The 71,398-nt window shown below is 48.6% G+C and overlaps 1 protein-coding gene across 5 annotated transcripts; it reads right to left on the minus strand.

The window, feature by feature from the left end:
* Positions 1-1,631: 1,631 nt before the first annotated feature.
* On the minus strand, positions 1,632-47,802 carry OSMR (oncostatin M receptor). 5 transcript variants are annotated; one of them, XM_079795150.1, is made up of 18 exons: positions 47,652-47,802; positions 35,880-35,965; positions 31,073-31,227; positions 27,110-27,281; positions 24,384-24,659; positions 22,924-23,053; positions 22,224-22,375; positions 21,446-21,588; positions 21,008-21,161; positions 18,236-18,312; positions 16,312-16,528; positions 13,761-13,946; positions 12,595-12,699; positions 11,296-11,469; positions 9,696-9,863; positions 6,392-6,473; positions 4,026-4,098; positions 1,632-3,766 (listed from the first exon to the last, which is right to left on the minus strand). In XM_079795150.1, the coding sequence occupies exons 2-18, from the start codon at positions 35,950-35,952 to the stop codon at positions 3,194-3,196; spliced, it is 2,910 nt and encodes a 969-aa protein (XP_079651276.1). In that variant the 5' UTR covers positions 35,953-35,965; positions 47,652-47,802; the 3' UTR covers positions 1,632-3,193. The 5 variants fall into 5 exon arrangements, with proteins under 5 accessions (XP_079651276.1, XP_079651274.1, XP_079651272.1 ...); XM_079795148.1 differs by lacking the exon at positions 47,652-47,802 and adding an exon at positions 36,150-36,368 and having other exon boundaries at positions 13,761-13,940; XM_079795146.1 differs by lacking the exon at positions 47,652-47,802 and adding an exon at positions 36,150-36,365.
* Positions 47,803-71,398: the final 23,596 nt, after the last annotated feature.

Here is a 71,398-nt window from a genome sequence, read left to right on the forward strand (position 1 = left end):
CTAAACATCTTTACTGTTTTACCCTCAAATAATTATCAAGGGTCTCAAAAAAATGGATCAGTCTTTAGAACAGTTCTGAAGTTTTTGAGGAATTGATGTACAATAAAAATGATAGGATGATGACTTTTGTGGGAGGTGTTTGATTTCTCAGGCAGAAACACCTGAGCAGAGAGAGTAACATAGGGTCACTGGGTTGGCGGGAGAATACACCACAGGGGAAATGATCAAGCCTGGAGAGGAAAACGCAGTGTCCGAGCTGTGGTCTATTGCAATTGATTAAGTGTTGTAAAATGTATGTCTCACTGTTAGAAATAGATTTATTTTGGATATTTTGGTCTTGAAGCACATTTCTGTGTTATCACTTTTCATTGCCTTTCACTGTATGTGTCGATAAATAGTAGGCCCCCAAATAAAAAAGTACAGTTCACCATCCTACAGCTGATCTTTAGAAAACGTGGTAGTATAGCTGAACTTCAGGAACTTGCATGTTTTAAAACTCTTCGATATATAAAAATACTCAAGTGCTGTCTTAGTCCTTTCGGGCTGCTGGAACAAAATGCCACACAGTGGGCCTTCTACACAGCAGGAGCTTGTTTCTCACGGGCGTGGGCTGGAAGCCAGGCCAGTGCAGCACGGCCAGGCGAGGGCGGGCTGCATCGAGGACTCCTGTGTCCTTGCGCGGCGAAGGACTAGTCAGCTCTCTGCGCTGAGAGCATCAGTCTGACTCACGGAGGCTCCGGCCTCATGACCTGATCACCTCCGAAGGCCCCACCTACCAACACCATCATCTTTGGGGGTTAGAATTTCAACATACAAATTTGGGGGGTGGGGGTGGGGAGTCAGACTATAACTACTACTTTTGATCTCAACAAAAAGAAACCAAAGTATACTAAAACTTAACTTTCTTTGAGGCTTATAGAAGACTAAGACAACGGCATTTGCTAAGTCCGTTAAATTGAATATACTGCTTTGTTACCGTGTTGTAAAAATTTTAACCGATTCTCAAGGTGTTTTATCTTCTTTAAAGTTCTACTTTATGCAAAGTATGTAATGTTTTCTAAATTCTTTGAGATGAAGACCAGCTTATCTTTCTGCAGAGCCCTTAGGACAAACAGATGTCTAATTCAACTAGATCTTAACAAACACATTCCAGGGAGAGCCAGTTTCGCTTGAAGTCATGGGAGTCGGGTCTTAGAATGTCCGCAGACACTTCCGTAGCTGCTGTGCAACGAGGTCCCTGCCCCAGCCTGAGTCGTCGGGGTACCCTGACCATATAGTATTGAAACTGAAGGTTTGAAATACTAATTTACTTGGTGGTTCTGAACATGGGAGAGGAATGTTTATAGCCACAACTAAGTTACAGTGAAACTGTAAGCCAACGGTTATTATTAGCCTGGCATTTCCTACAGGTGTGTTGTTATGGTTCAGAAAGTTGCCTTCATTTGACTTAGGCCAGGGAGTCTCAAAGCTGAGTGTGCATCTGAATGCATGTCTGGTGGACAGACAGACGCCAGGCCTCATGCCAGAGGGTTAGAGTGGCATCCGGGCATGCGCATAAGCTCCTGAGGTGATTTATGAGCTACACTAATCGTTAGATTTCTATTTCGTTGAGGTAGAGAAAGCATGAACTAATACAGAGGTGAAATCCTTTAATTAGAGCTTGTTACAACAAAACGACTTCCAGGTCATGCATTACTTTTTAAAAGAAACTCTCTAGGAAAGACACAGTTTACAAGTCGGTCATCACTGTCGCTGACATTTCTGTGGACTTTTACCATTTTGCGTTACGACAAAGGAACACGAGGGTAAATGATGTCAACACTGAGCCCAAAGTCCTCTCGACATGACTAATCGAGATACAATCGAGATACTCGTTGGTACAGCGTTAGGAAAGGGCTTAGCCCCATGCGAGGACCGTGCTGAAGAGCCGAGCAGAAGCCCTGGTGTGTGCAGGCACATGTAGGCCGGCTGACAGCCACCTGGCTTTAGGTGGGTCCTCCCTCCCTCTCTTCGTGGAGTTGAGCGGGAACTTGGTGGAGTGCGGGGCGTGGGGTACCAGAGGCACAGGCAGTGCCGTCTCCATTAGGCAAACGGCACCCCCAGGTGTGCTTGTTTAGAAACGTGACCAATCAGCATTGCGGCTGCCGGGCAGGAGGCAGGGAAGGAGCCGGTGCACGGAGCACCTGCTGCGCTGCTTGGCGTCACAGGTTCAAGGAGAGGAGGCTGCTGAGCCCCACGGTGCGGCTTCACTTACTAACGCAGACGTACACGGAGATGAGAGGGAGGGGGCCCGTGGCCCTGACCACCTGCTGGACAGTCCAAAGGATGCTAAATGACCAGGCCACACACCTGGCAGTTCTTAAGAGAAAAGAGGAACCGTGGCATTAGGAAATGGAGCTACTCAGTGCTACGCTCTCCCCTCGCTGAGGTAGTCATCAACAATTCCGGTGGCAGAGCGGTGTCCACGAAGTGGGCGTGCTGTGACCCTGACGCCAGGCGTCCCTCGCCGGTCCCTCTGACGGTGGTGAGTGAGAGAGGACAGGTGCGGGGTCTCCCCGATGTGCGCACCGCCTCACCTGTTAGACAAGGCCTGTGCCCCGGAGAGTTCTGACTGTGCGACGCACGGCCAGTTCTTGTCACTGCGAGACGAGGCCACACTGTGCGGGTCTCGGACATCTGGGACGTCTTCACTAGCCGCGCCTGGAATAAGTAAACACTGACAACGCGGGCTCTAGGCACGGAACCTCGGCGGCCTTTTCCATTCAAGGCTCAAGCTGGTTCCTTCAGCCTTAAGTTAGGAAACGTGGGGGTAGCACTTGATGGAAACCTTTCTCGTTAAAGGCTGAATTCCAGGACCGTAGCCACCCTGCCCAGGACTGCAAGGAGGGGGTCTGCCCCTGCGAGGGGGCCAGGGAGGCTGTGACAAGGCGAGCCTGGGACACGCAGCCGCCAGGTAAGCGTGCTGCCCGCTCCCACGATGCGGGATGCGGGCGTTCCCACAGGAAGGGAGGGAGGGAGGGAGGTCTCATGGCCTCTGAACTTTGGAGCCTGGCACGATGGCAGTGGTCTTGTCTGACTCAGGCCTGCCCGCCGTGGCAGCCCCCTGGGGCCACCCCCGGGGCCTGGCGATGGGGTGGGCCGGCCATGCTTCTCTGGTGTCTGAAACAGCTGAAGGTGAGACAGGGATGGACGGCTAGCGGCAGTGTTCGCCTGCATCCAAAAGGCTCATGGAGGAGAGATGGCTATTCTCATTCGGGGAAGGGGAGGCAAGACCCGGGGGTACGGCCATTTGCATTCTGTACTCGGAACGGGGTGCTAGCTCGAGGGCGTTTGTTGGGGGACTGTCCCTGTGTCCAGACGTGGGTGAAGCCCCCTGGGACACGTAGTTCAGAGTGGTCTCTCCGGCTGGGCTTTCCCCCGGGGAGTTCATGTAGCTCGGTTCTAGGGACCTCAGCACGTTCCCAGGTGCGGTCAGCAGGCCCCACGGCCCTGGGGGGGCCATGTGGGGTGCTGGGACGGGGCCACAGGACCCAGCGGCAGGGGCTGCCTGGTTGTAGGTCAAGTTCTCGAAGCAGATGCCAGGGCCCGGGCCCGCGGCGCTCCCGGTGGGCAGGAGGGAAATGTAGTCGTGCTTCGGGCGCTCGGCTTCTGCCAGCGACTTCCTGGCGCCCGGGACCTGGGCCTTGCCCCCCTCGGCCTTGTTCACGACCTCCAGCGCGTCGGGGATGCAGTCACGGACACTCATGATGGTCAGGTGGGGGTTCTCCTGGCACGGAAACAAACGGGCAGTGTGACGCGGGCGTACGTCTGTGGGAGGCGCGTGGAGCCGCCGCTTCCCTCGGTCCCTCCTGGTCAGTGGTAACTGGAGGGTAGCGGGGTGTCCCCACCCCACCGCCCTGGGAGAGAGGGCCTGGCTCGCTCTGTCGTGTCCTCCTGGGAAGTCCACGGAAGTACGGCTGCTACAGCCCAGCCGGGGCTGGGGTTTCATAGGCCTGTGGTTTCCCTGCAGTCCCCCCAGCACGTACCTTGGGTTTTAGTAAGGACAGGACGCTGCTCTTGTACGGGTCTGGGATGTCAGGATAGCACGTCTCCTTCATCCTAGAAAAGCAGTGACAATGAGACTGAATCTGGCTTGAATGTGTCGGAATAGTTACGAATGAGAACTCTGAAGCCAGATTCCTGGGTTGTAACCTTGCTCTGTGGCTCACTGACTGTGACCTTGGGCCAGCTGCTTAACCCTCGTGTACCTTCAATTTCCCCATCAGTTCCATGGAGACGATGACGGTGCGCAGGGTGGGGCAGTGAGGTTGAGTGAGTTGTTATATGTGAGCACTTAGATCAAGCATGTCAAACTCAAAGGCTAACACGAGCCAAATAAACAAGGTTTAAGTGTATGTGGGCCGCAAGAAAACAAAGCTTCAATTTTCATAGAAATGTAGGTTTATTTCGATAGAGACATGCTGAATACAAAGGGCTGAAATAAATGAGTAACTGTTAACATAAAATAATAGAACATTTTATAAAAATTAATATTTTTTCTTGAATATTAACTTACCAGACACTGAATAACTGCACAAATTAATAAGCATAACATAAATAAACCTATTTTTCTTGTTCTCTGAAAGCGAAATATTTCCTGTTGCACACACCAAACAGGTCAGTCCAAGACTAATGATGTGGCAATCAGCTGCCAAAATATTCGCTGCTGGTATTAGTGGAGAGAAATGGTATGCCTGCCCTAAGGCACATAAAGGGCATGAATGCAACACGATTATAGGAAACAGTCATTAGCAAATGTTGTAGTTTGTTATTAATAACTAGTGCCCAGTGCACGGATTCATGCACACTGAAAGGAAATTAATTAGAAGTAATATTTTAATATCGCCATTTGCCCTTTCTCTATAATAGCAGTGTCAGAGATGAAAGAAAATTAGTAAAATGTATGTGAAAATAATATATAAATTGACTAATAAACATGATATAACAACAAAGACATGATATAAAAACGATAAAAACAATGACTGATAAATTGATTAAACTTATTCTAATATCTCTCTATATACCACATTGAGTAAAAACAGAGTGCTTGACTAATTTTCCTTGTGATTAAGTATTTACAACTTTAACATCATACGCTCTTCGAACTCAAGAGAAAGCAACATATAACTGACCATGTCTGAAAACGGGTTCAGGTAGGAATATTCCTACTCTGTCTAGAGCAGCGGTTACCAACCCGTGGTCCATGGACCACTGGTGGTTGGTGAGGTCTGAAAGGTTGGCAACCGCTGCTTTAAGGAAACCTTTGGAGCAGCTGTCGCCAACCGGTGGTCCATGGACCACTGGTGGTCATGATGTCCGATGGTCTAGTCCTTGTGATTTGTTAATAGTCATTGCAAATGCTGGCATCACGGGAAACTGTCTTCGAATTAATTTAAATGGGAGGCCAGTGTCAGACGGGGACAGTTGTGCCAATAGTTGGTCTTTAGTCATATTCGGTCGATGTTGCCGCTTTCTTTCAACTTCAGAATGTCAACAGAAACAACCAAATTCATGATTGGCAATGACAGATCGAAACACACGTGTGCAGCCCTAACCAGTTTGGCTCAGTGGATAGAGCATCGGCCTGCGGACTGAAGGGTCCCAGGTTCGATTGTGGTCAAGGGCATATACCTTGGTTGCAGGCACATCCCCAGCAGGGGGTGTGCAGGAGGCAGCTGATCAATGTTTCTCTCTCATCGATGTTTCTAACTCTCTATCCCTCTCTCTTCCTCTCTGTAAAAAAATCAATAAAATATATTAAAAAAAAACAACAACACGTGTGCGATTGGCGCCAGCTAGAGTTTTATATGTATTGCACATGTGTGAGTCAACGTTTATTTCTAAATTGCCAGCACAGTCATATGTCATATGTACCGGCCAGTCGGTCGGACAGTCGATGAACAGACAGTCGGTCACTTAGCCTTATATATATATAGATTATGTATAATAGGATACTGTAAAAATTAAGTTATGAAATTTTTATTAAAATGTCTTTTACATACCGTTATATTGGCTGGGCCACAAAAATATTTGTTGTGGGCCGCATATGGCCCGTGGGCCGCGAGTTTGACATGCTTGACTTAGAACACGGCCAACTGCATAGTGAGTGACGTACAAACATTAGCTGGTTGTTATTGAACAAGTCTTTCATCTTTTTAAATGGTTATTGTTTCCTTTATATATTGACCCCAAAAGCAAAATGTTGAACATTTTTTCAACTTTCCTCATCGCCTCCTCTGTCCTTTTCCTTTCCAGCCTATTCCTCATATTATTGGTGTGATTTCTGTTTATCAGACTTCTTTCCAGAGTTTTCCCTGACTCTCTTCCTGGATAACCCCGCCCACACACGTACCACTGACTCTTCACGTAGCACAGGACCGTGAGGAGCAGGAGGAGGAAAACCATGGGGAGGATGATGCGGATCAGCACATGGGCTGAAAGAGAAAGAAGGCGATATTTTAAATGAGTACCTTTCCCTCCTCAAAGGAAAAAAAATAAGGTTAAGGTTGAGAGCAACTTTACGTGTTTATTATTTCTCAAAAGTCTACATGTGTAAGATTCAATAAGGGATCTCCCTGCCTGGGGTGGGGGCGGCAGATCGGGGGGGACAGACAACCGACCAGCCATCACAGGGCACCCTTGCCCTGACACTTGTGACCAGACCCGATACCTCCTCTGATACATGGGCCATCGCTCCCAACTCTCCACCCCCCGCGTTGGCTTCTACTCTGCCCTCTGGTCCTTCTCTGCCCCGGCCCTTGGGGCCCAGCCACGGCCTGGGTTTGCCAATGGGATGGTAGTGGTTCATGTCGATGCACTCGCTCACACCGTTTCGCTTGCCCTCTGTGTGGTGATATGCGCCAGGACGAGACTGTGGCCCTCATCGCCGCTGCCCCTTCCGCCTGAGCCCCAGGGAAGCTGCGTGAAACACACCTGAGCCCGCCTGGCCCAGCGAGCCGTGAGCATAAAGAGATTTTGGTTTCTGTACGCCACCGAGATGGTGAGGCCTAGCTTCCTGATTTGGCCTCTCTGAGGGCGATGAGAGACATGTGCGGTTGGGCAAGAAGTATTTGTCCCCAAACCTGGGGTTTGCACCCCTTCTAGGTAGTCTCTGGTGCAGTGATGTGGTCACCGGATAATGACTCCATTGCTGTTTCTCTGACAAGTCAACCCAACAGGAGCTTCATTTCCTTTGTGCCCCTCTTCCTGTCCCACTGCGTGCCAGCCTCCATGAGGCGTGCCGCCGGCTGCCGCCCCCCCTCTGACAAATGCAAGTGCACAGGGAGGGTCTGCAGGCTGGCGGCCATGCACACGGAGTGGATTCTGTCCCTCCAGTGCTCCCTGCCCTCCCCGGGCCCTGGCCCCACCACGTGCTGTCCTGGAAGGAAAGGGTTGGATTGGGGGCGGGGGGGGGGGGAGTGCTAGAGTTTTGTAAGGGAGGGCAGGCCTGGGGAGACGCCCCGCTGGTGCTACAGGGCCGCCCAGCTCTGGAGAAAAGGACCCAGATGGTGAGAGGGAGGCAGGCACCTGGACAACTGGCCAAAAGGAACCCTGACACCAGCCAGAGGGAAAGAGACTCTTTCCTGACACCACTAAGAGCACCCCGCTCTCCAAATCAGCCCCCTTGGCGACTACAGCTGGCTCAAAATTGGCTTAAGTCACGGACTTTTTAAATGTAACTGAGAGCAAGCCTGGGGACCTGGCCATAGTAGTGTCCAAACCTCAGACTGGTTTGCTAAACTTTTCACTGGATGAATTTCCACAAACTGAACACACCCCGGTGACCAGTACCCCAATCAAGGAAAGGAATGTTACCTGCTCCCAGAAAGCCCCCTGGCGTCCCCACGCAGCCACCTCCCTCCCAGGGGGACCGCTGCCTTGTCTTCAGTAGCACAACCCACGTGCCTCTGTGCTCTGTGTGGAATCAGACAGAGGGGCGGGCCTGCGCTTTGTCACTCAGCAGGGCATCTGGGAGGCGTCCATGCCGCTCTTGTGATGGCAGAATGGCACTCTCATCGCTGCAATTAGGCAGCAACTTACTGGCTTTCAAAGAATAATCAATATAATAACTAGAGTCACAGCCAAGGCTAAGGAGGTGTAGCACAAAGAAGGGAGATAAGTGAAAGCAGAAACACTTGAGATAGAGTTATATGTATTATATATGGGTGTGTACACACACACCTCTACCAGCCAAGTACCAAAGAAATAAGAAAAATAGCCTGAAAATAAATTAAAAATTAACTCCAAATGGCAAGAGGGCTCAAATATTGTGCCTCACTGACTGAAATCTGTATCTGGCTTAGAGACGTGGGCCATGGTCCCGTGACCTGCCTTAGACACATGGGCCGTGTTCCATGATCTGACTTAGAGACGTGGGCCATGGTCCCGTGACCTGCCTTAGACACATGGGCCGTGTTCCATGATCTGACTTAGAGACGTGGGCCATGGTCTCGTGATCTGCCTTGGACACATGGGCTGTGTTTCGTGGTGGCAGTGAGTGCCCCAAGCTGCCCATGCAGTCATGTGTCCCCATCACTGGTCAGGGCCCCCGGGCAGCACTGCCACCTGAGGAGCCCATCCTGTCCCACAGCCCCACCTTCAGCAAAGGGACCCGGCACCGGGACAGCTGGTCACGTCAGGCAGACATCTCGGCCCGTTTGTCTTTCATGGAGGAATTTCTTCAGAGACCCCTCCCGCGTGGACCCTCTGTTCCCCCTGCTGACACCTGCTTTCTCCTTCCTCCATCAGTCTAGTCCCCCCTTCCTGTTGGGTGCAGGCCAGGCTTTGCCAGGAGACTACTATTTACCATTAATCAGTCCCTATCATTCTTCTTCCTTCGTTCGTCATCTTTTGGGCCAAAAGCATTTTGAAAATATGGATATCTTTTTTTTTTTTTTTAATCCTCACCCAAGGACATTTTTCCATTGATTTTATTTTAAGGAGAGTGGAAAAGAGAGGGAAAGGCAGAGAGAAACATCGATGTAACAGAAATACATCGATTAGTTGCCTCCTGCACGAGCCCTGACTAGAGCCTGGGCCGGGAGGAGCCTGTGACCAAGATACGTGCCCTTGATCGGATTTGAACTCGGGACCCTTTGATCCACAGGCTGACGCTCTATCTGCTGAGCCAAACCAGCCAGGGCTGAAAATATGGATCTCTTTATCTCACCCTTTCCCCGCCAAATCTGCAAACACCAGGTTTGGGAACACATACTTCTTGCCCAACTGCACCCACCTCTCATCACACCCGCCTCTCATCGCCCCCGGAGAGGCCCAGTCCAGGAAGCAATTAGTTCGCCACCGGCTGAAACCAGCTCAAAGGCCAGCTGCCTTGAGCCCAGCGCTGGGAACACACCGCCGCCTGCCCCCGCGGACTCGTGCGGCTGTCCCTCAGCCAGCACTCAGCCACCTGTGACTTTCAAACAGGCTGGCCTGAGCGCCAGAGCAGTGCGGGGGGCAGGAGCAGGTTCCGGGCCATGATCAGCCCACTCAGCTGTTTTCTGGAGGGCAATTAATTCTGTAAGTTTTCTGTGAAACAGTTTGGTCTAGAGACAGAGACAGACAGAGCGCTCCAGATCCCGACAGAGCCGGGCGTGCGTGTGCTGGGGCGGTTCCCGGGCTCAGGGAGGCAGCGGCCTTGCCCCGAGGACACTCACAGTGCTGGTCAGGGGTGGTGACCTTGGTGAAGGCCTGGGCCGGGCCCTCGCCGGCCCTCGTGTGCGGAGTGACCAGGAACTCGTAGAAGGATTCCGGCTGCAGGTTCTTCACAACAAATGTCTTTTGCTCTGGGTTGTCGATGTCATGTTTGCAACATACGGTGTTATCTGTGGTTTAAAAAACATTGAGCGTGTGAGAGAGCTGGCGCTAACACTCCTGTTGACTCAGCACCGTGAACATTTTCAAATTAACAAAAAAAAAAAATCATAATTTCATCACGCAGGGGCATTTTCAGGAGTTGGCAAGAAAGGCAAAACATCCACTAGGCAAGAGATGCTGGTGATCAGGGGAGAGCGCACAGTTCTGTAACAGGTGGCAAGCCCTTGCCAGAGACTTACACATTCATGTCATAGCCCTGGCCACTGTGGCTCAGTTGGTTGAATGTCGTCTCCTGCACCCAACGGTCTCATATTGATTCCTGGTCAGGGTGCATAGGGGAGGCAACCAGTCGATGTTTTTCTCTCCCTCTCTTCCTCTCCCTTCCTCTCTAAAGTCACTACAAAATAAAGACATCGCATAGACGCAGATAACAAAGTGATGGTTGCTAGAGGGGAGGGGGCTGAGGGTTGGGGTGAGAAGGGTGAAGGGATTAAGAAGTACAGATTGGTAATTACAAATAGTCAGAGATGTAAAAAACAGCATAGGGAATATAGTCAGCAATGTTGTAATAACTGTCTGTGGTATCAGGAGGTACTTGAATTATTGGGGGACCACTTCGTAAATTATATAAGTGCTAACCACTATGCTGTACACTGTGAACTAATATAAAGTAACTAGAGGCCCGGTGCACAGATTTGTGCACTGATTTGTGCACCAGTGGAGTCCCTCAGCCTGGCCTGCGCCCTCTCGCAATCTGGGATCCCTCAGGGGACGTAGTAGTGAATGAAGCGGCAGGTGGCTGGGGAGGAGCCCGAGCCCAGGCTGGGCACCGTGCTGCTCCCACTCATCCCGCAACCACTGTGCCTGCGGCCACCGCCGCTCAATAGGCTCTCTGCCACTCCCCTGTGGTCTCTGGGCTGCAGCGGCCAGCCGTGAGCCCTGCATCTGGCGCCCATCGGTCAGCTGAGCAGTGCTCCTGCTGTGGGAGTGCACTGACCACCAGGGGGCAGCTCCTGCATTGAGCATCTGCCCCATGGTGGTAGTGTGCGTCATAGCAACCGGTCGACCGGTCATTCAGTCATTCAGTCGCCTTAGGCTCTTATATATATAGATACTGACTGCCAACTGTAATTGAAAAATTAAAAAAAACAACAACACCTAAATAACCTTTAATAAGGTCAAAGGGAAAAAGGAAAGGGGGTTAACAAGGAAGTTTCCTTCGTGGCAGGTTTTCTTAAGGAGATGGCGGGACTTCAGGTGCGTCTGAAAATATCAGGCCACATGGTTTTTAAGTTAAAATGTTGGCCCCCATCATCCTGTCCACCTATGAACTTGCTTAAGAACCTGTTTGACCTGCAAGAATAGACCCAGTCAGACGGCAGCCTGCCCCATGATTTCAAATAGTGACATGTTACAAGGGTAAACAAACACGCACGTCACCTGGGAGGACTGCCTTTGTGAACCCCGGGTGGCACTGCTCCGCCTGGGATCGCAGGTAGACGCGGTAGCCTCGGATGAAACCAGGCTGGGCGTCAGTGGCGTAATCCTTCCAACTCAGAGTGAAGGAGTGGGATGTCAGGTTGTTTATGGCCACACGAGGGTTGTCCGCAGGAGCTGGGAAGGAAGTCGGGGTAAGAAGAGTCAGGATTTGGAAATATTCTCTAAGTGTTCCAGGATCCCTGCAGATACCAGCGTCCACGGAGGCTCAAGTCCCTCATATAACGCGGTGTGTGGGGTAGAACAGTGCATACGGTTGGCACTCCACATCTGTGGACTCAACCAAAGGCGGGTCAGAAACCGTATTTTTCAATATTAAGTTGGGAATCTGTGATGGGAAACCCAGGGATGTGGAGGCCTGACTGTATATTTATTGGAAAAAACAACAACAACAACAACAACAACAACCCTCATGTAAGCAGACCCACGCAGTTCTAAGCCATGCTATGCCAGGGCAGCTGCATCTACAATTTGGGAACAGACGATTTCTAAAAAAAATTTCTTATTCTCTTTTTGCTGTGTGACCGTGTGTTGCGTTTCTCTGGGCATCTGCTTCTACATCTGTGAAAGGGGAGGCTTGAACAAGAAGGTTCTCAGCCTCTTCCCAGCTCTCCCAGATGATGCCAAGGCACAGGTCTTCTAGTCCAGTGGTCGGCAAACTCATTAGTCAACAGAGCCAAATATCAACAGGACAACGACTGAAATTTCTTTGGAGAGCCACATTTTTTTAAATGTAAACTTCTCCTAACGCCACTTCTTCAAAATAGACTCGCCCAGGCCGTGGTATTTTGTGGAAGAGCCACACTCAAGGGGCCAAAGAGCCGCAGGTGGCTCGCGAGCCGCAGTTTACCAACCACGGGTCTAGAGAAAAAGGTGAGACTCCTCAGCCTGCCCAGCCCCGCGGCCTCTGGGGTTGGCTGGGGTCCTCCTGTCGGTGACATAAGTCCACCTGCACAGAGCCAGCGCCATGTTGACTGAAAACAGTCTCTCTGAGCAGGGAAATGTGAACTCTGGGAAAATCAGCAGTGGCTTTACCCTCTTTTGCAAAGCATTTATACATTGTTTTCAGTGAAAATGTCTTATGTTAGTATGATTTAAAAATAATTTGTTAAGAATGCAACGACCACAATCAAGAAGACACTGAACTTAGGCACGGCGTTGGAATCTTCCTGCACCCCAAGCTGAGTCTCTGGATTGTTCTGAGCAAGCCTGCCATGGGCACATCACAAGCTTTCAGCTCACCTAGTTCCTGGGAGTATCCTGTCTTCCTCTCCAATAAATAGGCCGTCCTTTCTGGAGAAATTCCATAGATCCTGAAGTTGTATCGGACCCCTGGTCTGAAAGCATCTAGAGAAGAAAAACCAACAGATTTTCAGTAACAGCGCAGGATGACCTTCTCTTTCCTCCTGAAAAGGAAAAGAAGGAAAACGGAAGTTGTCCCCTTAGTAATCTCCTCGGGGGTGCTGCCCTTCGTCTCCACTGCCTGCCCTCCCTCCACCGGCCTCCGAGTCCTTCATTGTCTCCAGGCAAGCCCACGGGCCTGTTCTCTACATCAGCCCTGGGGGAAGAGCTCTCAAGCACGTGTGCATGACATGTGTGCATGACACCTCAGGCGTGTGCATGACACGTGTGCATGACACCATGTAGAATTCGACCCGAGAGCCACTGCCAGCCCTCCTGTGACTGCAAACCCCTCCAGCAACGTGCCTTCTCTCTGCCCAGGAGAGCCAAGTGTCTGGAAGGCTTTGCTTCCACCTCCTCGCTTCCCCCTCACACTGCAATCCACCTGCAGTGCCCACATTGCCACTGACGTTCTCTAGCCAAGGGGAACCTTGCCTCCTCAGTCCCCAAGGGCTCATGGATGCCCTCAGGGGCCTCTGTCACCCTCTGGACCCAGACAATTCCCACATTTTCACCTTGAGTCCAGCAGATGGCGCTACCAAACCCTGCTCAAGCCACAAACCTAGGCTCCTTTGATTTTGCTAATAAAGGAGTCTTAAAATTACAAATCCAATGTGGGAGGCAAGTTCTGTATGTTCTATTAAAGATGAAGGAGGAGATGATCAATGCCCATCACTGTCCTAAACATCTCCCAAATCCACACACTTCTTTGCTTTTGTAAACGCTCTCTGGACAACTGTTAGAAGGCCATGCTGCCACAAATTCATGAAAATCATGAAACCCTCTCCCAGCCTTAGGCTCAGATATTCTCTGGCAAAGTACTGGTAGATCTAAGGTCAAACCTCAGGCCACATCATTTTCAACATTGGAAATCCTAGCACCCATGATGGATCAGTAATTTCCAAAATGATGAATTTATCACAAAGCATCCTCGAGATGGTCCAGACATCCTCGCCGATCGTGCTGCAAGGTGGATGGGACAAGATGGTGACGTGGACGGTTCTCACCTGAGCTGATGACGGTGCTGGTGGCATTGGGGCCCAGGTTTTCCCACTGGAGATCGCAGGGCGACTCCCGGGGACCGGCACACCAGTCCACCACGTAGCCTATGACATCTCCAGGTGGCGGTTTCCAGGACATAGAGACTCCGTCCCCTGTGCCTTGAACTCTTTCTTCTCTCACCTCCGCTGTTTCTTAGATGTGAGGGGTGGAAATTGAGGCGAGGACAAAAAGAGAAAAGACAATTGGGATATGTACTAAGTTGCGTTATGCAACGATGTGCACGCTCCTCATGGCCAAGGCTGTCACACAGCAAAACAAAACAAAGACTACTATGTGCCCGCATAGTCTTTGTGAGGTCTGACAATTGGGAAAAAGGTGACATGGTCTTAATGGACTACCAGTCCTACTGACTTAAAGCAGGGTTGCCCTACATCCTGCAGATGGCAATGCCCCCGTTCCCCAAAGCTGACTGCACAGTCTGTCCCGTTCCCAGGCAGTGGTCTCAGCTTCCATCCGAGAGGAGCCAGGCCCCCATCAAAGAGTGAGCCCACCAGCAGCAGCCCAGAAACTCAACCACTGCGGACCACGTATGGCATGGTACAGACAGACATTAAACATGTACTCTATTTGCCTGCAGTTCCAGTTTCACCGGGCGTCCTGTATTTTATCTGGCTATCCTACTTACCGCTGAGCATTATGGGAAAGCATGGTGCTGCTAACTTTGCCAGGGCACCGCGTGACTACCCAGCTGGGGCGCCCAAAGGACCGTGCAGCCCTGGCCCAAGGCAAAGGGCCTTGTGTGTACCCTACCGACAGGGCTTCCCTCTCCCTTCAGCAAAGACACGAAGCTGTCTCCCATCGAAGCAGCATTTTTCACGTCACTCATTCACACTGAGATCTCCCCCGGGATTTAGAATCACCGCTCTTATCAAGCTGCTGCTTTACAACTGCAAGACTGTCTGAGGAGTGGAGTTAGAGGCGGAAAGGGGCGTCACCTCCTTGGTCTGTCTCAGAGTCCGCCTGTGTCTTTATCCACTCCAGTGACAAGAATGCGAACACAGGGGAGCTGGAGAGAGCCCCACGGAGGGCGGGAGGGTCTGAAGGCTGCACAGCACCGGGAAGGAAGGTATGGTGGGAACCCCGAAACAGACAGACAGCAGCGCTCAGCAGCGTCTGGGCTGGGCCTCATGCGAGGCCGTCTTTCTTTCGCCTCCCCTGCCCCTGGGGAATGGAATGCCTGCTTTTCCTGTTCTGGTTCTAACGAGGACAGAATGTTGTATACAGTCATTTCCTCTGATAAGTGCTGGTCTTGGCACGCAAAGCTTATCCTATATAATAAAAGTCCAGCGACCAAAACAGTGGAACAACCAGAGATTAGAACACCACAGCCCCTCGCCCAGGCTGGTTCCACCCCCAAGGGAGTGGTTGGGGGAAGCAGGCAGGCAGGCAGAGGTGGTCAGGGGCGATCAGGTAGGCAGGTGAGTGGTTAGGGGTGATCAGGCAGGCCGGCAAGCAGTTAGGAGCCAGTGGTCCTGGATTGCAAGAGGGCCATCCCCTAAAAGGTCCCAGATTATGAGAGGGTGCAGGCAGGCTGAGGGACTCCCAACACCCAGGACCCTCCCCTCCCTGCACAAATTTTGTGCACCAGGCCTCTAGTGTTAAATAACTCCTTAGTTTTTCTTCTGCGACACGATCCTACTTCCTCTTTTTTACTTGATGTAATGCATAGTTCTTAAAACAAAACGAAACACCACCACCCTCTAATCTAGCCCACGTAACACCAATTTAAGCCCAATTGAATGATACATTTATACCACCTGACCTCACCCCATAAGCAGGGTCTGAGGATGTAATAGTAGTGACAGTGTTGCAAGGTTCATGAGTGACCCCGGATGTCAACTGTATTATGTTCAAGCGTGCATGGACTCAGAGTGTTCCCAGGGGGTTAGTGCACCCAACCCCCATTCCCAGCTCTCCGGGGAAGGAAATCAGTGTCACTGCTGATTTTATGTGTAGGGTCATTCCCACCTTCTCCTTTCACGGGGGGGGGGGGGGGGTGGGGGGTGGGGGGCAGGGGGCAGGGAGCCAGTCCCCACGGTTACTCTACAGCTTTGGCAAAGCCCCTCTGGAGATCTGATCCTGGCTCTTTTGGTCTCTGGAATGTTCCTGGGCTCTTTACAGGCGGCAAAGACTGACAACATAGTTCATAATATCATCTTTCATAAGCCGCAAGTCACATTTACACCATCTCCCACTCTCCGTTAGGACTGTTGGTTGGTGTTGTATTTATTTCAGTAAATTTGCGATAATTTCCCCAGTTTGTTGAAGAGTCGCCAGGGCAGAAATGGCCCGAGTGATGGCTGAAGTCCTTCTCCCCACACGAGGAGGACTGTCCTGGGGAGCCCACGGACACGCCTGGACCAAAGGGGAACGGCTAACGCTGTGGTCGCTGGACGTTCTGTCGCCCCAAGTGACTGTCTTTCCGACTCGCCCATCTCTACCCGTAACATCACCAACGCTCTCCCAGAGGATAAAACGCAACAAAGCACCACTCACGGTTCCCGGGGTCCCCGGCGATGACGATCACAGACGCGGGAGACGCGCCCGCACCGTTGCTGGCCGTGACGCGGATTTGGTGCGAGCACCCGTCGAGGCTGAGTTCTGTGCCGTTGGCCGGAGCGGGGATGGAAAAGAGCATGGAGGGTCTGTCCAGGCTTTCTGTGGTTACATTGTAGAACAGGATCTTCCCGTGGGCCTGCGATCTGGACAGTGGCTGCAAAACAGGGACACTCGTGTCAAAATGGGCTTCCCTCTGGAAGGAGTTTGCACACTTACTTCTTCATCTTTTCTCCCTCAAATGCCTACACACACACGCACACACACACACACACACGCACACACATGCACACCCACCAACAAATTACCACAGTTTAATAGAGAAAATAGCCCCTAAGCCCAGCCTTTCACCAGGCCGTCTTCTCTCAAGCTGAGCAGAGCCAGCTCCGGAGGGCTGAGCTCCTCCTAACGTGGCCACAGAAGAGGGAGCGAGTCAGGAATCGAGAGAACGGGGCAGGGGCGGGGGGGGGGGGGGGGCTCTCTAGCCGGGATTTAAAAGAGACTGAGTGGATACTGAGGGGAGAAACCATCCATGAGCCCCGGCAGAGGGCCTGACTCTTGTCCTCCCCCCCCACCCTCGCAGCTGTGCACCCCCTTCCCCAGGGCCCACGGTCCCTCCTAGAAGACTCCCCTGTTGCAGAGAATTCCCTGCTCACCTAGTCCCAAGCCCACACCCAGGGCCTGCCCCTCAGCCTACCCTCCCAAGGACCGATGGTGCCCCCTAGACCTGAGACCGGGTGGACAGTACGTGGACATGTGGACTGGCATGTCCACATGCATGCACACAGGGCTCGTGGCAGAGGGGCCAGAGTGGAGATGGGAAGAGAGCGGGGGTGTGGCCGGGGCCTGCTCTCTCAGGGTGGCCAAGCACTGGTATCAACCGCCGGGGACCTGAGAGCTCCGAACACAAACCTGGCCTTCTGTGTGGCCAGGGGCATTTTCGTCAAGGTCAAAGGTCACCATAGAGGTTGTATTACAGTGTTCTAGCTTGGCTCATAAATTTTAAACATACATGCTGTGACTACTCAAATAATCGTAACTTTGAAGTATGGCGATAAGCGTGCTTCTCCAGCTACACTTGTGGGGTGACCCTGGACTTCAGCTTGGCCCAAAGAACCCACCTCGGAGGCCTGACCGGGACTCCCTGCTTTCCATGAAATTCCGTCCTTGAAATTACCTAGCCACATCCTTAGCGGGAAGAAGGCACTCAATCACATCCTTTCTTAACATCCTGGTCTGCAAAACAGTTGTTTTGTCAATTAAATGGTAATTGGAATGTTTGCACAGGCATCATTTTACAGGCCCTCTGGGTGGGCACTGACCAGGGACAACATCTTGTGACTCTCGGGCTCGGCCTCCGCCAGATGAGCATCTAGGGACAACGGACCTCATCCTCACTCCCAACCCCCCACCTACCCCGAGGGCCCTCCATAAGCTTCCTCGGGAGCTCGGCTCCTCTCTTCTGGTTGACTCCCTTGCACACAGCCCTTTCCATAAACTGTCTGCTTGATCTTGTACTGATTTCTACCACGTTGAGACTCAAGGACCTGGCATTCAAAGTCTGATAACACTCGTGCCCTGGGGTCTGCACAAGTTGGAGGGGCCCGAGTAGAGGCTACAGAGAGGCAGGTTCTGACCATGAGAATGGTCATCTGTGCAGTGGGCGGTCAAGGTCAAGGACAGAGCAGTGCAAACATTAGCCACATGGGTGTGGAGTGGGGTTCCCCCACTGGGCGACGCCTGCCGCATTCACAGTACGGACCCCCCTAAGTTTCCTACATTGGAAGACTGCAGCCAAGTCTGCTTTGTTTCCCGTGAAAGACAGGGCCAAAGAAAGCTGGCCCTTTGAATCAGTGCGTCTCACCTTCCAGAATAAAGTGACATTACAAGATCCCCGCGTTGACCTCACACTTCTCCAGACATCAGGAGCCGTGGAGGGAGCTGAAACGAACCAAGGAAAGTTCCTGGGTCACAATACGAATGCAGAACCATACATTCCCGCTTCCAGTGACGACGGCTACCCGGAGGCTTCTCTCTCTCACTCATTGTGACTTTTCTGCCCATTTATCCACGGCCACCCTGTTCATGCTTCACTAGGCACACGTAGTAGGTGCTTAACAAAAGGTCTTCTGTATCTGAATGGGACGTCACACTGGAAGCCCTTTATGAACACCAAGCCTTAGCTTCTGGCAGCCACCAAAGAATTTTGGAATCATTTTGTCCGTTAGGCCAATTCTAGGGGCTTATTAAGGTAAATTCCCACACTGGCTGGGCTCCACTGAAGCCGATTTTAATTTGCTAAAGGAGCCGCTGGAGAAGCCAACATTAAATCAAAATCTTACTGAAATACTCAGGCCCAATAGGGGGCCCCAAGTTCAATGCAAAATCTTAGCTGGTTCATAAGCTGGTGTTTGTAAGAAGAGACCATGGCGGCACAGTTAATAGCGTTCCACATATGTCAACGTAATTTCCACCCAGCGTCATTTGTGATTATGCTGAGGTGTGATTATAATGCACACAAGCTCAAGCTTTCCAGCATTCTCCAAAGTGCTCTCAGAGGTTAAAAAACAAAGCATGAATTCGCCATCAGTAGTTTCATCTAATTCCCTATCATCATCAAAAGCTAAGGTTAGTATTTTCAGGTTTATTAGACGATAAACTAAAAGAACACAATTTACTAAAAACTCTATTTTTTTTTTGCCATTTTCCTTTTGCATTTAAGTTTAATTATAATGTTGGAATAAATTTGTAAAAACCAAGCAAAAGCAGCCTTATTCAAGTAGACATTCTTTAATACAATACAACTGAGGAATATGCCATATTATTCTCAGGGCTTTCTGCAGCAGGAGGACCCTTGAGGAATCCACACACATAGGGAAAATTATCAGGGGCCCCCGGAGTGTGAGGATGGGCAGGCTGGGCAGGAACCCCAGACAAGACGAGGAGGCCTGCTGAGCGTGACCAGTGGCCAACCCCGTGCGTAGATTCTGATGCAGGGAGTGCTGTCCCCACCCCCTAGCCCCCAATTAGAATCACTGCTTTAAAATGAGCCTCCTCAGGTGAAACAGAAAGAGCTCTGCCTGCCTACAAACATGGACAATAAGATGGACTAAAATAAGGACATGCAATCCTTTCTCTGGCCCTAAAATAGCCAGGGCTCAAGGTTGCGGTAACAACAGCAGGAGACAGAACTTGTGGAATTAGCTCTGGGCACAGGCGGGCTCTGCAGTCAGCCTGCCTGGCTGCGAGATGCAGCCACAGCCCTGCCACTGGCCAGGCCAGTTCATTACCCTCTGAACCTCAGTGTCCGCATCTATAAGGTAAGGATAGCTATAGTGCCAACTGCATGTTGTGAGGGTTAAGAGAGTAAAACACTGATAGAGCTTTGAGCTGTGTCTGGCACATATTACATACTCAATAAATGTCAGCCATTATTATTATTATTATTACTAGAGGCCTGGTGCATGAAATTTGTGCACAGGTAGGGTCCCTAGGCCTAGCCGACGATCGGGGCCATTTGGGGCCTTCCTTTCCCCAGCTGCTGGCCGCCGGCCGGGGCCTTCCTTCGTTCTGTGCCACCCCCTGGTGGTCAGTGCATGTTATAACCAGCGGTCCAACTCCCAGTGGGTCGAACTCCCGAGGGGACAATTTGCATATTAGCATTTTATTATATAGGATTATTATTATTATTACTACTATTATTTCTCAGCCATTCATTAACTTTGCAAACTAGGCAAGTCTCTTCACTCTATGGGCCCAAGTTGCTTCAGTAGTAAACTGGGCAATGGTAGTACTTCATTACCTTGAAGTAGGGCTGGGCCCTCTAGTCTGCTGAGGCCTATTTGAGCTCTAACACATAGTCATTTGGGAGAAAAACTCTCTGATCCTGAATATTGAGGAAATGGCCCCTGAGGGCATGACAGAGGGGGCTCACAGTTTGCTGTGGCTGAACCAGTGACTTATCAATCATAATCAAGTTTCCAAATATCATTATATTTCCAAACTTGGCCTAGAGTTATTTGGCATGAGACCAACGCTTTCCTTGGCATGGACTCTATGTTTGCTGGTCCTGAGTTAAAAGTCCTTATTAATTAACACAGCCCCAAGTCCAGCGGGAATCCAGCAACGCCAGGAGCTTAGAAACCACTTGGGCGAAAACAAAGATCAGAGAGAAAATAGAGAGTAGAAATAACACTGATGGCAAATGTCCCAAGTGGATGTCTTCCCACTCATATCTCATTAGCCAGTTAATTCAGCTTCTTTATCTTTTTCAAAAAATGTATTTTTATTGATTTCAGAGAGGATGGGAGAGGGAAAGAGAGATAAAACATCAATGATGAGAGAGAATCATTGACCAGCTGCCTCCTGCATGGGCTCCACTGGGGATCAAGCCGCAACCTGGGCCTGTGCCCTTTACCAGATCGAACCTGGGTCCCTTCAGTCCATAGGCCGACACTCTATCCACTGAGCCAAACCAGTGAGGGCCGGCTTCCTTTTCTTTTTAAAGATAGCACCCCGCCTCTTTTGTAGTATTTCCCCCTTAGTTTTTAGTACAAACAAGAGCTTTCAGAGAAGATGGCCATCTCCCAACAGTCAGTTTAGATCCCTGCGGGAAACGCCAGGGATTGGAACGTACCAGCTTGGAGTGTGCTGAACTTCTGGCCAGCCCACTGACTCCATTTCCAGAAGTGCTCGGCAGCAGCACAGCGCACTCGGGCGGCATACTCTGTGGCGGGGGCCAGGCCGCTGAAGAAGTACTCACCGTTCACCCGGATGGAAGCATTGTGCTGCTTGATGGGAAAGACAGAAGATCGGTGAGCGTTCTCCACTGCGAAGCCCAATCCCAGCACGGCACAGCCTGAGCTGGGCTAAGACCGGTTCTTCTTTGGGAAGAAAAATCTCTACGGCCCCTTCTGAAAGTCTACAATGAATTTCATGGACCTTTTTCAACCCTTACCACCCACACCATTGGAACCCACGGAGAAATAAGAGTGTAGAGAGATTTTCCTCCTCAGTCTCTCTGGTCTGGGCACCCAGGGCTTTCTGAAAACGGAGTAGTAAGCAGTGTCCTTACTTGTACCACTCGTCCTTCGCCATGGAGCTCCACCTGACACAAAAGCGTGGAGTGATTCCCCAGGGGCTGTACCCTCCAGGTCATGGTGGCATTTGTGGCGCTTACGCTTTTAAGGAATACATTAGAGGGGGTCATTGGGCGAACTGCCAAAAAAAAAAAAAAAAGGGGGGGGGGAGAGAATAAGAACACAAAGTGAAAAGAGTTCAAGCACAGGTCCAGAAGACTTTGGTAAATAAGCAGGTCTTTCCTCCTTTATTCAGTAAGTAGTTTTTGTTTATTTTTGAGAAAATGGCAAACAAAACCAGACTTACAGCCAGGATGGAGTAAGCGAACTGCAACTTTCTCTCTCACTGATTAGAAATTCTGAACGAAACACAGAAAGAAACTACCTGAGGACTCCTAAAATTAAATAAATCGGGCAGATGGAGGAGGGGCGTCTGAGCTTGAAGAAGCGGTCCATGGGGAGAATGTAACAGAAGGCAGAGCCTAACCAAAACAGGAAACCGGAATGAGCAGAATTACTGAACTGACACGCAATAAGGCATTGTCACCGTCCTCGTTGTGAGGTTGAGGGGTAAGCTCATGGGTGCTTATTACATTATCAAACCAACCAATAAGAGGGGACCGTGGGGGGGCCATGCATGTATCCACGAAGAGAGGCTACAGACGGTAACTTTCGCTTAGGATGTGAATTAGGCAAAGACCTGCAGCACATTCACCACCCACCCCGCCTTGTGCCAAACCAAGACACACATGGCCACGGCAGCTCTAGCCTCACCTCGGTGTGTCAGGTTGAAGAGGATATTGACACTCCTCTTCCTGAAGCAGTTTTCAGCCAGGAGTGTGAAGTTATACGTTTCTTGTGAGTCTTGAGCTACTTGCCAAGCACACCAGGTTTTGTGTTTACAGACTTGCCTTTTCCCGGAAAATCTTAAAAACAAAAACACAATTCCAGGGTTTACGCGCTGGTCCATGAGGAAGTGCATCCCAGGCTCCCTCGGGGAGGCTCAGCGGCTTTAAAACCATGTTCCACGTGAGCGCGTCCATCCATCACCAACCAACACCGCTGACGAAATACTGCTTCGGCAAGTCTGGCTTATGTGGTGAACTATGGGACGTGAGTCACCGACGCCCCCTCGCAGGGGGGAAGATCTCCCCTTCAGTGACTTTGGATCGTCTTAAAAAGTTGGACATTAGGTAGACGCAGCTGGAACTATGATTAAAAAGGATGGAAGTATTTTCACATCAAGATGAACCATTCACGGTCTGTCTTGTCATTTTGATGCTACACTTCCCTTCGATGACACTCGGGTCGGACGCGCTGTGCACTGCGACCAGCTAAGACCTGCTAGGGCTGGCAGGGCGGTTTTAAAATATCTGTTCAAATTTACGCAGCATCTAAACGCGGCCTTTGTTAAGTTGTCACCAGGACTCAAACAAGGCCGAATCCGTCAATAATGTAACGAGCGCTCACTTACGATTCAACTAAAGTGTAGCGTTGGGAGCGGTATTTCCAAAAGTCAGTGTCACTCCCAGGATCCCAAGTGCAGTTCAAAGTCTTCAAGTCCCGAGTCTCACAGGAAAAGCCCTTGGGCTCCTCGAGCACTTCTGTCCACCGGAAGGAAAGACAGACGAAAGGCCTCGTGAGTCAAAGGCAAACACAATGCGGACTCTGCGTGGGGTCTGGCAGCGAGAGGGTCCCTTGCAGGGATGTGTTCCAGGTGCACGCAGGCGGCCCCGAGAGTCACGCTCCGGCGCCGCATCATGTTGGCCTGTCTCCTCCCTCTCCCCCCTCCTCCCGTGCCTTTCCGTGCATCGTGGGCACGGGTGGCCTGTGTGCTGCTTGCAGCCCCGAGTGTGTTTGATGGACGTTGTACGCCCAGGCCTGCTGCTCAGCCACAGAGCGAGCGAGTGAAAGAATGAAAGAACCAAGTCAGAGAAGCCATGGCTGACAGAGAGCCTGGGGGTTACCCGTGGGCTGCCAGGAAGTCGGTCAGATTTGGGGAACCTGCTACCCTCAGCAGCCGGGAGCTGGGAGCACCAGGATGGTGCCGACCCGACCGATGAGGCCAGGCCAAGGAGCACAAACCCAGTGCCCGGGGGCCGGGGAGGCCTTCGGCAGGGAAGCAGCGAGGGCGCAGTCGCAGATCTTGCCCTGACGTGCAGGGAAGGGCCAGCTCAAGACAGAACCGAGGAGCCACGGGACGGACGTGTGCACACAGCTACAGGAAACCCCAGTGCTCCCTCCCCCCGCGGCCGCCCACCGGGGTGATGGCCTCGTGCTGAGCCCCTACTGTGTGCGGCTAGCAGTGCAGGGCCAGCCCCCTCCGCGTTCACTAATCCTCACAACAGCCGTCATTGTCCCCCCTCCCCAGGGGCAGACACCAGCTCAGAGAGGCTAAGAAATTCGGGGCACATACAAGAATCAACCAATAAATGCATAAATAAGGGGGACAACATATCAATGTTTCTCTCTCTCTCCCTTTCCCTCTCTCTCTAAAATCAATCATTTTTAAAAAACCAACTGTAATTTAAAAATTCTTAAATAAAATAGGTGGTACATTTCAAAAATAAAAGAAAGAAAGAAATTCGGTCCACCTGGCAGGCCCAGCACGGGAGAGAGTCAACCCCGGTGCCCGGACCCCAACCCCGGCTGCCTCTCAGGGCGAAGGCAACATGGGATATTTCCAGGTCCTGGCCTGAGCTTTCTCCCCTTAATACTCTTGGTTTCTAGGCATCAAATTGACAACAAGGACCAGGCGTCGACAGGAAATCCTGCTGGGATTGCTCCAGGGTTTCCTTTCCTGAGTCCCTCCTGGAAGACTTGGGAGGTCAGAGAAAATTGGGCCGTGAGTGGAAATGTGACCCGTGTTCCGGTAAAGGGGACCCATGGTTCCTTAGGAAGCGGGAAGAGGGCAGGGAGAAGGCGCATGCTTACTGGCGACAAAGATAACGAGGCCCGGTTGGGTGCCGTTCCTGTCTTTCTCACAGAAGAAGTTTGACCCCGTCTTACTAACGAAGGAAACGTTCCTCAAGGTGAGCACAGACACGTGTGGGTCCAGCTGCTCTCCGAGGATCAGCTTGCCATTCAACTTACAGGACACCTTACTCTGGGCGTGCCTAGAAACGTAACAGAGGGTGACATTGGAGCCCTCCTCCACCAGCTTCTCTTTAGGGAAAACAAGCAGCGGGCCTGGTCCAAGCAAACTCTGAGCTGCAAGAGAAGAGAAGACATCTCGGTGAGAAAGACACTCAGAATCCGAACGGCCCCTCCCGTCTCCCTCTCCACAGTAACTTTAGCTGCTTCTGCCTTCTGGAGAAAATAGGGGCCTCCATCTCCGCAGCAAACCTATGGACGTGGGTGCACACAACACAGTCCTGTGTGCCAGGCTCCCAGTGTCCAGACCCCTTTACTGTGGCCTCTGAGGACTGCTGGGTCATTGCTCGTGGGGGGTGATCATGGCCTGCTCCGTGGATCCCAGCCATGTGAGAGGCCCTGTCTTGAGTGGTATGTCCATTATCTCATTAGGTCATTTTCCCCCTTCCCAGCCATAGGTCAGGCCGGACTGAGCCCAAGTTCACTCGAGTGGCAAAGCCACAGTCACACACGCTAGGTCTGGCCAGCTCCACAGCCATGTCCTGCACAATCTCTAACCTGTACTGGCCACCACATTGCCTCCTGCCTCCTCCCTCCTCAGAAATGCCAGACACTCAGCCATCTCCTTGTGCATCAGCCTCTCCCTCTGTAGGGCCCACCTGCATGTAAGATCCTCCTGTCTCTCCCATTTTAAGCATCATCATCGTGCTCCCCAGGCATGCCTCGGCGCCCTCCCCACCTGCCCTCACAGCTGGCCTTCCGGGAGAGCTGCCTGTGCTTATCACTGCTCAGATTCCTTTGCCCCCCACTCCCAAGCCCACCACAGTCCCGCTGCTGGCCTGCGAGGACCACAGTTGCCATCGCTTATGCCACCCGTGCGGAGTGCCTGGTGTGGGTGCACTTTAAGGTCCCCAGGTGATTCTAGCGTGTGACCGTGGTTGGGAACCAGTGCATTGGGGGTTAGGAATAATCAGATTTCCCCTTTATTCTTGAGTTAGTTTGGAGATGATAGTTTGGAGAAATGTAGTGTATTTTTTTAAAATATATTTTATTGATTTTTTATAGAGAGGAAGGGAGCGGGATAGAGAGTTAGAAACATCTTTGAGTGAGAAACATCAATTAGCTGCCTCCTGCACACCCCCTACTGGGGATGTGCCCGCAACCAAGGTACATGCCCTTGACCCGAATCAAACCCGGGACCCTTCAGTCCGCAGGCTGACGCTCTATTCACTGAGCCAAACCAGTCAGGGCTATAGTGTATTTTTTTTTTAATCAAAATAGATAGGTTGTTTATGAAGTTCATTCTCATTACTGCTTTTTTAATCGCTGTTTCGTCTGTGAGCGAATCCCTCCTCCAGCAGTAGGATGCAATGGTTTCTGGGCCTCGGTGGTCAGGGTTGGAATTATGGCTACACCCCTTAATGGATTGATGACCTTGTCTGGGTTTTTGTAACCTATTTGTGACTCAGTCTCCTCATCTGTGAAGCTGGCAGATGTACAGATGTGAGGACTCAGTATGTATAGTGCTTAAAACAGTGACAAGAATGTAGATTTAATTCTATTATTTAGTATTAAACTAACCCCTAGGCTACTCATGGGTTAATGTGTTATCCATTTGAGATCATAAACTGGAATAAACACTTAACAAAGAAATGGTTCTATTGGTTGGCATTCCAGATAACTTGGCAGGATATATAGTTGAGAGAACCGAATGATATTGCTTAGCTGAACCATAAGAAATGGTGACATACCCACTGTAAATTTTAATGACAACAAAGTTAAATTATCAAAATTAAGTGATATTTAAAGTGTATTTATCTATAGTCTCATTACTTAAAGAATTGCTTTCATTTTTCCATATGTCCCTCCCTTCTCTCTACATTAGGGATACTGGCAAACTAACCGAGGGGTCAACGCCAGCCCACCATCTGTTTTTGTAAATAAAGTTTTATTGGAAAGCAATCACCGTCATTCATTTCCATGTTTCCTGTGACTGCTCCAAGGACACAGTGGCAGAGGTCGTTCTAATACAAACATGTACAGCTTGTGTCCTGCTTGGTTCACTTAGCCTTCCATACACATTTGGAAATTAAATAAAAATGGTCTGGATTTGCATAATTATTTCAATGGATAGATTCAGAGGCCAAATCTCGGACGTCTCTCTCCTGGGGCCAAGTTTCACACCCAGCTTGTTCGTTCCAATGGGAAATAAGCTTGTTAGTTCCACTGGGAGCCAAAGGAAATGACTGGTGTCCTCCGTGTGCCTCAAAGAGGACCTCCACTATTTGACTGTTGATCCCCAAATAGTATTACATTAAACCCTTTCACTCTCTCATCGCCTCACTTCTTTTGTTTTTTTCTTAAACATTTTTATTGATTTCAGAGAGGAAAGGAGAGAGAGAGAGAGAGAATCATTGATCGGCTGTCTCCTGTACGCCCCCTATTGGGGATGAGCCCACAACCCAGGCATGTGCCCTTGACTGGAATCGAACCTGGGACCTTTCAGTCCACAGGCCGACGCTCTATCCACTGAGCCAAACCAGCTAGGGCATCACCTCACTTCTTACCATCTGCTTCCACCCATGAGCTCCAGCTGCTCCAGTCCCTCCGCTGGGGCATCCGGGGATCATCCTCCTTCCCCCGTATCCTTACAAAGTGCGTCGCACATTCCAGAGGCAGCTCGGATTCCCACGTCCAGCCCAGGGTCTGGTTCTGCTGCACGGTGGTGCTATAGTTCTCCTGGAAGTCAAGAGAAACAGTTGGGAACGCAGCCATGCTGTCCTGGGAAAGGGCTTGCCTGGACTTATCCCAAAGCACACCCCCCTGCAACTCCACAGCATGAGCCAGGACCCGCCATCCTTCCCAGCCAGCTCCCCGTGCTCCGAGGACTCAGGGAGGACCCGGCCAGAGCCTCTTGCTTCTCAAAGACTAGGCTCCCACCGCTCTGGGCCTCCCATTCCAGGGGGTCCGAGTGGAGCAAGTGAAAGGAAACGGAAGCAACAGTGCTGGTCACACAGGACCTGCTAAGAAAACTGCCAACTGGTAGAGAATTACTTGAGTTGCGCTTTTCCAAGTAAGCGAGATCGATGGGTATGGTTTTACGTTCATCTTTAGCCAGGGCCTGGTCAGGTCAGCCAAGTCTCGGTAGAGAAAGCAATTCTCATGGAGCCGGGAGTTCAAAGGTCTCCCAGAGATCCACAGATGGCTCCCCGTGTCCCCCTTAGATTTTTGTCTCTTCTCTTCTCAGAGATGGTGGCCACATGGCCCATATCCCCTCCCTCGAGCTCCGTCTGTCACATCTTAGTTCCCAGAGATGTCAACCACCAGGACTGCTCACACTGCTCCCTGGGAAGCTCGCCCATGCAGAATGCAGCTTGGTCATCCTGCACAGCTTCAGTCTCCAGCTTCCGAAGACACCGGGACTTGACGCTCTAATTCGCTAGGCTTCCGTGGCTCCTCTGCACCTCACCTGCCATTCCAGGCCCCCTGCAACCTACCCCGCCCACCTCCCGCTGCAGGAATCCTCTCCGGACACAGTGGCCCACCCCCGTTCTGGAATCACTCGCTGTTTTCCCACCTCTGTGTGGGCTCAGCGCCCCCACGCCCCTCTGCCCTGGAAGCAGCCCCCCTCCTTCAGGCTCCCTCTGGCTCCCTCCCAGCCTGCTCTCCTGAAGCCATCCAGCTGCTGGCCTCCACCTGAGTGAGCTCTTGACTCATGGCCCCAAGAGAGAGGGACGTGCTGCCGTCTTCACACCCCACGCTCCAGGTGCCCATGCAGCGGGCCTCCAGAACGCCTGCATTCTGGCCCCACCGCTGGGAGACCGAGGCAACAACCCCCTGGCGCTCCCTGGGGAAACTGAGTCTGCTTCCAGGGCCCTCAGAGCCAACGGCAGCCCCTGCAGTGAGGGGGCGGGCATTGTGCACAGCGCACAGCCTGGAGCTGGCAGACTCCGAGGCCTTCCCTCCCCGGGAGCCCCTCCCTTCCCGGTGCCACCCTCACACACCTCAGTCCCCTGGGCGCACCTGACCGCGCACCTGACCGATGCAAAACTCCGATGTGGAAGTCATTTATATTTTTTTTTTCATTTTTTTAATAATATATTTTATTGATTTTTTTTTTTTTTTTACAGAGAGGAAGGGAGAGCGATAGAGAGTTAGAAACATCAATGAGAGAGAAACATCGATCAGCTGCCTCCTGCACGCCCCCACCTGGGGATGTGCCCGCAACCAAGGTACATGCCCTTGACCGGAATCCAACCTGGGACCCTTCAGTCCGCCGGCTGACGCTCTATCCACTGAGCCAAACCGGCTAGGGCAGTTGTTTATATTTTATTCAGTGTGTGGCATCCCTTCATTTCTAGATTATAAAACATAAGTTGTTAACTATCAGTTTAGTGGACCTGACCATTCATCACTATTTCATCTGAGAACTTCAAGTACATTTTGCTTCAATATTGTTCAATGTAAGCGCCAATACAAAGAAAAGGACTATACCAATCACGGTGACCTTTCTATAATACCAACAAGCCACAAACTGGGTCTCCCCTCCAGCATCTCTCTCATATTTGGCCACTCTGCCTCCACTGCGGCCCTCCCGCCCTCCCCCCCCCCGCCCCGCCCAGCGCCTCTCCTCTGGACCAACCCCAAAGCCTGCTGCTGGTCACGCGTGGCCTCCTCCTGCCCCACCTGCTCTCCACAGCGCACACAGAGGAGGCTTTTTAAAAACTTCCAATCAGGTCCTGCCACTCCCATCTTTTCATTGGCCTCGGGATAAAGACATATTTTGGCTCAAACAGCCCTTCTTCCCAGTTGCTGGAAGTCAGGCCGAACCCCAGCCGCACAGCACTGGCCAGCGACCCGAGCCGCCCCTCCCCCGGTCAGGACACCCTTGTCTGTGGGTTTGTCGGACCCTCACCTTGAACAGCGTCCAGACCTGCGCCCACGGTCTAAAGCCACGTGCTGAGTGCCTTCCCCCGCTCATCAGCAGGCAGCGGCGCGGCTTCTCCCGGACACCGCGCATGGCTCCGTCTAACACCGCTGTGCTTTGTGGTGTTGACGGCCTTGGGGAGAGGAGAGAACTTTCCTTGCACGCCTCAGTCCTGTGATTGTTTTTAACGTGGTGAATTGTGTTTGGGCTGCTTCATTAACTGAAGCTGGTATGAGGTGGCAGGGTGGGAAGATGTGCTGATGTGGGGAGGTGAATGGCTGTCCGTAGACATGCTAGTGTTATAATCAGAACACTGAACAGCTCTCATTGGGGGTAGAGTTAGACACCTGCTGCCAATCCTACATCCACAGAGTCAGAATTATATTTCACTGAGATCTCAAAGGCAAGAGTGAATGAGGACAGTCACTGGAGGCTTTAAAATGAGTGGCCTTCCTGCTTTCCTGAAGGAGCTAACCATTGGGACCCCTGGACCCAGACCTCCACGGCCCGAGAGGAGTGGCCCTGCACTGAGTAAATGGAGGTCCCAGCAGCGACACGTCCTGTGTCTGCCTTCTCTCCAGGCAGCTCCTCCACTCCCCTCCACGAGAAAACATCCCGCTGTCCTCCACCACCCCAGGACAACGAGTGAACAGATGCACCGACAGATTATTAAGGTGCCCCAGACCATCAATGACCATTGAAAGAAACCACCAAAGTGCCCGCTGCACTAGACGAGGAAGCATCAGGCAAAACGGACACAACCATGATAGGAATCAAGACCAGGGAAAAATCGATCCAAATAATTCAAAAGCAAAAGTGTGGCACCAGGATTTTCTTCACGTAATTTGTTAGAGGAGAAGCCACCTGGGAGGTAACCAAGGCCACCATGAAGAAGTGCTTTCCGGCCAGAACACGAAGGTGCCAGACTCATTCTCCCTACCTGTCAGCACAGCGCAAGCAAAGACTGACTGGAAGCCACGCTGGCAAGAAAACGTTGCCAAAATGACATCTCGTTTACAAAATCTCTGGTGGGACGGGAAGAAAGACGGAAGAAGACTAAGTTGGTTGATCTTCATAGACGGGAGTCAGTACTCACTGGGACTGACCCAACAGCCTTCTGAGGGGCCCAGCAGGACCGAAGACATGAGCTATTCATGCGTCCCATCCAACCTGCCCAACCAAATTGTCACATTTCACTTTGTCCCCGATCCTCTTCACTAAAAACACAGAAATGTGACTGTTTAGGAACACTGTTTTGAGTTGCTAACGTGTTTCCATACTGGGGTTTTCTGTATGTTATAAAAGAAAACTCATGACACCAGAAAAGGATTTTTAAAATATAGAGTCAAAACAAAGCAAAACAGCCGAAACCGGTTTGGCTAAGTGGATAGAGCGTCGGCCTGCGGACTGGAAGTTCCCAGGTTCGATTCCGGTCAAGGGCATATACCTTGGTTGCGGGCACATCCCCAGTAGGGGGTGTGCAGGAGGCAGCTGGTCGATGTTTCTCTCTCATCGACATTTCTAGCTCTCTATCCCTCTCCCTTCCTCCCTGTAAAAATCAATAAAATATATTTAAAAAAAAAAAAAGCAAAACAAAACTTACCACCCAGATCACATTGGATTTGTTAATTCTACTGATCTCGATCTGAAAAGCCATTTTTAATTCCTGATGAGTCAGGTTGTGGACACTCCATTGTAGAAGCAAACTCTGCTGTGTGGCATTGATGGACACATTCAGCGATAAAGGTTCCGACAAGACTGAAAGACCAAAATGAGACACAAAATGACACTTAATAGGAGTAGGATTGAATAGCCACAGGTCCATATTATTAGCTTTGAAAGGTACAGCTCACATGAGCATCCTAAAGTCAGACACCTTGAAAAGCTGGGAGTTTTGAAATCACTTGGAGATTAAGAAATTAAGACTTAGGTGAATGAGATGATTTGCTCAATGATACACAGCAAGTTAATATATTGATAAACAGTGAAACAAATAATACAAACAATCTATATATGTATATATAAATAAATAAAGAGATAATATGCAAATTAGGGCAGGACACCGTAACGGGTCACAACTGGACAGGAGGAGGACCAGGGGACGCTGTGAGTCAGGCGCGGGTCCCGGCCTCCCGCGGGGGCAGGAAGTGGGGCACCTCCTCTCGCGATTTCAATTGCAGGCTGGGCCTCTAGTAAATAATAATTAAATTAAACAAATTGCACAGATTTATTTAACAATGAAACAACAAAGGACAGTTCATTGGACAATATAACTGGCTTGGAAATTTACAGCAAGGCTGAACAACGGGACTAGTTGCTATCCATTTCATATTTCTGGAAGTCAAAAATGAAAGCTTGTTTTGAAAGTCAGTATTTTGTTGCTTATTATATAGCTATAAAGTGGGAAATAGCCCATCTCAATGCATAGAACTTAAAACACCTCTGGCAAAAATTCACTGAACTTTTTGGATGAGAGCAGCAGCAGCAACATATGAGGCATTTGGTATGAAATAATCAGGACAAGGTTCCTAGCTTAAGGAATGAACCTATTGGAGAGACACAGCTGACTCTTGAAATAATGAGAGATTGCAAGTGCAGAGGGGTTAGTGGTGTAACAGAGTCTGTGAAAGAAGAGAGATGCAAACAGGAATCATACCTGCAGAGGCCAGTGGGCTCAGGAAACAGCCAGTTCAGGATAGGCCCTGAGGGAGGGAGCTACATCACCTTCTAAGCATTCATTCTTCTAACTAAAAGGAGACTTGGCAAGATGAAAGAGCTGGTTCCTTATGGAACTGGCGGGGGGGGGGGGGGGGGGCATGTTTTTAATCCTTGTGGAGCCAATGGCACCAGAGAAAGCAGGGTGCATGCAAAATCCCCCCATCTTTCCGAGCCCTCATTTCATTTTTCCTGTTTGTTGTTGTTGGTCTCACTCTAGATTCAAATTCCCTGAAGGACGGAGGTTGATGCTTATGCGTCTTTGGATGGACTCTTGTCCCCAGCACTTGGCATAGTGTCTTACCCATAGCGCATGTTGATCTCAAATGGCAGAGATCCAGGATCTCCACCAGGTCTCAAGTGCCTGACAAGCCATTCCTCACTAACACCTCGATGTGTCCTGCCTGGCGTTCTCTGCTCCCCGTGGCTGTTTCGCAAGGCCCTTGCTTGAGCACTGACCACAGAGTGCTGTAAAAGTCTGTTGTGTGTTTGTCTCCCCATAGACTGCGAGCTAAGCAGGGGTGAGACCAAGACTTACTCAGCTCAGTGAAACCAAGACCATTACCACACCTGGCCCAGCACAGTGACTGGCTGCTGACTGAGCCAGTAAACTACCAGTATCAGCTTTATTTCTGGAAACTCTAGAAAGCTACTGGATGATGTGTTAGACGGAAGGGGAAGTCCGTAGACTGGCATATGCATCAGCAAGTGCTGAGTGACTCAAACACTGGAGAGACATCAGTCAGTCAAAATAAATTTGGTCAAAAGCAAACTAGGACTTCCTTGGGAAAGAGTGGTAAAGTCGGAGAGCTAAAGGGATTTAGAGATTAAGTCCAGTCCCATTGTTTTTCAGATGAGGAGATTGTGGTTAAAAAAAAAAAAAAGGAAGTGACTTTCCCAAAACCGCACAACTTGACCAGAACCCAAGGCCCTTGGCCCTTGGCCCTGGGCCCAGCGCTCTTTCCCTAACGCTGCCCTGGAGTACTGCCAGAAAGGCAGGCTTGGGAATCAGACTGACCTGGTTCAATCACAGCCCCTCCTCCCACCTTCCCAAGCAGTTTCTCTGGCTGGCTGGCCCGGACACCACTTAAGGAAATAAACCATGGTCCATTCACAAGATGGGACATGATGCAGACATCATCATACCTAATAAAATGGTAATATGCAAATTACCATCACTCCGTTACGCCCACGATTGGGCCGGCTGGAGGCGCGGGGGGCGGGACTCAGGGTGGCCGATTGGCTGGCGGTAGGAGCGGGGGGCGGGGACTCGCGAGTCCCCGAACCCCCCGCTCCTCCCGCCGGCCGCTGGTGCTGCGGAAGACGCTGGTGGCGGAACTCGGGGTGGCCGATTGCGTGGCTGCTGGCACCAGTTTTCCACCAGCAGCAGTTTTCCTCTGGCCACCCGCCGATCAGAGCACCTCCCGATCGGAGTTCCTCTCGAGGTGGCCGATCGTGCTGGCAGGAGGCGCTCTGATCGGCGGGTGGCCAGAGGAAAACTGCTGCTGGCGGATAACTGGTGCCGGCAGCCAGGTGAAGGAAAAGTCAATTGCACGAAACTTCGTGCAACGGGCTCCTAGTTTAATATAATGTTATTTCTAGAAGAACATTTAAGCTCAAAGGTAAAAACTCTCATTGTATGTTGAATTAATCATCTTAATAAGGATATACTGTATTAAAGTATATATACTCATAAGTATACAGGGATGGGCAAAAGTAGGCCTACAGCTGTGAGTACATGAAACAGAGTTTATTTTTCTATTATTTATTCTTGTACTATATATTTTTCCATACTAACAACTGTAAGCCTACTTTTGCCCACTGCTGTATAGAATATATTTCCCCAGTATACATACTTATGCTATATATAATATATACTCTATACTCTATGTACTTTAATAAGTATATATATTTAACATAAGTATATGTACTCTAATATATATATACACACACACACTTAAATACATACATATATATGTATATGCATACACACACACACACACACACACACACTTAAGTATAAATATTCCCAGTATAAATAGCATAATTTCACTTCTATAAAAAAGTCTACACATTTACATCTTTATTTCTGTCTGTGCGTACATACACACAAGAGACTGGAAGAAAACACATCCAGAGGCTTCGATCCTGGTCTCTGGTGATGCAGACGTGAGCCCGGGGCTAGGGCTAACGCAGTAAGCCTTGGCCCTGCCCTCTGGCCAGGAGAAGCTACTTTGTCTGAAAAGGAGGCTCACACCTGAGCTGGTGGGTGATCCCGTAGGAGGACACTAGCGTGAGTAGGTACTGGGTCAGATGCAGCAGAAATGGAGGCAAGAAATCCAAGCAGTGCAGGCGAGGACGAACACAGGATTACTTAGCAATGCAGGCATGCCCGGCTGAGAAAGCTGGAGGCAGCAACACGGCTGGTGGGAGAGGAACAGGCAGGCGCATGTCTGGTCTAAACTATGGGAGTGGCGGGGGAGCAGAGAGCAGAGGTCTTGTGAGGAGAAGGCACACAGCAAGTAGCCGGGGTCAGATAATGAGACTTGCCAGGGAAGTGTGGTGCCGGAGGCTTGGCTAAGTGCCTGGGATTCTCTGGAGGTGGGACCCTGGGCCAGCTGAGTCACCCTGATATTCGTGAGGTAGGGGGAGGGGTAGACATACTACAGATAAGAAATCCTAGTTACTACCATTCACTCCAGATTAGGGAAGACACCAACAGTCAGACTATGATTTTTAACAAGCCATGAAAGTGGCATTTTCCCATGTGCCCTGAAGCTGAAAGAACTCAAACCAGACCTAAAGACTCTCAGACAGAAAACTGAGCTCTTATCAGAACAAAATCTCCCTTTCTAAAAATTTCCAAATATCTTTTCACGGAGTTTTAAGGGAAAATTGCAAAATTCTATGGATGTTTCCCGCCAATGTCTTCTTCATGAATCCACGGTCAGGAGCTGTCTGGGTAGTGACAGAGAGCATGCGCCTTCCTCTGTCTTACGAGGGAGTGCAGAGAAAAGTAAACACACAAACAGAACCATCAGAGCTTTGTCAAATACAGGAGGAAGCAACACACACTTTGTAAACCGACGGAAACGCTCTCAGCTCAAAGAATCCGCCTTCAAACTGCTTCAAAAGGTACCCAGAAACATTTTAGAGGAATTGAATTCTTACTGACTCTGTTTATAAAGTTAATGTATTTACCCAAAATACCCTCCCTCGGGAAGTAGCTAAGTGACAAATGCTTTTCTTAAATCCACGCAGAGCATTCCAGCACCGAGCAGGGCTCTCTGACAGCTCACAGCTTCTCGGTGACCGTGGCTGGGGGACACACAGCGTGTTCTGACTTGGTGGCCAGCCGGGCAGTTCCCCCGCCTCTCTTTCCCTAATGCTGCCCTGCTCCGCAGCGAGGTGCAGAAAGCTCTCTCTGGTGATGGCCATTTTCAACGCATCAACCATGAAGTTCTGCAGGGTTAGGTCTACTCGCAAATGCTTCCATGGCCAGGAGCTCAGGGTCAAAGGTGGCTCAGTAAGAAGAGTCATCAAGATCAGAAAGCTCATGACTAAGGTAACTGTTGTTACTCACCAATTCCATGCAATTTCCAAAGAAAAAAGAATTGTGCAACTTTCCTCCAAGGCAGCCAATTACCTCCTTTTTTCTCTATGTGCTTGTACTCTTGACTGTGTTATCCACTTACCTTCGCTCTGGTAAGTACTCAGAGGCAGCCAGGCCAAGAGGAATGTTGCCTGAAAGACTGCCACGGGCGCCATAGGTTCTGGCTTCCTGAAAAAAATAAACCACAAGGAAAGGAAATTTTAGGTAATTTTGGCTCGGGCGAGTTTCTTTGAGCCAACTGTGGTAGAGGATGGCATGAAAGTTGCCATTCTTCTCTCCTCCCTGTGCCCACGCCCGTTGTCACGTGACTCTGGATTCCCACTCAATAAGAAGGGCACATGTCCCCACTCACGTGACTTGCTGGCCAGAATGAGGCCAGAGGGATGGGGTGCTTTTGGAGGCGAGGCCTAAAGAGACCTGTGTATTTCTGCTTGCTCTTTTCCGTTTCCACCTTTGGCATGAAAAGAACATTTCGGGGCTACCCCACTGGACCCAGGAAGAGAATGAGCAACCAGGAAGCCGAGCTGAGTCACCCCAGCTGGGCCAGTCCAGCCCAGCTCAGCCGGAGGCCCGCCACACCCAGCCACCACCCGCTGATCCCAGGCGGGAGAGCAGTGCTGCCTGCCACTCACGCTCTGTGGCAGGAGCTAACTCATCCACCAATTTCTTCAAAGAAGGGCAAAGCAGCCCGAGCCAGTTTGGCTCAGTGGATAGAGCGTCGGCCTGCGGACTGCAGGGTCCCGGGTTCGATTCCAGTCAAGGGCGCATGCCTGGGTTGTGGGCTTGATCCCCATTAGGGGGCGTGCAGGAGGCAGCCAATCAATGATTCTCTTTCATCATTGATGTTTCTCTCTTTCTCCCTCCCCCTTCCTCTCTGAAATCATTAAAAATATTTTTTTCTTTAAAAAAAGAAGGGCAAAGCAGGGAAACAGAAGTCAAATATAAAAGACCCACTGATTAGAAAGAGAACGAAGTCCAGTCTCAACAGGGCTGAATTTGAATTGCTTATCAGGAACGCATCGTCCCTCTCCCTCAGTAAAGTCACACCTGGAAAGAGTGAACACATTCCACCCACGGAGCCTGTGTTTCACTGCTCAAAACAAGTTCCCGTTCCCCTGGCCTTCGGAGAAGGTTTTAACTGCCGGCCACAGAGTGTCCTGATTCACCAGGGCCTCGGACCACGGGACAATCGGGGGCACGAGAGCGAGCCTGGGTGACCCGAGTGGCCAATGCGCTCTTACTTCAGTCATGAGTGTGTTGGGGGAAGCACTGACTTTCGCTTTTCTACTTCAAATCTGGCTCATCACGGAGAGAAGCGCTGGAACAGTGCGGGGTCAGAATCTGCCTCTGTCTGGCCGCCTGGCTTTCAGCAAACTCTGGAGGGTCAATGAACCAGACCATCAATTCTCACTACCCACACTCTCTAGTTATTTTTAAAATATATATTTTATTGATTTCAGAGAGGAAGGGAGACGGGGAGAGAGAGAGAGAAACATCAATGATGAGAGAGAATCATTGATCGGCTGCCTCCTGCATGCCTCCTACTGGGGATGGAGCCTGCAACTCAGACATGTGCCCTTGACCAGGAATGGAACCATGACCTCCAGGTTCATAGGCCGACCCTCAACCCCTGAGGGACACCGGCCCGGCTCTAGTTATTTTTTAATAGTATTTACAGGTAAATGGGATCACCAGTGAAGACCGGAAGAGGGTAAACCAAACATTAAATGACTCTACCGCAGTCACACCTGCCTACAGGTGAGCTGAGCCCAATTGCAACGGCAGCGGAAGTCTGCAGACGACAACCTTTGCCCACAGTCTTTGAAGCACGGCTCTCCGCTCCTTCCGTTTGGCCCACAGGTCACCCCTAGCTCTCTAAAGTCTCTCTTACAACGTCAAGTAGGTTCCTATTGCAACTGGATAAAGGGCCGGGGAGGAGGGGACTCGTGGAAGAGAAATAGTTTCTGCTGAGAAGCAAAGGGAAGCCAGGAAAATGCCGAGGCCAAGTGTGTGACCAGGCAGTGTAGACCCTTCCAGTCCCATCCGAGGGCCCTGACGCCGCCCAGGGGGCAGGCGCCCCACCACCTTAAGGAGCCTCATCCGCGAATTTCCAGGCAGAGAATTCAGGAGGTGACAGGCACAGCTCCACGTCCTCGGTCCGAAAGGCCTGTTTAAAGTGTTTACAGAGAGGTGGCGCGCTAGCAAAGCCAAGAGTTTACACGTTGCAGAATTAAGTCACAGGGATTAGAAAAATGTAAACCTGAAAGTTAGAAGCCGCCTCCCCATTAAGGGTGAGCAGAAGTGAAAGAATAACAGTTGTCACATAGCACAAGTGCAATGCATCAGTACTGACGAAGGACGCATTTCCGTGGCCTGGGCGTGGCAGCAAAGCCTGAGGGTGTGGGGGACCGTGTTGCCTGGAGGCCTGCCCTCCCGCCGCTCCCGCAGCAGGTTGGGCCTGGGGGCAGCTCAGCGGCCCGCTCAGCTTTGCTGCTTTTATTTCCATCCGTGTGACGTGCACAGTTTTCCGCAGCTGGGCAGGTGGCCCCCTGACCCGCAGTCACCGCGCACACAAGCCCCGTGGCTGTTCTGTCCCTGGCGGCCTGCACAGCCGCCACCTCGGGATCTCTTACAGAAGGACCGCAAGCTCCAGCTGCTGTCAGAAAACCTCCTGGTAAAGTCGACAAAGTTCACCAAAATGTGCAGAATGAGCCCCAGCAGCTGGAACACCCCTGCGACCCCCACGGAGCCCCCTTTGGGGAATGCCCGGTGAATGGTTTTCCCAGCAGCACAGAGGCTCGCACTGGGGGACAAACACAGTCCCGCGGGCTCAGCCGGCTGCTTACAAGTCCCCGGTGACTGACAGTACAACCCACACGCCCCCGCCACACCTCTTCCTAAATCCTCTCAGTGCCCAGGGCCCAGCTGTTTCCTGGTGGGCCCCTGACTAGCGGTGAAAAGCCTGGAGGCGAGGGAGCGACCTGTGCAAAGGTCCTGGGGCAGGCGAGGGCTTGGCAGTGTGGAGGAAGGAGGAGCCAGGCCTGGGAGTGAGCAAGGGGGTGAAGGGCAGGGGTGAAGCTGGGCCCGCAGAGAGGAGAGCAAACCGGAGAAACATTTCTCACACCGACACCGTGGCTTCTCCTCTGGGCAAGAGGGCACCACACGGCCCCTCAGGCAGAGGACTGACATGCTCCACCTCACAGGCAGGGAGGCCGGAGTGAGAGGGACTGTGGGCTGAGGGCTGAGGCGGGGAGGGCAGGGAGGGGGCGCAGCAGTGGGCCGGGAAACCATGCTGGCTGAGACCAGGGTGAGGGCAGCGGTGGGAATCCCAAAGGGATTGCAAGACAGAGCTGGCAGGGCGTGGTGGTGACAGCGCGAGCCAGCGTTCGCCGAGCCCCCGGGAGAATGGAATGACAGGAACGGAGAAGCAGAGGAAGAGAGTCAGTGGGCTGTGACAGGGGCTCCATGGTGACCTAGAGATGGAGATAGACATCCGGGAGTGAGCTGGAGACATGCCAGGCGTTCCTGGGAGGGGTCCTGGCCTGGGTATGAATGCAGGTGCCCTCAGGGCATACAGAGCCAAGAGAGGGAGTGCAGACAGGAAAGAGAGGACCCAGCACGGAGCCCTGAGGTGCCTCACACCCTATTACACCCCCTCATGCAGATCAAAAGCAAAATCCAGAATCAGGCCTGGCTTCCTGCGTCGCCTCAAGGGCATGGGCTGTGTGTTGGATGGGCTGGCCAGCTCCTTCAGCAGCAGGTGCACCCTCCTGCATCAGGTACACCCCCCTGCGTCAGGTACACCCCCCTGCGTCAGGTACACCCTCCTGCGTCAGGTACAGCCCCCTGCGTCAGGTACAGCCCCCTGCGTCAGGTACAGCCCCCTGCGTCAGGTACACCCCCCTGCATCAGGTACACCCTCCTGTGACAGGTACTCCTGCGTCAGGTACACCCCCCTGCATCAGGTACACCCCCCTGCGTCAGGTGCACCCCCCTGTGTCAGGCGCACCCCCCTGCGTCAGGTACACCCTCCTGCATCAGGTACACCCTCCTGCGTCAGGTACACCCCCCTGCGTCAGGTACACCCTCCTGCGTCAGGTACACCCTCCTGCGTAGGGTACACCCAGTGGGGGCTGGTTTTGAAGCTCTGCCTTTGACACGGAAAAGGCCACCCAGGCGTTCTCTCCCCAGAGCTATCAGTGAGGAGTGTGGCACTTCCGATTTCCAATAAGAAGTTGGGGAAGCAGGAAGCAGCAAATTCAGAAAGGAAAAATGCTTTCCTGCCTCACCCACGCTCCTTGGTCCTTTCCCAAAGCCATTCTTTGTTTCTCTCTTTCAGATCGTCATTCCCAAGTAGACTATGAGCAGCTGGAGTCTAACCCCCCTGTCTGTCACAGTCCCACAACACATCTGCTGCCCATACATAGTTGGTAAATGAATAAAAACATGTAGCAATTGTCTCACATTCTCTCCTTACTTTCCGTTTTAATTAAAATAGATGATTTTTCAGGCCCTTCTACGTTTTCTGAGGCCAACTACTGTCTGCTTTATAGTCTCTCGCTGACATGCCTTCTCTGCGGGGAACCAGAGAGGAGAGGAAAGAAAAACTGCCCGCTCGTTTTGTAGAGCTTCTCATTCAGACCTGGTCTCTCTGCACAGTGCCGATGCCGTGGACTATCCGTCAGTCTAAACACGCCCTGCGCGGTACAACACGGCTTGGAAAGGGCATGGCCTGCTCTTCTTCAGCAGCACTTCGTGCTCTGTCCGTACGGGACAGTTATTCCTGGGGAGCATCCCCAATGCAGAAAACCCCCGTGAGCAGCATTTGCTTCCCAAGAACCCGGGTGTGTTGCTAAACTCCAAGCTGGCCGGGTGCCTGATGATCTCATATGCCAAGACTGTTTGCAAGAAAGAGCTACGCTGTTCACCCAGCACACCTGCGGATGTGCACCTGGTGAAAGAGACCACGGGAATGTCTATTCGGCCGTAGTATGAAACCCAGGAGCGACAGAAATAAAGATGCCACACTGATTACCTACTTTAAAAATGCTAGGGCTCCAACTGGACCAACAACCAGCAGAACAGCAGCTTCAATATTTAGGGTGAAGGGTCCCATCCCTACTACATAAGAAGCCCGTAGAAGTCAAAAGAAAAAAAAAAGGCAAGCAACCGTGTAGGAAACCTGGCAAAGAGCATGAGCATGTAATTCATAAAAAAGAAGGAAATATTAAGAACCAAAGGAGAAGAAAGAAAAACTGGACACTATCCCTGATAATTAAATAAATTAAAATTAAAACAGCAATTGTGTATGTCTCTGTGTAGCGTTCTATTGGGAAGTTCAAAAACGTTCTTGAAATCTAGCCTTGGTTAGCGTTTGAAGAAGTAGGCATTGCTACTCACTAATGATCAAAAAGTACAAATTTATCACCGTCAATTTGGCACTATCTAATAAAATTTTAGTATGCATTACCTTTATTCAGAAATATTATTTCTGAAATTTTGTCCTATAGTGTGTGTGTGTGTGTGTGGTGTCCATGTACCTATACAAAAATATATTTTTTAAAGAATGTTCATTGTAGCTTTTATGTTGAGAAAAAACAAACACCATCTACTAGTAAATATCTATCAAAAGAAACTAGAAAATATAATGTAATATAATATAATATAATATAATATAATATAATATAATCCTATATAATAAAAGGCTAATATGCAAACCAACCAAATGGTGGAACAACCAGTAGGGGGCAGAGGCTCAAGGCAGGAGCATTTTATATTTTAATTTTAATTTATTTAATTATTAGTGATAGTATCCAGTTTTTCTTTCTTCTCCTTTGGTTCTTAATATTTCCTTCTTTTTTATGAATTACATACTCATGTACCAAATGGAAGCCAAGCTCATGTCTGGTAAGCGCAGTGTATTGAATGGAAGCCAGGCTCACATCTGGCGAGCACAGCGGCGGCGGCGGGAGCCTCTCCCACCTCCGCAGCAGCAGAGGATGTCCGACTGCTGACTTAGGCCCGCTACCCACGAAGCCGTCAGTCGGACATCCCCCGAGGGCTCCTGGACTGTGAGAGGGCACAGGCCGGGCTGAGGGCCCCCCCCAGTGCATGATTTTCATGCACCAGGCCTCTAGTATAATATATAATTATTCATTTTTACAAAGGAATACTATGAAACTGTTACAGAGAATGAAATAATACATGAACTGACATGGAAGAATGTCCAAAGCGTACCAAATGGAAAAGCAAGGTCCAGAAGGGTGTGCACAGGAAACCATCTCCGGAAGAGAAGCGTGGTGACTGCGCTGCTGTGCCTGGGCGTGCCTTCGGGAGAACCCACCGCAGGAGCCCCGCTGACTCGGCCTCCGGCCTGCACAGCTGGACCATCTGCACATTCACACCAAGCCCTCGTCCCCCAGCTGCTTCCACTCAAGACAAGCCTTTTCAGCCCAACATGGACTCCTCCAACCACAACCTTCAATCAAAGATTTCAGATCTAAGAGTAGAACTTGCTGTTATAGTTAGTGTTCTCACTAACCCTCTTTCCTTGGAGGATGAGGATGAGGAGGAGGAGGAGAAGAGGAGGAAAAGGAGGAAGAGGAAGGAAGGAAGGAAGGAAGGAAGGAAGGAAGGAAGGAAGGAAGGAAGGAAGGAAGGAAGGAAGAGAGGAAGAAAGGAAACAACTATAATGTAGTTCTTTAGCATATAACATTAAAAGAAAGCAATTTACAATCCCTGTACATCACACTTATCCTCATAGGAAATACTATTGCTACTGAATAATCTTAACTATCAGGGGAAGACTATATACTCTGAGGGTGGACAAAAGACCAGGAGTACTGACATCACCCATGAGTGTGTTAAAAATGCAAACATTAGGTCAGATCTTAGGCCTACTGAACAAAAACCTGTACTTCAACAAGCTCCCCAAGCGATTCGCTGAAGTTTGAGAAACATGATAGATCCAATGTTTATGGCATACTTCTGTCTCCTCGGAGACTACCGATCTATAATGAAAAATGTTTACCGTTTCCTGCTATGGTAACAATCCCAGCTAGCACATGGGAAGCTAAGTCTCTGCCAGGCGCTTTGCTGAGTGAGTTACATGCATTTGTTCTCACAACAGCCCTATGAAAGAGACTCTATCTTTATCTCCACACACACATGAGGACATTGAGGCTAAGGAAGGTTAAAGTGACTCTGACATAGGATGACACAGTAACACAAACTTGAAACCAGGTGAGTCACTCCCCAAAGGGCAGCCCTTCCCACATCACATCGCTCCCTCCAGGCTTAGAGCTCATTCCAGAATGCACATCAAGGCATATCAAAATTACTAACAATTATAAATCCAAGAAAATACTAAGAAAAATTCCAACAGGATTTTATTAAACTTGACAAGCTATCTATAAAGATAATAAAAAAAAGAAAATGTACAAGAATCATTTCTAAGTTTTTAAAAATAGGTACAAATATAGGGTGTCCCTCCAAAAAATGTATACACACACTTTGAATAACTATAAAGGTGGTGTTTATTAAAATACATTTCATTTTCAAAATTGAGTTGTCAGCTGTTAAAGTGTGTATACATTTTGGGGGGACACCCTGTAAAAGCTATAGCATGTAACAGAGGGAAATACTGGCATAGAAAGAAACAAAAAAAGATCAGTAAAATAGAATAAAGTTATGAAACAGACCCTTGTATAAGTAGGAATTTATTTCACTATAAAAACAGAATTTCAAGTGAGTGGGGAAAAAGATGGATGAATTAATAAATGTTATTAGGTTAACTGCCCAGAACTCTAGAAAAAAATATTAATCCTCATTTTTCACTTTCTACAAAAATATGATATTTTAAAGAGCTAAATGTAAAAACCCAAAATACTGTATTAGAAGACAAGATAATTTTTAAAATAATTTTTAGGTGAAGACCTTCCTAAACTGGACAAAGCACAGAAATCATGAGATTGTAGAGTTGATTACACAGACATTTAAAACTTCTGTGCAGCAAAACATCTATAATAATAAAAATGTAATATGCTAATTAGACCAGACAGCTGAACAACCTTCTGGACGTATTCCAAACGTCCTTCTGGATGAAGCCAAGGGCGCAGGGGGCCGAGGCAGAGGTGGTTAGGGGCGATCAGGTAGGCAGGTGAGCAGTAAGGGGCGATCAAGCAGGCGAGCAGTTAGGGGTGATCAGGCAGGCAGAGGGGTTAGGAGTGATCAGGCAGGCAGGCAGAGTGGTTAAGGGTATTCAGGCAGGCAGGCGAGCAGTTAGGGGCGATCAGGCAGGCAGGTGAGTAGTTAGGGGTGATCAGGAAGGCAGGCCGGCCAGCAGTTAGGAGCCAGCGGTCCTGGATAGCGAGAGGGATACCAACTGCCAGTTTAGGCCTGATCCCACAAGTATCAGGCCTAAACTGGCAGTCAGACATCCCTTGAGGGGTCCTGAATTGCGAGAGGGTGCAGGCTGGGCTGAGGATCCCCCGCCCATTCACAAATTTCATGCACCAGGCCTCTAGTAATTAAAAGTATTCTGGATAACCAAAATATGGCATAGATGCACAATGGAATATTAGTCAGTCTTAAAAGGAAGAAAGTGCTGATACTTGGATGAACCTTGATGACATTTTGCTAAGCGAAACCAACAAGTCACAAAAAGGCAACTGCTGTATGACTCCACTTAGATAAGGTACCTAGAAGTAGTCAAATTCATGGAGACAGAATATAGAATGGTGGTTGGTAGCGGGTGAGGAGGTGGGGGTAGATTGGGGAGTTACTGTTTAACGTGTACAGAGATTTCAAGATGAGAAGAATTCTGGAAAAGGATGGTGGGTGATGGCTGCACAACAAGATGGATGCCTTCTTCGGTTTCACTCATTCACCAGATTTGAAAATTGAAATTGAAAATGATCACAGCTGATATTAGGAAGGATGAGGGACGCAAATTATCATGCACCGAGTTTGAATTAGTACCCGATCAGGGGGCAGTGGTGCAATTTGAAGGATTGTGTCATTCAAGTGAGAAAGGGAACAAACCCTTTGATGCAAGAATAGCTCTCTTGGGATTCTATTCTACAGAAATCCTCAGGCTAAGCCCCAAGATGAATGCAGGGTCCCCTGAAGCACTGTTGCTGATGCAGGACTTTAAAGGACCATTAATAAGGGGAAGGGTGGAGAAAGGGTACTTCTACTGTTGAGTGCCATGTAGCCATCACCAACAGAGGTGCTTACAGCAATGGGAAGATCTCTAAGACTTGAGAGTGAAAAAGTAAGTTGCACAATGTATAGTAAGATCTTATTTACACATGTGAAAACACACACACACACACACACACACACACACATATATATATAGTGCAAATGTATAGAAAAAAATCTTAGAATGGCATTTTCCAAACTTAGCCTTCCCTCTTCTGCACGAGAATAGGAGTGCTGATGGTACTTGTACAATTCATTCCATTTACTTCTCTGTTGTTTGAATGAGAATCTATTTCATTATTTGTATTTTTATTAAAATATATTTTTTACAGAGAGAGAGAGAAATAGAGGGATCTGTGTGAGATCGAAACATCAATCTGCTGCCTCCTGCATGCCCCCTTCCCTATTGGAGCCCACAACCCAGGCATGTGCCCTGAGTGAGGATCAAATTGGCAACCTTTCAGTGCATGGGATACCTAACCAACTGAGCCACACCGGCCAGGGCTGTATTATTTTAAAAATGTAAAAATAAAAGAGCAGACAACCTGGAGTAAATAAATGCTGAAAACCAGTAGAACTCAAAGGAGGAAGGAGGGAACGCTGGGAAACCCAGGACACGGCTGTGGGAGAAGAAACCCTCGCCTTATGGAGCTACGAGGAAGCCTGCTTCGAGGGAGGGCTGTTGCTCACAAGATTCCTTCCCCATTTCATATACATTTTTCCAATCAGGAGGACTTCCTTCCCAGGGAGGCGGGGGCGGGAGCAGGGCTCACCGTTCCTGACCGGGAGCCAGATGACACTGAGATCTCCTTCTACCCGAGCCAACGCTGCCCAGCCCCGTTCCCACAGGAGAGCACACGGCTTCCTCTTGTCAGACACATTTCCATCCCGTCCTTTCTCAAAACCACAGTACATGGCTCTCCCGCTTCGGTTCCCTTTTCAAGACCAGAGACTGGAACACCTCTGTGCGTCCCCAGTCTGCTCCTGGTCTTCCAGACTGAAGGAAGGAGACGGGTGTGTGAGCAATGGTCTTAGACACATTTGCTGGGACAGCAGGAGGCAGAACTGGGGCCGAGATGTAAGTCACAAGGAGGCAAGTGACAGCTGGGAATTAGCTCTGTCCAGCAACGACATGTTAGGTGGTGAGCTCCCTGCCACCACAGGCATCCTAACAGGACTGGATGCTACCGGGGGAGACAGCACACTGGGCATGCCCTGAGGACTCCGAGGTTGCATCCCGTGCTCTGAGAGTCCCCCCGGGGATGACTCTGAGGCACAACTCAATTTGGGAACCTCTGGCTGCTATGACCGTTTGAAGGCCTTCAGCCTCAAGGGTCTCTGGGCGCATTTTAAAGCTACCCAAGAGAGAGACAAAGCTGAAGAACAATGCAACACCAGCCCCAAGTCTGAGGCACGGCAAGGGGGTGATAAGCAAACTCCACAGTCAAATCTTGCTTCTGCCACCTGCTGGCTGTGTGGCCACAGGATGACAAAACTAGTACCTCCCTCAGTGGCAAAGATTGAATGAGCAAGCATATGTAAAATACTTAGAATAGTGCCTGGTCCCTAGGAAGCATGGACAATTGTTATGTTGCAGGCAAGGAAACTGAGGCTAAGGAGATTCATAACCTGACCCAAGTCCCAAAGTCGGTTTTAGGCCTGGAAATAAGACCTAAAGCTCCTTTCCTTTAATCCCCAATTAGCTGCACCTTATCCAACGCTTTCCTGCCTCTGTTTACACCCACCCCCTGCCTCTTTCCTCTTGAGTTGGAGAATAGCTTGTTCCCTAAGGGTCTTCGAACTTGTTGGCTACCAATGCTACCAAAAGGCATTTCTCCGTGGCACCTCGCCTCCCGCCACAGGGCAGGCGAGCGGGATGCACGGGCGGGTGCGTGGGAGGGTGGATGAAGGACTCTCAGGAAATGAATTTCTGAGTCAGGAGCCAAGTCCTGGGTTCAGCGATTTCAGCGCTGCCACAGCCAGCTCTATGGCCTGGACAAGTTTCCTAACCCTCCATCCCCAGGATTGTCTATGAAAGGGGGTGAGGGCGCTCCTGCTGCCCATCCTGGCCACTCTGTGCCGCCCGCGTTCACGCAGCAGCAGAGGTGTGCGTCCAGCAGGGGCATCACCCAGTGTGCGGGCGCCGCCTGCGGTGCGCGCCTCCGCCGCCAGGTGTAAACAGAGGCCGCGGGCCATCGTGACCCGGAGGGACTGGCTGTCCCGGGAGTTGGGGGCGGGTGGGCGTCCGGGGACCACACGGAGCGCCCTGGGCGGTGTGTGGGGAGACAGGCGGGAGTGGGTCGAGGGGAAGTTTAACGCCACCGGCAGCCGGACCACGGGAGGAGCGGCAGTGGGATGCGGACCGTAAACGCGGGGCAGGAGCCTGGGTGGCCCGCAGCGAGCGCTCTGGAAAGAATTGGTCCTTCGGTGCCTCGCGCCAGGCGGGCGGGCCAGCGGCGCGGACCCCCGAAGCCCGGTTACCCCGCAGATCGGACCGGGGCGAAGCGACGGCGGGGCACGGGCGGCGCGCGCGGGCATCGAAGGGGCGGGGAGGTGGTGCGATTCTCCCCGCGCCGCGCCGGGCCCGCGGGTCGGAGGGGCCACCGAGGGCAGCGGGGCGCGGAGGGGGCGGGCGGCGAGCGGTACTCACCCCGCGGACCGGCGGGAGGAGGGCTCCGCGGGCGGGTCGCGTCCTCGGCTGCGCGGGTGGCGGCGGCGGACGGCGGGTGGCGGGCGCGGGTGGCGGGCGCACCGCGGGTGGGGAGGCGGCCGGGCGCCCGGACTATGAATCAGCCGCGGGACGGGCGCCGAGGGGCGGGAGTTACGGGAAAACCGCGGGGGAGGGCCGAGGGCCGAGGACTTTTGCAATTTCCCGTCTTGCCGGCACTCTTGGCACCCCTGGGACCCGCAGGAATTCGCCTCCCTGGGTCCCGTGGGAGGAGGATGGGACCCTGCGGGCGACGAGGTGCCACCGGGACTTGGCGACCGGGCGGGGGCGGGTGGGAAGGAGGTGCGAGAGCCTGGGCAGGAAAACTGGGGACCACAACCCCTTGTGCCCTGGGGGGGGGGGGGGGGGCGCTGGGGAAGGCGGCAGACCCGCGAGGACTGGGGGGAGGAGGGGAGCCCGCGGCCACCTGTGGTCCCCACCTGGGCAGAACCCGTGGCCTGGGTTGGTGTTCAGAGAAGTATGTGTGAGAGCGGATTTCCCAGCGCCTGGTCCTCGTCCCTCTAGAAACATCCTCCACAGCCCAGAAGCCTGCCGTTCACAGAGCCCTGGGCGCTGCCACGTGGCCTACTTGTCCTCCCAAAAGTGCTGTCCATCGTGGAGATCCACATTTCACATGCAGGACTTGGCAAATATACATTTGCCCCCTCTTGATAGGTATGATGCTCTGTGGAGAGCCCCATCGGCTTTGGAGCTGGTGTGGAGTCCCTAATTCTGCTGCTTCTAGGCAGCCTGGCCCCGGGGAGGGCAGCGTGGCCCCGGGGAGGGCAGCCTGGGCGCTGGTCTTTGGGGGTGTGGTCTCGGAGGCTGGCTCAGCTGAGCCTGTTCTGCCCGGGGTCTGGGGACCCCGGAAAGTATCACTGAGGGCAGGGGCTGTGGGGTTGGAGGGGGACCGAGTGATGGAGAAGGATTGCCGGGAATCATACCTCAGAGTGACTTCTTGAATTAACAAATGGCTCAAAGTCCTGTCAGAACTTTTCCGGATGTTACTTTTGTGTTTGCCCATACTTTTTGCTCCTCCCCAATGTCATCGCACGGAAAGACTTCTTCTTTTATGTCTGAACACACTTAACGGTGCCATGAAAACTACTACGGCGCATAGTAAATATCTGATGATGGCGAAGAAAAGGTGCTTTTGTCCAAATGCATGTGTGGCCTTTGCCACACCTCCCATTACCTCCAGAGTTTCACAGAGCCCATTCGTTCAGCTATCTGCATGGCTGTGGAAACGGGCGAGCCAGGCCCCAGCGGGTTGGAAAGGCTTTCTGAGTCTGTATTTCTCTGAGAAAAACAAAAACAAAACGGACTTCCTTCTTGATAGAATAGTTCAGAGGGGAGGGGTACCTCCCTGAGCAGATGAGATGCCAAATAAAAAGTACTGAGAGTGAACAATTTCTGCAGAGGGAGTGGTAACTTACTTTGGGCTCAGATTACAACAGAAGGAAGCTAAGGTGCAAAATAATTCCGTGTTGTTGGTGGCAAACCTCGGGAGATGCCCGGTGAAGTTAGAAGCTGGCTCCATACACCCGATCGGAGAGTGGCAGTTCTCAGAAGCAAGGACACTTACACAGGAGAGCGCTCTGGGTGGCCCAGAGGCGTCCATCTCCACACCCTTCCGCCAGAATCTAATGCGTTTCTACAGAGGCCTTAATGCGGTTCAGTAAAGTAGACCATCCACATGGTCTCAGTACCACAGTCTCTAGGGACAGCGCCCTCCGAAGGCTTCTGGTAAGGACACAGGGGGACCTACATTCCAAGGCCAGAGGGAGAGACCAGGAGCCTCTGACTGCTCTGACTGTAGGTCCAGTTCGGGGTCAGGTGGACATCACGTCCTTTCAGTGACCTCCTCCAACAGGTGCCCACAGAAAGTCCAATTATTGTGTGCACCATTCTAATTTCCTTTTTTTAAAACCATATATATATATATATATATATATATATATATATATATATATAATTTTATTGACTTTAGAGAGAAAGGGAGAGGGAGAGAAAGATAGAAGCGTCAATGATGAGAGAGAATCATTGATCAGCTAGCTGCCTCTTGCACGCCCCACACTGGGGGTCAAGCCTGCAACCCAGGCACGTGCCCTGACCGGGCATTGAACCGTGACTTCCTACTTCATAGGTTGACTCTCAACCACCAAGCCACACTGGCTGGGCAAATTTCTGTCATTTTTAAGCCACCAAATCTTTGGTAATTTGTAACAGCACCCCTAGCAAAGTATGTATGTGATACATATTCCAAAGGTTACTGTTTAAAATTAGCCTGAAAATAGCTGATATGAAAAAGATGAGAAATACCAACAGCTTATTAAGGTAAAGGCTGGTATAGCCTTCCTTGCTTAGCACGGACAAGGTTATGTTGGGAAAACTCACATTTATTCTGCTTCAGTGGACACTCCTCCCTGATGTTCTCTCTTGCTCTGATGTCAGTGACACAGCCCTCTCTGCTTGCCCCCATTTCCCCGACTCTCTTCTCTGTCACCTCTCCTTGGGCTTCTTGTTCTCTCCTTGTCCCTTGGATGTTGGTGTGCCCCAGGCCTCCATCCTCGACGTTCTCCTCTGACCCACAGTCTCCTGAATGACCACATTCACGGTCTTGCTTTCAGTGATCACTTGTGCTTTGATAACCCCAGATTCTTCCTTCCCAGTGCAATTATCTCCGCTTTACTCCCGACCAACTTACTTGTGCATCAAACTCAATAGGTCCAAGTTGGAACTCTCTCTCCCTTTCCCCCATTTGATTCTCTTATATTATGAGACTGGCCCAACCTTTCCTTTAGATACCAAATTGAAAAACCTGGGAATGATCCTTGATCCATTCCCCATCATCTTCCATCTTCCATGGGAAAGTCTTGTGTGTAACTATTATAGGGGAGGCCTCAGTGGGATATATCCCTACCCTGTCCAACTTCTCAGGAGGAAAATAGTTATAAAATTGTCATTATAACATTATATAGATACAGCTATGGATATAGATATAGGTGTAAGTATGGATATATGAAATCAGCTATTGTGATTCTATTTGTTCAACTTCTATATATATCCTATCTAATAAAGAGGGGAATATGCTAATTGACCCTCACACCGTTGCAAAGATGGCGGCACCCACAGTCAATAAGGAGGGAATATGTTAGTTGACTGCCCCGCCCTCAAAGATGGCAGTGCCCACAGCCACAAGATGGCGGCGACCAGTCCCCTCAGCTCTGCCAGAGCGGCAGGTGCGTGGCAAGGCCTTAGGAGTCCCCCAGTCCCCTCAGCCCCCCAGCCGCCCAGGGCCACCCGAGGCTTAGGTAACCAGGGCCGCCTGGCCAAGGCTTGCACTGCCGGCAGTGGCAGCAGCAGAGGTGTGATGGGGGTGTCACCTTCTCCTGATCACTGGTTCGCCTCTCGCCCCTGAGGGCTCCCGACTGTGAGAGGGGACAGGCCAGGCTTTTCGACCCCCCTCCAGTGCATGAATTTTCATGCACCGGGCCTCTAGTCTATATATGTTTTGCAGCATTTGGTAACCAATATTGCACAAGAACACATGTGAAGGAATTGGGAGTTTTAAGTGGTTTCAAGTAAGTAATGGATGATGACTTACAATTGCCCTCAGGGATAAGAATTCTCTATAATTTGTTTTTGTTTTTGGTGTATTAGCACAATCAATACTTTAAAGAGTCACTTTTAGGTCTTAAAACATGCTGCTGTGATTATGATTACTGGTGATACTGGAAATATTTTTAAGAGAACTTAATGAAATAAAAATGTTATTTTGCATTGTGAAAAACAAAGTAGGCCTTCTGAAAACTTTAAAATCTAAGATATATCATAAAGCTTGATTAGCTAAGAGACGTCTATCACTTCCAAATGTTCTCTCTCTCCCTCCTCCCTCCACCCCCCCAAAAAAAAGGTGGAGGATGAGCCAGGAATTGTGTAAAACTTTCACATTTAATAATTTCAGGGGATTTCCTAGAATTACTTAATTATGAATTGCTCCCCTCCCAATATCTGTAAAGTAAATTAAATGAGGTATAACATCATCCTTAAGAGTTCTAAAGGAGTTTCTTGCTTGAAGTGGGTATTACCTGAAGATTGACTGACTGATTGATTGATTGATTTTTCACATTTCTCCGTCTCCTAGATATTTTAACTGTGTTCCCATCTGGTTCCAGAAATCATCCAAAACCAGGCAATGGGGAGAACTTTTTTTTGGATCTTTTACTTTCTTTCTCCCCATGGGCTTTAGGGGGAATGTTGACTGTTTGATTCTCTTGACCTATGGTTATGGGAATTAATAAATATGAGTGCAGAAGTTAATACTAAAGAATAGAACATTAATCCAGTGAGGAGGGAAGTGCTTTGGGGAAGAATTAGATGGGAACTTTGGGGATTTTTGAAAACTATTTGCTAATTTTTATCAATATTTAAATAGCATCACTTAGAGACAGCATGTAGGTGGCACTCTTTAAAAATTCATCCTGACAACCTGCATTTTAACGTGATAGGAAGTGTTGAGCACACCGATGTTCAAGGTAATTATTGACGTGGTTGAGTTTAATCTACCATTTTACTATATATTTTCTGTTTTGTTTCCTCTTTTTATTTGGTTCCTCTCTTTCTTCTTTTCTGCCTTCTTTTACATTTTAATTCTTTTAGAATTTTATTTTAATTTTCCTTATGAGTTTTTGTTATTCCTCTTTGCAGGACTTTTAGTGTCTGCTATATGGATTACAACATGTATCCTTCATTTCTACTATTTACCTGTCTTTGAACTTCCTCTGAACTTTGTTCACATGCCAAAATCAAAATTTATTTGAGGGAGTTACAGTAAGCTATGTCTTTATCTTTCTCATTCCATTTGTGCTTAAACTAATTTTATCTAGATTAAACAGAACACTTCCTAAAGGCACTCCCTTTTATCTTCAATCTTAGCTTCTTAAATGCAGCCTCTTTCATCCAATTCTAACACAATAGCAATTATTTTGTCCATTATCAAATATGATCAGATGATGCTTAGTCCACCTGGCCTGATGTGCAGGTAATTTCCACACTCCCAAGGCATTCTTTGAGGAACAGGCCAGGGAGAAATGTTTATTCAGATTCAACACAAAATAACCAAGTTAAACTAGAATAAGATGAAACTCCCAAGATGGAGAGAAGTGTTATTAAATCAATGTTATTAGAGCTTGTAGCAAAAATAATTATAAGAACTTGTCTTCCTAGAATTTATTGGAACATACCTAAAGATGAAGGTGTAAATGTTTTTAAAAAGGGTAATAATAGACAATTTCTCTTGAAAATGCCCACCCACTGCCGGAAGCCAATTCCAGCATGTCAGCAGGGCTGAATCATCTGGAAGTGGCTGAGGGCATTTCCCCAAACCTGAAAAGGATGCATAAATGATTCTTGCTGCCAGACAGCTGAGGACATTTCAATGTACATGTTATTGCCTCCTACTGGCCAAACACCTGAACAGCTGTTGGCAGTTCTTCCAATCTGACAATAGATTCTGTATACTAAACCCTGGCCTTTGATGTGTATATCTCTACCTTGCCTTAGGACAATTTGTGTTAATAAAAAGCAAGGGGTCCTGAGACAAGAGAGAACTTGGTTTCTTTAGCCAAGCTCTGCTGGCCCCCCAAATGCCTTCCAAGATTATGTTTCGTCTCTGAACTCTTGATTAATTTATACACAGAGCCTTCTCCAGATTCCTGAACCCTTCTAGATGCCGAGAAACACACACCGGCAACCCCCTTGTTATTAGGGGGGAAAAAAGGAATATTCACTTGACTAAAAATTTAGGCTTACAAACATTCATAGGCGCAAAATTATAATACACATGTACAGATGCTCATTAGAAAAACATTGTTGGGGAAGTGGGGGGGTGTTAGAAAAAAAGAGCATTGTGTGTAATAACAAACTAGTAACAACCTAAAGTTCTTCTAGTAGAAGACTGAAAACTTTTTATGGTTCATAAATAAAAATCAAAAGAAGGAAGATGATCTATGTGCTGTTATGCAAATATGTCCAAGATATATAATTAAGTGAAAAAAAAGAAAGAATGCGTTTGTCATGCATCTATTTGGTGATATTTATGGGATGTAGACATGAATGTGTTTTGAGTAGGACTATAAGAAATCCGTAGCTGTGGTTGCTCTTGGGGAGAAGGTGAAGAAAGGGGCTGGTGTGTAAGGGAGCCTTTGCTTTTTATTTCGCACCTGTCTGTGCAGATTAGTTTTTTAACATGAGTTCTTTTAATTTTTAAAAAGTAATAATTTAAAAAAATCAAAGACTGTGTTCCTTGATTCAGAAGGAGCCTAATTTGTTACTTATTTTGGTTGTTATGCTCAATTTATAATGAATAATAATATCTCTAAGGATATAGAAGAAACAAAACCAGTTGCCTCTGGGAAAGGGAACTGGGTGGCCAAGGGACATAGGGGAGAGTTTTAACTCTATCCTTTTGTATTTCTTGAATTTTACCCATATAAATATATTATTTGGTAAAAAAATTAAAATAGCTCCAATGATTAAAATAATGAGATGAGAATGAGAGAGAGAGAGAGAGAGAGAGAGAGAGAGAGAGAGAGAAATACTAATGTGAGAAAGAAACATCGATCGCATGCCCCGACCAGGGATCGAACCCCAAACCTGGATATGTTCCTGACTGGGAATTGAGCCATCACCCTTCGGTGTATAGGACAATGCTCCAATGGTCTGAGCCACACCGGCCAGGGCTTAATATGTATTTTTAATTCATCATTTTGGTAAAATTGACCAGATGGATCACGTTCAATGTTACTGAGGGTGTGGCTGCACAGTGAGTTCTCAAATGCTGTTGATGGGAGTATAGATTAGTCAGACTACATTAATGTGAACGGAAAAGGAGCCACACACTACACCTGACAAGCTCAGGGTAAAGGGGGTCAAATATACGGCAACGGAAGACGATGTGACTCTGGGTGGCACACAATGCACTACAGATCATGTGTCAGAGGAATGTACACTTGAAACCTATATAACCTTATTAACTAATGTCACCCCAATACATTTAATTAAAATAATTAAAATAAAACATACACAAAAAAACTTCTCCGGAGCATTTTCTCAGTTCATCGAGATTTTGCTTCCTGGCAGTTGCCATCAGTTTGGCTCAAGCAAACTCATAAAAATTCTCTATAGGTTTGGATGCTTCTTACATCAACATTAGCAAAATTTTAAATGTATGTTTACTTTCATGAGAAATTGAGCTTCTAAGAAGCCCCTTTGCCGGAGAGTAACGCACGCAACAGAAATAAAGTGGGTGGTGGGCAAGCAAGGCCTCAGCTGTCCGGCTCTCCACCTTCGCCTCCTAACCTGGGTGACAGAACTGCATTCCGTCCCTCCGCAGGCCTCATACAGCTCCCAAACCGCTCTTAGACTGCCAGCTCACAGCTAGACAAGCCGCGGAGAGAGGCCCTAAAGAGCCCTCTAGTGGCCCTTTTTTAGAGAGCAGGCTCCTTAAAGTACAGACTTGCTTTAAGCCTTCCTACCCCGGGGTCAAAGGCAAGTCTGCAGATACTGTGGGCTGTGACAATCCGACAACCAGCAAATGCAAAGGAAATCTGAGAGTCACTTCGGCTGACTCACAAGAAGACTTAGGAGACCCAAGAAGAAGACCCCTGGCCCAGGGAATAAGAAAAAGACAATAAAAAAAAAATGACAAAGAGAGAGATGAGACTATTTCTAGTGGGTCCATGGCAGACCGAGTTTACCAGTCCCTTAGTGAGGGAAAATTCACTATTACACAAGAGCACATGGATGGTAACCGCATCCTTCCCCTCCCCTGGCCAACCAAGCTTCTATAAGAGGGCTGATTTAGGACTCATTGTCTCTACCTTCTCAGCTGGTCACCATCCCTACGAACAGCCCCTGTTCTGGTCTCCAGGACATCATAATTGTCCAATTCAGTCGGTTCTCTACATTTTTACATGGTGTTCCTCCGCATCATTTACTCATGTGATTAACCATTTGCTTCTTCATATTCTCATAATTATTATGACACTGGGTTCTCTTAATGCTCTCTGGCTTTATCTTCTCATTTCCTCCCTAAACTCCTCCTCCACATGGTGTACATCAGAAAGAGTAGGATGTCTCCCTCAAATCCCATCGCAACATTCTCCTGGGTTTCAAAGGCTATGCAGATAGAGTTCCGGACATGTTTTAGATTCTGCCAATCAGATAGCCTCACATGCAGACCTGGTAGAGAAAGGCAGATGCAAGAAAGTTTGGAGAAGAATCTGATCAAGACATTATAGATTCTTAAGGAAGTCCACAACCCTGAGGTAGGTTAAGGGGCACTATTTTACACAGTCTCCTTAGAAAACGCCTCTGCTTTCAAGTTTCAAGTTCATGTATGTAGATGATTTCTGTGTTGGTCAGCCACTAGGTGCAATAATGCTGCATAACAAAACACCACAAAGTTCAGTGACTTGCAACAGCGTGTGCATGCGTGTGTGTGTGTGTGTGTGTGTGTGTGTGTGTTTTGTTCATGGTTCTGCTTTAGGCTCTGATGACCGGTCATAATTGTGTTCAGATTAGCTCTGTGTCCTCACATTCTTCTTGTTTGACAGTTGCCCAGGGTATGTTCTTCCCATGGCAGATCACAGAAGCCTAAGGGAGAAGCCAGGTCACCCAAGCACCTTCAGAGTTGCTCTCGGCATCTCTGCTCACATTTTGTTGTCCAAAGCGAGACACCTGGCCAAGCCCCAGAGTCAGTGGGGTAGGGGAGTATATTTGTCCTCCACGGGGAGGAGAGGGGGACTAATATTTTATAAAACTTAATAACATGAATTTCATTGTCAGGATCAATATTACACATGAAATAAGTGTAAGGTGTACATGGCTGTTAAAGAGAACATTCAATGATTCGATTGGTTGGGTTTTTTGGTAGAACACAGTTTATCCACACAACCTCTTCTTCTGTGAGTGTCAGAACCTGCGAACCACAGAGGTATTCCTCTCCAGAGCTTGGCACTGCACCTCTCCTTCAGCCACTCACTTTAACTGGGACAGCTTGATTCTCTTTAGTTTAAATGAACTCAAAACAAGAGGCTTCCACATTCTGCTCAGCTGCCAGTTTGTTAAATGCTTCCTGTTTCTGTTCTTGAATAATCTTCTAGAGAATTATCTATTTTACAAAATTATGTTTCCCCCATAGATTAGTTAACATATCTTCGCCTTACGTTTTCCTGCAAACCGACTTTCTTTTCTACGTGTACATTCAGATGCATTTTTGCAGTGGTTTCACCAGCCAGCAGTACAATGGTAGTCTCCAGATCTGGCTTCTTAATGCCTCTTCAACAGGTTTCAGATGTTTAAATCCCAAGACATTGAATACTGTCATCATCAGCATTACCCAAGGGCTTATCCTATATAATAAAAGGGTACTATGCAAATTGACAGAACGGGGGAAAGACCAGTCGCTATGACACACACTGACCACCAGGGGGCAATGCAGGAGCTGCCCCCTGGTGGTCAGTGCGCTCCCACAGGGGGAACGCCCCTCAGCCAGAAGCCAGGTTCACAGCTGGTGAGCCCAGCGGCGGTGGCGGGAGCCTCTCCTGCCTCCGCAGCAGTGCTAAGGATGTCCCACTGCCAGCTTAGGCCCCCTCCCCGCAGTCAGTCGGACATCCATCGAGGGCTCCCAGACTGCAAAAGGGCGCAGGCCGGGCTGAGGGACTCCCTCCTCCCTCCGAGTGCATGAATGTTGTGCACCAGGCCTCTAGTTGAAAATAAGGTGGTGGTGGTGGTGTGTGTGTATCAATGTGAGCATATAGTTGGAGAGATTCAGGATGATAAATAGCATTTCCGATTCAGCCCTAAGCATTGGTGGCTTGCTCACTAATTAAAAAAATAAACAACAACCAACAAAAAAAAATCATCACTGCAAATTTTCACTCACTGTCATAGTATACTTTTTTCTTGTTTTCCTTTTTTTTTGGTTAATCCTCACCTGAGGATATTTTTCCATTGATTTTTAGGGAGAGTGGAAGAGAGAGGGAAAGACAGAGAGAAATACCTTGATTGGTTGCCTCCTGCACGAGCTTGAACCAGGGCCTGGGCTGGGGAGGAGCCTGCAACCAAGGTACATGCCCTTGACCGGAATCAAACCCGGGACCCTTTGGTCTGCAGGCTGATGCTCTATCCACTGAGCCAAACCGGCTAGGGCTCTTGCTTTTCTTTAAAATTATTTGACCTCTATTGCAGTAGCTGCTCAGAAATTATGAAGAAGTTGACAGGTGTGCCATAGAATTTTATGTAGTTTGTGTGCCATGAGATGCAAAAGGTTGAAAATCACTGTCTTAGGCACTGTCAGTGGAAAATGTTCCTTTATAATGGGAATGTCAGAACCAGGCCAGACTTTCCATGGAAAATCATTTCAGTGATCAGAGAAAGAGGAAGCTTGGGCCAATCCTTTTTTAAAATGTAAACAGACGCAAAGGAGCCCCCAGCTACTCCCCCCAGTGATGCCCAGGATGTCAGCGGAGGACGGCAAGGTCTGTGGCCCCGTTTCCAGGGGTGACTTCCAGTCCTGCCACTTGTAGGAGCTCCTGGGGCTCCTCTCACCAGCCTCCACCCTCAGGCAGGTCGCTGTGAGAAGGGCTCCACACCTCCTGGATTGGACACAAGAGTGCGAGCTGTGCTGATGGCTTCTCCTTTGTTCCAAGGAGGGTGGGATGGGGAGGGGAAAGGGCTGCCTGACAACAGCTAAATCCCTTCGGTAATTTTTTAAGACTTATTTTTTTTATAGAGCAGCAAAATAGAGGAAAATACAGAGATTTCCCATACACTCCCTGTCCCCACACATGCATAGCCTCCCCCATTACCATCTCCACCCCCACCCCGCAGAGTGGTACATTTGTTATAGCTGATGAACCTACACTGATGCATCATAATCACCTGGAGTCCATAGTGTACAATAGGGCTCCTTCTTGGTGTTATGCATTCTATGAGTTTGGACAGATGTATAATGACATGTATCCACCATTGTAGTATCATATGGAGTATTTTTATTCCCCTAAAAATCCTCATCTTCACCCCAACCCCCTGGAAACACTGATCTTCACACTGTCCCTGACACTAACCCCAAAAGAGAGAGCTAAGGCCCAAACAAGGGTTGACCCAGGGCTAGGGCACTGGCGATATTTTAATTATATATTGTATATTATTTACATGAAAATAATATGCAAAATGATATCCATTGTATGTTTTATGTAAAAACACCTAGAAGATATTCTCTCAGTAAGCCTACAGTTTTTCTTTACTTGATTTTTCTATAGAGCCATGCCCATTTCTTCATTTTGGAGGACAAAATCACCATAATTGGTTTCTTCTGGGCATCAAATATCCAACAAGCAAATAATTATTAAATATTTACCACGTGTCAGACATTATGCTAAGCATCTTACTTGCAGTGATTCTCAGAAAAATCTCACAAGATTTTGATGTATTGGCATCCCATTCTACAGATACTTATTTCAAGATCTCTTGTTAAAATCTTTGATGTAATAACTTCAGATTTATATGAGTTAAAATGTAGAAATGTTTTAGTTAGACAATTGACAGATCCAAAAGTTCAATAACATTTTATATTGGACACAGGCCATATATTTTGATTAAGAGTATAAATTGAGCCCAGATGGTGTGGCTCAGTAGGTGAGCATCGACCTATGAACCAGGAGGTCATGGTTCAATTCCCCATCAGGGCACATACCCAGGTCGTGGGCTTGATCCCCAGTGTTGGACTTGCAGGAGGCAGCTGATCAATGATTCTCTCTCATCATCATCATCTCTCTCTCTCTCTCTCTCTCTCCCTCCCCCCTCTGACTCTCTGAAATCAATAATAATATAATTTTAAAAAAGAGTATAAATTGATGAGACCCTACAAAGTGCAATTTGACAGTATGTTTCTACTAATTTCCCCAGTGATTATACTTTGGGGAATTTATCATCCCTGCACAGAGGCAAGTGATGTATTTCAGTAGTATCTGCTGCAGCACTGTTTGTAATTGCAAAAGCCCAGGGAAAACTATAAATGCTTCTAAGCAGTGAACTGGTTAAATAGACTGTTGCACAACCACAACATGGAATACTATACGTCAGAAAAGAAGAATGAGGAAACCATATACTAATATGAAAACATCTCCAAGCTATAAAACGTGAATAAAGTAAGGTATAAAATGCTGTTTATAACAGATTGCTATTTGTGTATTGTTGAACCGGAGAAGGAATATACCTGAGAAAAAGGAATCATTGTGGTTAACGGCCCAAATTCATGATCGGAACCCAGCAGCCATTGTTTACAGAGGCCTCTCACACACCCAGCATTCCAGGGAAAAGCTGCAGACTGAGCTGCTAAGCCTCCTGCACTGGGTTCCTGCGGCCTGAGCCCAACCTAATAAAGGAGTTCCTGGAATCCTATTTTGACCAATTGGCTGAGATCTGCCCTATAGTTGAGAATAGAGCTTCTCAACTATATCCTCATTTGCACCGTTACTAACCAATCAGAGCTTGAGATTTTAACCAATCAGAACAGTGTTATTTGGACCAAACAGGCTGTGAAAAATGGACCAATCAGGGACCAACATGGGCACTTTGTATAAGCCAGCCTCCCCTTCATCTCCTGTTCGCTTTAGGTTTCCACCAGAGGCTGTTTCTCAGGTTTGTAAATTATTTATTTGAATAAAATTTATTCATGTACTGCGCCCCAGATTAGAAACTTCTGTTCACTTTGGATTGGTGGCAGTGACGTTTTGTTGACATTAAAAAAAGAGAAAAAGTAATGCATATTCGGAGCTGGTTATTGACTGTTTGCTTTTCTCACCATTCCTCACCATTCTCTACTGAGTGTATAGTCCAAGCAAATTAATTTAATTTTGCGTGTCAGCGTGGCTAGGTCAAATCCACTCTAGATGTTGCTGTGAAGGCATCTTTCAGATCTAATTAGCATTTAAACCAGTAGACTTTGAATAACGAAGAAAAAGGGAGTAAGCCCTAGTCAATCATTTGAGGGCTTTCTCAAAATAAAGACTGAGGTCTCCCAAGAAGAAGGAACGGCTGCCTCTAGACAGCAACATAGAACTTCTGCCTGAATTTTATACTCAAGGCTGCAACGTATCAACGCTTAACTAAATCTCCAACCTGTTGCTTTCCCCTACAGATTCCAGATTTGCCATCTCCCACAATCGTGAGTCAATTCCTTAAAGTCTCTCTCTCTCTCTCTAGCTCTCGAATCTCCATATATATGGAAGGGAAGGGCTTTCTTATAAGGAGATCTAGAGAACTGTCTGACTCATCACAGGTTGAGTTGTTTGGAACTCATTTATTGGGGAGTGCTCTTGAGATCGATGCTTGTGGAAGAAACGTGAGTAAAAATGGAGCGCATTGTGACGGCCACCCAATAAATGTAATAATGATGAAAAGGTACATGGTTGTCACATACGTGCTTTAATTTGGTGGCGGTGATACACTCAAGTCTCCTGCCAGCAGAAGCCTCCCTTTCTCCCCTGAAAAGGTCTGTGGGTCACCCCGACAAGATCTGAGCATCCTTGCAGGGGCAGGGGTAGGGGATTAACTTGGTTACATCCAGGGGCTCCCAGGCTTATTTGTCCACAACCTACATTTCAGATCCCATGAGCGTATCCTAAGGAGCACACTAATCTCTCTGACCGGCCTTCCTTCAGGAAGGCAGCCTCCAGTTATGGCATTGCTCTTGGGAGGAAACACGATCCCCTCTGTGAGGAAGATTCCAAGAACCAATTGTGGCCCAAACAGGGTCTGCCTGTGCATGTCTGGTTGAGCACTTCAAAGTGGAAGCGAAACAAAACACACCAAACTAGGAAAAGGAGAGCTGGGTGGGGGGTGGGGAGGGGGTGGGAAGGCAGGAGGGGGACGGAGGCTGTTTTGAACCAGGTTTGAAAGATCAAGGAGAATTATAAGAGCCCAATGAGGAACAGCTTTGCTTGTTTTTAAATAAAAAATAGAGTGGGGGAAGGCTTTATCCCCAGGAGGCTGGATGGAGGAAAGGGGGCGCATTTGAGAACAGTGGGGTAGGTTCTAGGAGAGGCAGGCAGTGAGACTGGGGTTCAGGTGGACTAGAGCCTTTCGTTTCCAAATAAACTGGTTCTGTGTGGAGCAGCCAGAACTGAGTCGTCGAATCGGCCAGGGCCTCTGCTTCAGGGGAGCCAGCCCGCCTGGGCAAGGGATGGGGCCGGTAAAGCACGCCTCAGGTGTTAGGCTGTTGGGCAAGATCACATGGCTGTGTATCTGGCATTTCTCCATCTGTGCTGATGTGTTTGGCAAGCTTCCCCCATGCTGGGCTAGCTGCAGGTCTGAAACAGAGCCTGCCCTAAGTTGTTACCCGATGCAGTGCTGGAGATCAAGGGGAGGGGCAGGTTGGGGAAGGCAGGGCGGTCTTCTGATTCTAAGATGACCCTCTAAAGAGCAGAAAGGTACATCACTCCCCTCGGTCTGGTAGGAAGGGGTGAGCAATGTGAGTTGGGGGGGACGTGAAGTGCCTGCAGTTAAGCAAGTGTGGGCATATTCCCCCCCCCGCCCCCCCCCCCCCGGCTGTGGGCTCATGATTGATGATGGGAATTACCGTTATATGTATTAAGCATTTTTCCTTCTGAAACTGAGTAAACAAAAAATTAAATAAATGCAAAAGAACATTAAAAATATGTATAGGGTAACAAAACTATAGTGATAAAAACAAACAAATGGTTGCCAGGGGTTACGGATTGGGGAGAGTGTGACTATCAGGCTTCTTTGTGGAGATAGAACAGCTTTGTATCTTTTTATTTTTTTTAGTTTTTATTTATTTATATATTTTTAAAAATCTTTATTGTATTAGATAAATGGGGGGTGTCCTGATGACAGTATTACATATGTCCCCTTTTTTCCCCATTGACCCCTCCAGCCTGCCCCTGCCCCCCACCCCAGGCCTTCATCACCCTATTGTCTGTGTCCATGGGTTCTGCATATATGCATACAAGGACTTTGGTTGAGCACCTCCCACCCACACACCCTCCCCCGCCTTCCCTCCCATATTCCGCACTCTGTTCCATGCTTCCTTGTCTCTGGATCCACTCCGATCATCAATTTATTTTGTTACTTAAATTCCATATATGAGTGCGATCATGTGATACTTGTCTTTCTCTGACATGAAACCTTTTATTTTGATGTAGTCCCATTTGTTTATTTTCTCCTTAGTTTCCTTTGCCCTAGTTCAGGAGATGTATCTGTAAACATATTGCTACGAGAGATGTCTGAGATTTTGCTGCCTATGGTTTCTTCTAGGATTTTTATGGTTTCCATACTTACTACATTTAAGCCTTTTATTTATTTTGAGTTTATTCTTGTGTATGGCGTAAGTTGGTGGTCTAGTTTCATTTTTTTTTTGCATGTATCTGTCCAATTTTCCCAACACCATTTATTGAAGAGACTGTCTAGACTCCATTGTATGCTCTTGCCTCCTTTGTCAAATATTAACTGAGCATAATGGCTTGGGTTGATTTCTGGGATCTCTGTTCTGTGCTAGTATGAGGATGTTTTGATTATGGTGAATTTGTAGTATAACTTGATATCTGGTATTGTGACTCCTCCAGCTTTGTTCTTCTTAAGATTGTTGCAGCTATTCAGGGTCTTTTTTGGTTTCATATAAATTTTTGGAGCTTTTGCTCTTGATCTGTGAAATATGCTGTTGATATTTTAATAGAGATTACATTGAATCTATAAATTGCCTTGGGTAGTATGGAAATTTTAATTATGTTAATTCTAACAATCCATGAACATGGTATATTCTTCCACTTGTTTATATCTTCCTCTGTCTCTTTTCAACATCCTGTAGTTTTCTGAGTACAAGTTTTTTACCTCCTTGGTTAAATTTATTCCTTAAGTATCTTAATTTTTTTGTTGCAGTGGTAAATGGGATTGTTTGTTTAGTTTCTCTTTCTGAGAATTCTTTATTGGTGTATAAAAAAGCCATTGATTTTTGGGATTTTGTACCCTGCTACATTGCCAAATTCATCTTTTAAATCTAGTAGTTTTTTTTGGTGGAGTCTCTAGGGTTTTCTATGTACAATATCATGTCATCTGTGAATGATGAGAGTTTTATTTCCTCTTTCCAGTTTGGATGCCTTTTATTTCTTCTTCTTGTCTGATCGCTATGGCTAGGACTTCCAGTACTATCTATAATAATAAAAGTGTAATATGCTAATTAGACCGGATGACCTTCTGGATGAAGCTGGGGCTGTGAGGGAAGCCCAGGACCTGGGTGCCAGAGGGAAGCCAATGCCAGCAGCTGGGGAAAGGAAGGCCTACTCTTGCACAAATTTCGTGCATCAGGCCTCTAGTGTTGAGTAAGAGTGGTGAGAGCGGACATTCCTGTCTTGTTCCTGTTCTTAGGGGAAATGGTTTTAGTTTTTGCCCATTGAGTATGATGTTTGCTGTAAATTTGTCATATATGGCCTTTATCATGTTGAGATATGCTCCCTCTAGTTCCACTTCACTGAGAGTTTTTATAAAAAATGAGTGTTGGATTTTGTCAAATGCTTTTTCTCTATCTACTGATATAATCATGTGATTTTTGTCTTTCATTTTGTTTATGTGATGCATCATGTTTACTGATTTGCGAATATGGTACCAGCCTTGCATCCCTGGAATAAATCCCACTTGGTCACGGAGTATGCTCTTTTTAATATATTTCTGTGAACTAACACCTATACTCAAACTATTCCAGCTTTGTATCTTGATTGTGGTGGTGATTGCATGAATCTATACATGAGATGAAACTTGATAGAACTACACACACACAGTACATATAAAAACTAGTGAAATTTGCGCAGCCTGTGTGGCTCAGTGGTTGAGCATCGACCCATGAACCAGGAGGTCACAGTTGGATTCCAGGTCAGGGCACATGCCCGGGTTTTGGGCTTGATCCCTAGTAGGGGGCATGCAGGAGGCAGCCAATCAATGATTCTCATCATTGATATTTCTCTCTCCCTCTCCCTTCCTCTCTCTCAATTCAATAAAAATATATCTAAAAACTAATGAAATCTAGTAAAATGGAAGGAACTTTAATAAAAAGAGCACAACAAAGATCCATTATTGACAACCCACTTTAGCAAAGAGCATGGCCCTTATTCTGAAGGTCTTCAAAGCCATCCTTCCCTCCTCCTCCCCTCCTCTTCCCCTCCTCCTCCCAAGCAGAAATAACTACTGCCTGCATTTTTCTTCCCATCATCCCTTTCCTTTTCTTTATAGCTCTACCTTGTAATTTTATATCCCCAAAGAATATATTGTTTAGTTCTGCATGTTCTTGCATGTTATATAAATGAAATCATTCTACATATATTCTTCCACTACTTGCTTTTTTAAAACAGTATTTCCTTTCCGAATTCCATCTGCTATGTGTATCTTTTCTATTTGTTCATTGATGTATTCCTTGTGAAAATACCACAATTTATTTATTTATTCTATTGTTTAATAACACTTGGTCTGGTCTAAATTATTTTAAATACAGTGCTGCTATAAACATCCTTCTATGTGTCTCTTAGCACACGTGCAAGAGTGTTTCTACAGACCTTGGGGTGGAAATTCTGGGTCAGAAAGTTTAGCTACTTTTATAACTTACTAATGCCAAGTTATTTTGCAAAGTGGTATAACTATCACTGTGAATTTTCAGTAACATTTGGTATTATCAGGATTCTTACTTCTTGTGTGTTTAAGTATAAAATGGTATCTGATTACTGTGGTTTTCATTTGTATGGTTTTTTTAATCTATACTAATAAAAGGGTAATATGCTAATTAGACCAGGAAACCTTCTGGATGTCCTTCTGGACAAAGCCATGGTGGCGGGGCCAAGGCATAGGTGGTTAGGGGCGATCAGACCAGGAGGGGAGGGCAGTTGGGGGTGATCAGGCTGGCGGGGGGCTGTTGGGGGTGAGCAGGCCGGCAGGGGGGGGGGAGTTGGGAGCAAGTAGGCTGGCAGGCAGAGTGGTTAGGGGCAATCAGGCAGGCAGGCAGGTGAGCGGTTAGGAGCCAGCAGTCCCGGATTGTGAGAGGGATGTCCGGCAGTTGGACATCCCCTGAGAGGTCCCAGGTTGCAGAAGGTGCAGGCCAGGCTGAGGGACACCCCCCTCTCCCGTGCACAAATTTCATGCACCAGGCCACTAGTGTTCTAATAAGATTGAGCATTTTTCATGTATATTTGTTCATTTCTTTCTCTTTTCCTGTGAAATACACTTTTACCACTTTTGCCCATTTATCAGTTGGATTGTCTTTTATTGATTTATTGGACTTCTTCATATATTCTGGAGATTAATTCTTTGTGTTGCAAATAACTTCTCCCAGTTTCTAACTTACTTTTTTCTTTCATTATGGTGCCTTTTAAAGAACATAAATAATATAGTTTATCTCATTTTAAGAATAATTTTATTTATAGAAAATATTTTTTCAAAGAAATCTTTATAAACCAGAAAAATCATTTCCCTTGTTAATCTTTAATACATTTTGTAATTCTGCTTTTACATTTAAGTTTTTAATACAGTAAAAATTGCTTTTATGTGTGATGGGAAGGGTTCAATTTTATTTTTTAAATATTTGGGTAATTCTTTTTCTTCATACCCATATATTGGGGAAAAAATGATTATTTCCCCCAGGCATCTGCAAAGTCAGCTCTAGAAAAAACCAGTTAGATTTCTGTGCATGTATAGACCTGTTTCTGGGCTCTATATTCTGCTGCACTGGTCCATCTATATGTGTTCTCACCAATCCCACGCTATCCTAATTGCTTTATCCCTAGAATCACTTAGTATCTGGGAAGTAACTTCTCCCATATGGTTCTTCTTTTTGAATGTCTTGTCTGTTTTTTGTCCTTTGCTCTTTCATATACATTTTGGAATCAGCTTGCCAAGTTTCTCCAAAGCCCAGAGAATTTTATTGGAATTATATTGAATTCACAAAGTCATGTATCTTCATGTGTGTGTGCATATATACTTGATCACATTTTGCAGAGCAATAGATCATTAGTGCAGCATTATTCTTCATTAGATCATTGGTACATATCAGAGGCAGGGAGTTGGTTTGGTATGGAGGTGCTTGAAGGCATTGTCCACCCCCTCCCCCCAGCTCCAGTATAACAGTATCTGATAACAACATGGAAGGAGAGCCTACAGTCCAATCGCCATGACCAGAGTTCTTACTTAAAGAGCTGTTCCCGCCCTGGCTGGGATGATCAGTGGTTAGAGCATCAGCTCATGAAACAAAGGGTCTTGAATTCAATTCCTGATCAAGGGCATGTACCTAGGCTGCAGTTTGATCCCTGGCCCTGGTCGGGGCTCATGCGAGAGGTAACCAATCAATGTGTGTCTCTCTCACATTGATGTTTCTCTCTCTCTCCCTCCTTTCCATTTTCTCTAAAAATCAATGGAAAAAATATCCTCGGATGAGGATTAACAAAAAAATAAAGAGCTGTTCCCTAAGATATTGCCATTGCTATGACATAAGCACATCACTATAAACCAATGAAGACTGTGTTTCTGGGTATGCCTAGGAAAAAACATTGCATTTAGACCTGGAGGCAAAAGCTGTATAATATAGCAGCCAAGGGAGCCTTTTATATCTATTCATGGCTTCCCATCTGTAGAGTTAAGAATTGTTGGTCAAGGACTGTTGACTCAATTCAGATGAGAGTGTGATGCTGCACTATGGCTGCAGGATGAGAAAAAATAGAGTATAGATTACTTTGCTCTTAAATTAAATTGCTATTTTATAATATATATATATATATTGCAGCTCAGTTAGGACTGAATAAAAAAGGCCTAGAAGTACTAGAGTATGAAACTCCTCAAGCCATCTTTTCCACCCCGAGGCCTGGGCACAACCTCATTTATCTTGTCAGCGAAGTTCAGGGATGTATTGCACTATGGCTTCACCTTTAAAGGTCTCGTGTGTTGGTGTGTACCCATGTCTTCTAAAGATAAAGCGCTGTTTCATCGGCATTACTCACCGCGTTGAAGGCTTTCTGGTAAACACTGAAGGCACTCACCTTGCGGGAAAAGACACCCGGGTGCCACTTCCTAGGAAGGAGGCCATTCCTAATGCTGTTCTGTAATTTGATTCTAGTGAGGCATTGACTGAAGACAATAATGGCCCAGTCAGTGACAATAGACACAGGCTGACCCTTAAGAGATGCGCCAGAAGTGAAGACGTGTTCTCATTTGGCTATAGTGTCAATCCAGTTGACTAATAATATCCGACTCTCAGTCACATTCATGTGACCCAGAAAAGACATCCCTCTCCAAATTGTCTCCATGTTTAACCCCAAATTACAGGAGTTTATGGTTGTTTGGGGGCACAGAGCGGCCAGGCAGGCTCCCTGCACTCGAGAAACTTACAATCTACTATCGAATACCTGAAACATGAGGGGAGGCCTTGCTGCCATAGGGCCGGCTGGGAAGGCTCAGCCTGAGGTGGCCTGGGGCAGTGGTCGGCAAACTGCGGCTCGCGAGCCACATGCGGCTCTTTGGCCCCTTGAATTTTTAGCAAAGGCCAGCTTAGGAGGACCCTAATTAAGTTAATAACAATGTAACTACCTACGTAGTTTAAGTTTAAAAAATTTGGCTCTCAAAAGAAATTTCAGTCGTTGTACTGTTGAGAGCTGTCAGAATAGCAGGTGAAAACAAGCAACCCCGTTGTCAATCCGCAGATGGCATCAGCTGAGCAGCATTTAGATCAATGGTCTTTAAGCTTTTGGGCGTGCTTAAAGTTTGGAAAGTTGTCTGCCTCCTCCCATTCCTGCTGACAGTGTGGGGAGATCCGAAAGTCTGCCCTGTGCCTGGCTCCCTGGGCACAGCTTGCTGTGTTAGGAATGAAGACTGCCTCGGGTCGGGAGCAGGACAATGGCGGCTAGTTTATTAGCGAACAAGGAAGCTCGGGTTTGTTCCTTTAAATGCCAGGGTAATCAAACTCTACGTGCCAGGCCTTACCCTAAGCACTTGATATGGTTTCTCTCATTTAACATTCACCAAAACCCTGTGGAATAGGCTAGAACAGTGGTCGGCAAACTCATTAGTCAACAGAGCCAAATATCAACAGTCCAACGATTAAAATTTCTTTTTTAAAAAAATATATTTTATTGATTTTTTTTTACAGAGGAAGAGAGAGGGACAGAGAGCTAGAAACATCAATGAGAGAGAAACATCGACCAGCTGTCTCCTGCACACCCCCCACCAGGGATGTGCCCACAACCAAGGTACATGCCCTTGACCGGAATCAAACCTGGAACCTTTCAGTCCGCAGGCCGATGCTCTATCCACTGAGCCAAACTGGTTTCCGCTGAAATTTCTTTTGAGAGCCAAATTTTTTAAACTTAAACTTCTTCTAATGCCACTTCTTCAAAATAGACTTGCTCAGGCCGTGGTATTTTGTGGAAGAGCCACACTCAAGGGGCCAAAGAGCCGAATGTGGCTCACGAGCCGCAGTTTGCCGACCATGGGGCTAGACTTATCCTCACTGAATAGAGAGCTTAGGCGGAGCTTAAGTGACAGAGCAGCAAACGTGGACCCAGGCTTTTGGCTCCAGAGTCCACGTGCACAACCTCCACACGCTCCTGACCCTTTATAGGCAAAGACTGTCTCTTCCCAACGTGGTCTTCAAAACAGCTTTTGCTGCCCTAGCCAGGGCACGTGCCTCAGACCTAGGTGCAGGCTGGATCCCCAGCCCTGGTTGGGGCTCATGTAGGAGGCAACCAATTGATGTACCTCTCTCACATCGATGTGTCTCTCTCTGTCTCTCCCCCTCCCACTCTCTCTAAAATCAATGGAAAAACATCGGGTGAGGATTAACAAAAAACCAGCTTTTTCCTGAAGCTTAGATGCATCCTGAGTCTCTGTTTTCCTCAGAGCTTTGTCCATATGTGTGGGAAGGGCTGCTTCAGCCTGGGCGGGGCCGTGTCCATGATGGTGAGTGAGGTTGGTGTCCGTGATGGGGAGGGCCATGTCCCTGATGGGGAGGGCGATGTGAGGTCCCTGATGGGGAGGGCCATGTCCCTGATGGGAAGGGTGATGTGGTGTCCCTGATGGGGAGGGCCATGTCCCTGATGGGAAGGGCGATGTCCCTGATGGGGAGGGCCGTGTCCCTGATGGGGAGAGTGATATCCCTGATGGGGAGGGCCATGTCCCTGATGGGAAGGGCCATGTCCCTGATGGGGAGGGCGATGTGAGGTCCCTGATGGGGAGGGCCATGTCCCTGATGGGAAGGGCCATGTCCCTGATGGGGAAGGTGATGTGGTGTCCATGATGGGGAGGGCCATGTCCCTGATGGGGAGGGTGATGTGGTGTCCCTGATGGGGAGGGTGATGTGAGGTCCCTGATGGGGAGGGTGATGTGGTGTCCCTGATGGGGAGGGTGATGTGAGGTCCCTGATGGGGAGGGCCATGTTTCTGATGGGGAGGTTGCACCTGGTTCTTGCTCAGCTGCAGCTTCCGCAGCCATGGCAGGTGTTACCTCCTGGGGCTGGGTTTGTGGGAGCAGGGGAAGCCCCAGCTCACTTTGCTGAACCCAGAGGGGGACAGCAATATCACGAAGCCAGCAGAATGCCCGTGACTGCAGTCTCCCCAGGTTGCCTATAGACCCGGCCCCTGGTGGGCCGCTGGTCCGTCAGGCTTCCTGGCATCCTCCAGACGTAACTCTGCCTGGGAGAGAAAAGGGGACGGGGCAAAGGAAAGGCGAAAGGGTCATTCTCTGTCAGTTTCAAAATCGACAAAATCTGTAACTTGAGGCAAAATCAGGTTATTCTTGAAGCAAAACTGCAGCCCCAGCTGTGGCCGGGAGAAATGCCAGCGTGGAGAGCTGCAGTCCTGTCCTCCTGCGTTTTGATCGCTATTGCCTGTGGGCCACGTTTTCTCATTAGACGCTAATACATGTTTTCCATCAGGTGCTAGAGGGTTTTACACAAATCCCACTTCCCAGAACTCTGTGAATGGAATGGAAACCCCCTTTTCTGGTTGTGGAAGAAACAAAAACAGAAACCAAAACCTCCAGCGGGTTTTCCTCCAGTGCCCTCTGGCTCTGCTAGGTGGCGCTGCAGGCTAACGCATGGCCCGCGCTGGCTGTGGGAGACGGGGATGCAGAGAGAAGCTTTTAGCTCCCACTGCTCAGAAGTTGGTCAGGCCCTAGCTAGTTTGGCTCAGTGGATAGTGTTGGCCTGTGGACTGAAGGGTCCCAGGTTTGATCCCTGGGTTGTGGGCTCGATCCCCAGAGAGGGAATGTACAGGAGGCAGCCAATCAATGATTCTCTCTCATCATTGATGTTTCTCTCTCTCCCTCTTCCTTTCTGAAATCAATAAAAATATATTTAAAAAATAAAAAAGTTGGTCAGGCACTCTTTCCTCTGTCATTTTAGGAGCTGATTCCTCCCTGCCCCCTCCCCATTTACCTTCCTCATGGATCCCAGTTGGCAGTGAGGAGGGTTTTAGGCCCTGGGTTTTGTCTATTCTTGAGGAAAATTCTGGGGAATCTTACACTTGATCCTAAACATTGCGTCTCTCTGTCTGAGTCTTCCAAGAGTGTTCAAGAATTCGGGGAGGAAGGACCAAGCTCTTGTTGAAGAAGGAAAGGAAGGGACAGTAGCTGAAAGGTTT

Source organism: Cnephaeus nilssonii (assembly GCF_951640355.1).
Source record: "Cnephaeus nilssonii genome assembly, chromosome: 2".
Lineage (NCBI taxonomy): Eukaryota > Metazoa > Chordata > Mammalia > Chiroptera > Vespertilionidae > Cnephaeus > Cnephaeus nilssonii.

Coding starts and splice junctions, on each gene's coding strand:
- OSMR (XM_079795146.1), bottom strand. CDS start 36,268: ATGTTCTTTTCATGCCAAAGGTGGAAACGGAAAAGAGCAAGCAGAAAT. Junction 21,162..21,445: donor GCGAAGGACGAGTGGTACAA/GTAAGGACACTG, acceptor TTTCCCATCAAG/CAGCACAATGCTTCCATCCG. Junction 12,700..13,760: donor CAGCACCGTCATCAGCTCAG/GTGAGAACCGTC, acceptor TTTCTTCTCTAG/ATGCTTTCAGACCAGGGGTC.